The sequence below is a fragment of the Peromyscus eremicus genome, chromosome 5 (genome assembly GCF_949786415.1).
Source record: "Peromyscus eremicus chromosome 5, PerEre_H2_v1, whole genome shotgun sequence".
NCBI classification, from domain to species: domain Eukaryota; kingdom Metazoa; phylum Chordata; class Mammalia; order Rodentia; family Cricetidae; genus Peromyscus; species Peromyscus eremicus.
This window is the reverse complement of record NC_081420.1, coordinates 129,848,403-129,902,819: the sequence shown is the minus strand read 5'-3', so window position 1 is coordinate 129,902,819 and position 54,417 is coordinate 129,848,403. Positions and strand designations below refer to the sequence as shown.

The following is a 54,417-nucleotide window of genomic DNA, read 5'->3' as shown; positions in this document are numbered from 1 at the left end:
GAAAACACTTTTAGGTGACAAAGGATCCCATCATAGTAACATTTTCACAAGTCTGTCCCTCTGCAAGCCCAAATGAGAGACACAGGTCACCCAAGACAGGCTAAGGTCAGCACTCCTCCAAATCACCATCACTTAAAGCATCTGTGCAACATTTGGTGAGGACGGAGGCAAGGGCAGCATGAGCGGCTCCTCTTTCTGCATTCTTTTGTAATGTGTTTTTAATTCCACTTGAGGGCACTGTCTACTTCAACAGAAATGGAGTAATTTCTATCTGCCACTTACATAACACACCTGTGGACACCTCAATCTTAGCCCCACATAAACAAAATCCCTCAAAAGGGCATGCAAGAAACTACACAACCCCTTAATGTGGCTCTGTGCCTCTGAGGCACCAAGATAAAGTGTTTGGTTTTTTATTTTACTAAAATGCTATTAGTATGTCAGCATTTTTCAAGAAAGGAAATCACTTTTTCTCAATGACTAAGTTATCATTAGAAATATAAATTATTATTAGTGAGCCTCAATATATAAGGCTATTTATTACTTCATTAGAAAGCTTTCCATCCTGTCCTCTGGCTCTCTTTCCTGTTTTTTATAAATCAATCTTGCAATCAGCCATTTTCTGTGATTTCCTGCAGTCTGTCTTTGACTCTTTTTGCAGCCTCCTGCTTTCCACTTGACTGTTTCTAATCAGTTCTAAGAAGTGAGGTGATTAGCCGGGCAGTGGTGGTGCACGCCTTTAATCCCAGCACTCAGGAGGCAAAGGCAGGCAGATTTCGAGACCAGCCTGGTCTACAGAGTGAGTTCCAGGACAGCCAGGGCTGTTACACAGAGAAGCCCTGTCTCGAGGAAAAAAAAAAAAAGAAGAAGAAGACGACGACGACGACGACAAAGTGAGGTGATAAGGTATGTTTCTGTATCTGAAAGAAGCAAAAAACAAAGAGGAACAGACAAAATCTAGAAGTCTGAAGAGTAAGGTGCATAAAGCCTTATTACAAAGATATTCTTGAGACTGTTCCCAGAGGTTGAGGCAGTCAAAAAGTAGTGAGTTATTGCTTGGGGGGGAGGGGGTTCTCTTTAAAATGCACAATTTTGGCCAAAAACATTTCATAGCTATTTTATTTTTAAAATAAATTCTTTTTATTTCTAAAATTTTCTAAAACCAGGTGTCTTTAAGTAGTAAACTAGAAACTGCCTATTCTATTGGTTCTCTAACTAATGCCACAATTTGAAATAAAAAACATTAGTGTTGATGAAATATTATCAAAGCAAAACAAATCACTGCATGTCTGCATGTGTTTTAGGACATTATCTTATAAATGAATTTGATTACAAAATTGCCTTTTGCAGCTCATTAAAGGAAGCAGTCCACAGTTAAAAAAAATATATAGCTCCTTGGTTTGTAAAAAGCTTCATGGAAATAAACAGAAGTTTTAAAGCACCATTTTTAAAGTGAACCCGACAAAGAGTGATGAATGTCTGCCAACTTGTTGCACAAGTGAACCTGAGTTTATACTCAGTAATAAGACAGGTCACAACAGACAACTAGAATAGTCAAAACGAACATTACAAAATACTTTTTTAAGGTATTATCCAAATATAAGAAACATGTGTGACCTTCCCTCTTTTAGAAGGGATATATTAAGAATACTTTTGAGGGAGCAGGAGGAGGGATGAGAGAGGGATCTGTGGTTGGTATGTAAAATGAATAAAAAAAATTTTTTAATGTAAAAAAAGAATATGTTTGAAACACATTACAATTAATTTCCTTTATTACAAATAATAAAAGTTGAAAGAAGAACTTATGGCTCTTTCTACATATATACTCGATGATAAACCAAATAATCATTTATCATCTCAAGATATCAGCATTACAAAAGAAATACACTAACATATCTTTTTTCCTCCCACTGTAGTGATGGATGTAATGCCAACATTCTCATTCCACTGGGATCCTCACAGTAGTTAAATAAAGTCTTAGAACTCCAAGCAATAAAAATAGCCTCAAGACTCTACAAAGAGGAACATCAAAATCCCATTGTGAGTTCTTTCCAGATCAGGGTTTAGTATTCTGATACAGTCAGGGTTAGATGCTAAAATCTACAGACTTTAAGTAAGGTGTGATGACTGCTTCCCACCTACTCAGCTTCTGCTTTAAATACAGGTCATGACTACTGTAATACAGCACAAGGAAAAGAAGTCCCACCAAGTTCACAGTGAAGAGGATGGGGTTAGAGAGAGGGAGAATTTTTCAATTGTACTCTCTTGTTACTCGGCAAATGGAATCACTGTGAAAGTGAGTATATCACGAACAATTCATCTAAACACTGTCTCAGGTCAGACTGGGTAACAGCGATCGTGTGTATTTTGAAAATTAATGAAGTACTGAAAGAAGAGTATCAAAGAGCTAGGACACAGCAGTGTGTTCAGCCTCAAACAAGGATAAACAGAGGCTTTTTCTTTCTTTTTTGAGGGCACTGGAGACAAGGGAACAGGAAAGAATCACAGAGCTTTGAAATCATATCTGTTTATATGAGCTTGTTGATGACCTGAATGCTGAGTAAAGGAGCGTTTCGTTATATTAAGATAAAAATCATTAAACTAAATGAGGGTTGAAAAATATAAATGTTGACCAATTTCCAATAAATGAAATGAAAAGATGATCCAGATATAAGTCCTACAACAAATATTAACAATCAGAATTACCAAGTTCTAAAAAACCCAGTACAAATGGTCATTAGGTACACAAAAATGCTAACTGTTAACTTTTCTAGACTATAAGACATCTTGATATCAGCTCAAGTGATCAGGTTGTACCATCCCTAATAAACTCACAAAAACAGATGCGATTCAAGAACTTCTGGCATTTTCTGAGGTAGCCTTATTTTTCTAAAACACCACAAGAAGCTTTCTAAATCAGCATAGAAATTGCATTACTAAATCCTGCCCAAATCATAAATGGTAAAGAGGTAGGCAGGCTGGCATGGATACTCAAGAGACACATCTTTTTCCAAATGCTTCAAGACAGCTAGAATGACTATTATTTTAAGAAAAAACAACTCTCACTAAAAGAACAAGTTGTTAAATGCCTCAACAGTAAACAGAAATACAGAGATTTCAAGTCCAGAATAAACGTGTGACACAAGGAGACAGTCCCTACAACAAGTGGGTCTTACAAGGTCTAACAAAGAAAAAGTCTGTTTCTTGCATCTACAGTCCTATCAGGAGGACAGGAACAATACTGTTCCCTGAGTTAAACCTAGCCATTGTGCTCTAAAACCATGACCTCCCCCCGACCCCTCCACCCCCCCCACCCCACCCCCCACTCAGGGCCTAGGCTGAAAAACTTGATTAGCTTAGGTGGGAACAGTGAAAGCCAAAATGCTATTTCCGTATCCTTTTTAAGTGACTAAAAGTTTCTACCATGTTAAAAGTATGATCAAGAAACAGGAAACATGACTTTGGCCTAAGACATCATTAATTCTCTGGATAAATGAAATCACAATCAGTTTTAGACTATGCTGTTACACATGTAAGTAGAAACAAGGAAAAATGTCACAATTATGAAACCAAGTTGCTTTCAGCTTCATTTGAAACCGGCTTCCTAGCCTCCTACCACCTATGACGTGTTTAAAAAGAAATAACAAAGAAATTTAAGATCATAGTATACAACCAGGAACAAAATACTAGTATAGTGTGATGAGCAGGATAATTACTGTCCTATTTAAAGACTTCCTTAAATCACTTAACCACAGTTTAGGTTATCTGCTGTCCGATGTTATTTTATATAACAAGTTCCTGGCCTTGTCAGCTCATCTCAAAAGTTACCACTCCAAACAAGGATTTCTTTGAAAGAATATCTTAAAATTTTGCAGCAGAACATTAGAGAATGTTCCGGGTATTGTCAACATTCAAATGACATGAACTTCACTAGGAATTTCCAGCAAGTCATTTTCTCTTAATACTGTTCAAGTGCAAATCCACCCACTACCCAGCGCGGAGCAGCAGGCTAAATTCTTGGGGCCACTCAACCTACTTGCGGGATGAGGGGGTGTGCAGGAGACTGACACTTGAATGCACGCCCTCTTGAGGCCTGCATTCTTCTCTAGAGCCAATGATTACAAAAATGAACAATCTTATTAAGATTCCCTAATTAGCCCCAACTTACAAAAAAAAAAAAAGAGGGGAGGGGTATGAATGAATGCTCCTCTAAGGAGACAACTCTCCAGGGAAAATCAGAGAGAGAACAGTGGGGGTTGGGAGATTGCAAGGCTTGATGGCTAGAAGATGACAAACTCTTAAAACATGCAAATGCCAAGGGGTGGAATGGAAAAGGATGCCAAGGACATGAATAACCTGGCAGCTGACCCAGCCGAACTCAGCTCGAGACCGTGATCTTCATTCACGACTTGGCGATTCTCCTCCACCGCCGACCATGAACAATAAAAGGAAGGAGAGGTAGGTACCTGTCTCAACAGGGCACACCTTCCAACTACATCTACACAACAGTGCAAACCCATCCTCCCCGCTACACCAGGGAAACTGAAAGAGAAAAGCAGAACACGCCATCAGCGAGGCCAGACTGCTCTTCCGGGAGAGGAGCCACCAGGAGCCCCGCAAACAACACAGCCATAGAGTACCATAACCCGGGGCTCTCCGTGCCTCCCGCAAGCCGTTGCGAGCTAGCTAGAGTCCCGGCCTCAGTTTCCCCGTCTGTCAACGACGGCGGGCCAAAGAGGGAGACTGAGTCCTGCGCTGCTCCCACCCAAGCCCTCCGGTCCGGGAGTCCCGCGACTCGGGAGCCCTCCCGGAGGCTAGAGGTGGGCAGCCGCGGCGGACGTCAGAGGCTCGGCGGCCCGGGGCAGCTAACGGGCGGGCGCTGAGGCCCGACGGTCGCCTCAGCGGCTCAGGGAGCCCGAGGCAGAGCAGGGACGCCGGGAACCTGGCCTCAGCCGCTCGGCCGCGCTCACTCACCCTCCTCGGCCGCCGCTCAACGACCCGGCCCCGGCTTCAGAGCCGGCGTCCCGGGCCGGCCCGGCGCCCCACACCCACCACCCTAGTATTTACCTCAGGCTCGCGGGCCCCCGCGCAGCCGAACCTGCTACCTGGGCCCGCCCCCACCTGCCCCGCCTCCGAACCGCCCGCGGGGAGGGAGGAGCGGGGGCGGAGAGGGCAGACGCCGCGCCAGCCAATCGTATCCAGAGATGCGTCCCTGCGCGCGCTCTGATTGGGTCTTCCTGCAGCAGCCCTCCCTCCAATGGCTGCGGGCGTGGCGTCGGCTGAAGGGACTTTCCGCTCGGTCAAGCTCGGTGGAGCCAAAGGGAAAGCGAAGGGGCGGGGCACAAGGGGCAGAAGAGAAAGGATGGGGGCGAGGAGCGATGGCTGATTGGACAAAAGGCTGAGGATGCCACGTCCCCATTGGCTGAAACCAGACCTGGGCGGGGCGCTGTGCTCCCAGCTCCACCTCCGTTGCGCGGGTCTTGGCTCTTGGCTTAGCTGTCAAAACTGGGGTGGGAAGAGATCCAGAGGAGAGCTGAGAATTGTTTTTCAGAATTCCATGAAAGATCAAAGCTTAGACTCACACCTAACAGTCAACGTTTTCTTTCTCAATTATTCTCCTTGTGACATGGGGAACTCCCAACCATGCTGAGCCTCAATGTCCTCATCTGTAGAATGGAGGTGTTAGTACACCTGTCTTACCGGATTCTTGTGAAATGTTACACAGTATCTCCTAGCAGTAGCCGCGCAGTAAAAGTTGAAGCTCTTCCTGCCTTCAGATGGGGTCTGGAACACCTGCTGGTTTTGAACCTCTGTGGCCACCTATCCCAGGTTGGAGAGAGTCTCCTAAGGATAGAGAAAGGATTTCCACACACACACACACCTTACCCAAGCTTGCACCTCTGGCCACCAGCCAGATTTGGGGTATAGTTAAGGATCTTTCAATTAGAAGGGAGGCTTCTGACTCCCAAAAGTGTTCAAAATATTTAAGGAAACTCTTTTTATAATCAGCCCAGAGCCTGGCAGTGCATGCCTTGCTTCAGTGGATAGTTCTCTTAATTAATTCCTTCTCCTTTGACATTTTAACTACTAATTATGGGAGAAGGTGATTAATACTGAGAAAGAAGGAGGTGTGTGTGTGTGTGTGTGTGTGTGTGTGTGTATGTTTAATCGTGACACAAATTCCCCCAGTGGAAAGTGGCATGTTTCTGAAAATCCAAAGAACTGAAACCAATGAGAACCTAAAAGCGGGCAGACACATGGGTGATTACTAACAGTATAAACTCACCACAACTCTCCCTGCCGAGATCACCCATGATGAAATGGACATCTTTTGTAAGCCTAAGCCTCAGTCCTCTCCTGTCTTTCATTGGTACACATACATCCTGTTCCCAGCTTCCTGAGCTCCAGCGAGAAGCAGCATGAAACGAATCAACAGTGACGTGCAGTGGCCTTGGGCAACAACATTCCCCTGTAGATCTGGATTCCCCTGTGACCCTGGCAGGACTCAGAGATCCAATCTGGCTGTGTGGGAGAAGGTTTCAGCCTGAAAACTGGTTTTGCTTGACTCCATCCAACAAGGAAGAGAAAGGAGTTGAGGAAGTGGACTCTGGGAATCTTTCAACCGTGCAAGCACTCTTATTCCCCAGCTTGCCAGGGTCCTCCCCATTCTGTTTTCTCTCCTCAGATCCTTTCTCTTGTGCGCATTGTCCATCGACTGGCCACTCCTGGCCACAGCAGCCACACATCCCACTTAGCCCTCCTCTTGTCACGTGCTCACAGAATCGGGGTCTGACTTCCTCCGAGACCATCAGCTAAGCCAAGCCTTCCACCCAGGCTCTTCCTAGTCACCGTCCCCCGCCAGTTGGTACTGGCTGCCTAGACTTGAGCCGACACGATGCCGAAGCTGTATGTTCAGGCTCAGGAGATACCTGCCATGATCTGAAAAGGAGAAGAGTGTCATCGCACTACGTGTTTGCAATTCTTCGTCTTCCCGCCTCTCATTTCACAGCAGGAAGAGTAAGGTCCAGAGAGGGAAAACAGATTCTCTCAGTCACACAGCCGCTGTTCCCCACTGCCCGTGTTTAAATGGTTTCTCTGACTGAGTGCTTACCTCCCTAAGCTTCCCTTCTTGTAGGCCCCAGCCTAAGTCCCAACTCTCCCAGCAGTCTTTTTCCGATGACTCCAGACCCCTCTGATATTGTTTCTCCACCCTCAGCCTGTCCCACCCAACCTGGCCTTGGCTCCATGCAGATTCGGTTGAGTTGCTGAGGAGCTACCAGGAGACTCATGAGCGGACAAGAGGAATGCCTCCATCGGGGAGCACCGAGTAGCCCCCTACTGTCACCGTTGACAGCTCAGTCACAGTTAGGTTAAGAACAGTCTAAGAGGTAGTCTGAGAAGGGAGGGGCGCACTCGGAGGCAGCCTGAAAAGGCTCCTGCAAAATAAGAGAGCAATGACGAATGTCAGCAAGAGAGCTGAGGGAACAATCCAAAAGGAACAGAAAGTGCTTGACATATTGAAGGAACTAAGAAGGGCAAAGCTCTGACAGCATGGCACACTTCATCAGAGCCAGTGGGGCCTCGTTCCTAGAGCGATGGGGCTTCCTGAAGGGTCTTTAGCCTGGTAGTGAATGTGACTCTAAGCTGTCTTACCCAGTTCTCATACTGCATGTGCAAGACCCCCAAACACATGGCCAGTGAATTGGATGCAGCCCCCTGTAGACATTGGTGAATCCAGGTAGCTTTTTAGGAGCTGTGTCAGACACACAGTGGGGACTGAAGGAAACATTTCTTAGTAGTCATGGCTAAGTAGTGCTGGCGTGGCCATGACACAGACCCTGCTCCATGCCTCCCAGGGGTTACCCCATGCCTCGCTGAACACTCAATAAACACTCACTGTGTTTATTTCATGCTTTTCTGCTTATTCCGTATCAGCACTTAACACAACCCAAAGTAGATGTCTGGTGTCTCTGGCCCTCCCCCTCACAGTGATGGTGACTTCTAGTCATACCCCCACAGCCTCCATGGTTCTTTTTGGGTTCCCACCAATCCAGTGAACACGGCTCAGAATCAGAATGAGCTCGGAGCCAAGAAGCTTCCTAGACCAGGTATCCTTGCAGGTGAGGCTAGGGTACCACTGCTTCCTTTACAGAAGCCCAGCATGGTGTCTTGACCAGAGATGGGGAGCTGAGACTCCTCCATCACAGATGTATTTATCTCTGTGGAGGGGCCTCGCAGCACACCTGAGCACTCCATCTGGAAGCTTTTCCACTGGCCACCTAAAAGCTCTTTTCAATGAGATAAAAAGGATTACATTAAACATCTTTAAACTAATCCAGCTGAGCCCCTGCTCCCCTCTTTGAGCTGTTATCAGCACTTATCAGCGATGAGTGATTTCTGGGGGCGATTCTACAGCACACAGAGGAAAAGGCTTAGTGCTCTTCTCTGACACATTTGCACCACATCTGCAACCCGTTTGGGGGCAGTGCACGCACTGAGCATGGTCTCATGTCCAGTATAGCCAACCTTCCTTGGGAAGGAAGCTCTGACGGTGCCATGAAAAAGAGATCCATTCTTCTCATCCGTGCCAGCGCTGGTTTCTGGTCCCATTAAAACCAGCTCATTAAGTGAGCTAGCTCTTCACCTAGCTAAAAAAATATATACTGAGTGCCTAGTATGTGCTGTGTACCTCTGCAGGCTGGGGACCCTGCAGTGAGCTCCGCCTCTGCTCTCAAGTTGCTGGCATTCCAAGGAAAGTATGTCAGCCTTTGCTAAAGTCTGTGGCTGTGACGAAATACCCGCGGAAATTAACTTGGAAGGAAGAAGGGTCTCTTTTGGCTCAGGGGTTTCCTGGTTGCTTTGGCAAGTTGCTTTGAGCCTACGGTATCAAGCTATCACAGGGTGGCGATCCCTTACCTTGTGGTACGTAGTCAAGAAGCAAAAGCGACATGGCGGAGAGCCAGCGTCCCAATATCTCCCTCAGTGGCACAGTCCCAAATGACAGAACAGCTCCTAATAGGCTCCAACTCTTAAAGGTTCCACCGCCTCCCCAGAGTGGCACGGATTGGCAATTAGGTCTTCAAAACATGGGACTTTAAGGGATAGTCAAGATCCAAACTTTATCAAGATGGAGGAGGCGAATGCACACAAGGAGTCCACACTGAGAAGACCCGGAGGCAGGAAGAAGAAAGAGTGGAGATGGGCAGGCTGTTTAGGGAAGAACTCCCTCGAGGAGGCGATGTGTGGCAAAATCCTAAGGAAATAGGCACAAACATGGCACAGGAAACAGGGGCACCACAAGAATGACAGGCAGGTGTGAGGGTCTGGAAGCAGAAAAGCCCTCAGCAAAGCAATACTGTGGAGAACGTGGTGTCAGAGACAAAGGGAACTCCAGAACAGACACAGAATGGTCAACTCTGACCTTCCTCTGCACTGGACGGGAAGTCAAAGAGGGCTTAGAGAATAGCAGCAGCTGATCTGACTCAATCTGCAGGCCAGGGGCAGAAGCAAGGAGCCCAGCCAAAGGACCGCCACAGTCAAGGGACCCCTTGTTTCCTGGGACGGAAGCACTGAGCAGGAAGTGGTGGATGTGAGGGAATGTGGAACAAAAGAGGCCAAGAAAGACAAGAGCTAGACATGGTAGGACACATGTGTCACCCCAGCAGTAGGAAGGCTGAGGTAGGAAGATCTCAAGTTCAAAGCCAGCCTGGGCATCATAACAAAATGTCAAAAAAATTTAAGGGAGAGAGAAGTTCAGAAAGAGAAAAATAAAGGAAGGTAGTTATTCTGATTTTTGGAACGAATGCTGTGTTCCTTAGAACAAAAGTTGCCAGGATGAGTGACAGAGGAGAGCTATGCTTAGATGGTTGGATGGTGGCTTGTTGGGGAAAATAATTATAGGTTATGATGGGATTTAGAGTTAAAACAACAGGCACCTCGGGGGAGCACAGCTAAAGAGCTTGGGTTTCCGGTCTACACAGCTGTCGTCTGGATGTAACTCTCCAACAGGAAATTGCTCAGCTCAGTCCCCATGTCCTGGATGGCCTGTAGTCATGATCCCAGGCCTGAGGCGGAGCATGCACACTGCTGGAACTTCACCCACCACACTGGACCCACTGAGTGGGAGGAGACACCTTGATGACACACTGTTGAAGCAGAGCATCCAGTCTCTGGCCTAGACTCCGCCCACTTCGGACACAGTTCCACTGTTCACGGTTCCTCTTTTTCGATGTTGAAGACTCAACCCTGGACTGCGCAAAGCAAGTGCTTTCCCGCTGAGCTACACCCCCAGCCTTTTGACCACATTTTACTGCCACGTATTCATTTCAGTATCTTGTTTCCTGATTGTGGAGGAGGCTGAGGTAGGGGTGAGGGAAATACTCCATGACCACTTTCTCCCAGGATCATGGTAAATATAGCTAAAATCTGAAAAGTTTCCTAAACTAAAATCTAGAAAAGTCTCCCACTCTGGTACGTTTTCTTCCACACCAAGAATTAGGTACTTTTGGCCACGTGGGGAAATCTGCAAGGGCCGGGCTAAGCCAAGGGCTATGAGCACATGCCCTTCTCCAGTAACTTTTCAGTCAAAGAAATTTAAGACTGAGAGCCTGAGTTCACGGGATACCTGCTGAGGCCAGAGTCCTTTCAGTGTTGTCTGCTGGCCTTTTCAAAGTCTGGAAAGTTCTTCAACTCTGAACTCTGTCAGTAAGGTCCTACCAAGTTGTGGGTGTTGTCTTTGTCCGGGTCTTTGTAATACCTTATTCTTTTTTGTTTTGTTGTTGTTTTCCTTTTTTTAAATGTTGATTGATTGATTGGTGCTGTTTGAGATGGAGTCTCATGTAGTCCAGGTCGACCTCAACTCAGTACGGAGCCAAAGATGACCCTAACTGTTCTGCTTCTCCCTGCCAAATGCTGGGGTTACCAATGTGCACCACCACACTTGGCTCCCACCCCTGATTTCCTCCCAGTCTCTCCCTGGAGTCTGCCACCCAGTTCTGAAGACTCCTCACTTCGATGCCAAGGACACCTACCCCACTCTCTCCAGCAGTGCCCTCTCTGGGCTCCAGACTGATACAGTACAACTCGACTTCTCTCGGGCATGGCAAACTTGACCATCTGAAGCAGAAGTTTTTCCTTTCTCAGCTTATTTCCTACCTGCTGTCCCCAGCCCCATGCTCAGAACTAAATCTGTCATTCTAGATTCTTCCCTTTCTACCTTTTCTAGATTCTCTCCTATCCACCTGTAAGCCCCTGGCATCCACCTCCACAAGGTCTCTGGGGTCCATCCTCTTAGGGCCACCTCCCCCACCAATACCCAGCATGCACTAGTTCCTCAGCCTCCTTTCCACTTCCTCCTCTCTCATCCCCACCCCTAGGAATTTGGGTCACATCTCCCCCCAGGAGCAAAAGCCTTTATTAAAGAAAAACAGGATCATATCTCCCCTGCTTAGAACATTCCAATGGCTTGAACTTCTTTTTCTTATTTATGATTTTTTATATAGATTCTTACTACATAGCCCAGGCTGGCCTCAAATGCTAAATCCTCCCATTGAACCTCGTGAGTGCTGGGATTGCAGGCATGTGCCACAATATTTGCCTTTATTCCAAGGTCAAGACCAGATTCTTGATCATGACCATCAAGAACTGCCCCTACCGACCCATCAAGTGACACCCTCTCCTTGGCTCACAGAAAGCAGAATGTGTTCATTTCCTACAGCTGTAGCAAACCATCACTAACAGAGGGTCTGAAAGTGACATACATGACTCCATCACCTGTAAGTTCAAAGTAGACTGGGCTCCCTCCAAGGCTCTGGGGGGCAGGGGAGGGGAGGCTGCTTCCCTGTCATTCCCAGCTTCCAGACCTGCAGCCATCAGTTCTTAACCCCCCTGTCTGCCTTCAAGGCCAGCAGCATGGCATCTGCTTTAGCTGTCATGGTTCCTTCTCCTGTGTCATGCTGCCACTACCACCATCACCACCATCACCACCACCACCCTACCACCACCCTACCACCATCACTACACCATCACCATCACCACCACCACCACCACACCACCACCACCTCCACCACCACCACCACCCCACCACCACCTCCTCCTCCTCCTCCTCCTCCTCCTCCTCCTCCTCCTCCTCCTCCTCCTCCACCACCACCACCACCACCACCCTGCTTCTCATAAAGACACACACAAGTGACCTGATGTCTTTGGGGACTATTACTCAGCTTGCTGCACATCAAGGATCTTGTCTGAACAGTCTTTGTGCCGTTGGCTCCATGGCGTTGAAAGCCCCACTGCTCACTCACTGGTGGCCTGGTCAGCTCCTTTCCATGAGGACAGAGCTTTCCTAGCTCATCAGAAGAAAGCTCCCTGGCCTGCTGTCTCTGTTTATTTCTCAGTAACTCAGCTTTCCTTTGAGGCAGACATGGACACCCGAGACAGCAGCACAGGAGGAGGAAAGGCTTATGTGGGCTCACTAGTCTCTCGGCCTTGTTGCTGTGGACCTATGACAGTACAGTGAGACACAGCAGAAACATGGTCATAGAATCTGTTTGCCTCATGGTAGACAAGAAGCAAGAGAGATCAGAAAGGGTCAGAGGTCCTGATATCCCAGTGACCGAGCATGACCCCCAATGACCTTACTTCTCTCCATGAGGCCCCACTTCCTCCAGTTTTACCTCCAACAGCATCAGAAGCCAGGCACCAAGGCATCAGTGTCCGGGCCTCTGAGGAACACTGAAATCCTAGCTATAGCAGTTTCCTTCCAGTACTTTAATAAAAAAGTATTATTTTATACACGCACTTTTAACGGACTTGCTTTCTGCCTACCTTTCCCTCTGTCCTCACCCTGGTGCTTTGAGGACAAGGACAATGGCCAATTGTTCTGATAGAACTAGTTAATAAGTTATTACTGAAGATGAGCTTACCATCCAACATGGTGCTGTGCAAATGGCCACTATATTTCCTCCGTAGAGAAGGTGGTCCCATCCCTGCTTCCCCCGATCATCTGTACCACCAACACAGGCAGGGCAGAGCCCCAGGAACAAAGAGAGCCCACGGATACACACACACACACACACACACACACACACACACACACACACACACAGAGGAATAGGCCCCAACATTTAGCAAACCAGACACACAGAAGACCTCTAAGGACGCAGGCCTCCCCCACAGCCAGCAGCCACCAGTGTGCCTGCTCCTGGTGAACGGCTAAGTCTCATGTCAGGGAGGCCAGTGCAGAAGGCTGCTGGCAGAGGACAGCCATACACCTGCCATCGTCACCTTCCTCCTGCTAAAAGGCTCCTACTCCCACAGCCACTTGGAAAGAACTAAAGAAGGCCCAGGGGGCTGTCCCCATGGGCCCTATGGGGCTCCGGAACAGCTTCACATTTCATGCTGGGTTAGACTCTGCTAACTTGAAACCAAATGTGTTTTGACTGCCAGCAATTTCTAAGAATTGCCTTTGCATCAAGCAATAAATTACCCGATAGAAAACAGCATTGTCCCCTCATTGTAGAACATGGAACTTTAAAAATTTGACAGGTTTGAGGAATATTTTTAAATGTTTCATCACAATGAACACAGCTTTGGTAACTCAATAGGTTTCACCTCTGTGGTTATTTATAACAGAAAGTTCATGACCACATTTTCTATAAAAGTGCCAACTTAAAATAAAACAATGCAGTTTATAAATATTAACCTGTTTTCACACATAATGACATGGAAGGCAGTAAAATCTGTGTAATTTACAAATTACAAAGGTGGCATTTTGAAAAACACAAAAAGACCTTGCTTAGAAAAAAAAAAAAGGCCCAGTTTTGTCCCCTGCAAACCTCCAACCCCTGACTCTATATCCTAAAGCATTCTGTCACAGATAAAATAGAGCTGTCTTTTATGAATATGCTTCAGAAGCCCGTTGTCAGAGTTTGGTTCACAGGCACCAACTCAAGGCCTGGTGGGGTTGTTTGAAATTCTGGCCCAGATTAATTCTAAAAAGCTTCAGCTGGGGGAGGGACGGATTCCAAAGGCTCAGATACAGAGTAATGGATGTTACTGGAAACCCAAGTCCACGTGTGTCCCAGCTGGAGCGTGCTCATGTTTTGCTTGTAAATCTAGAACATCCCAGAGGCAAATGGCTGTTATTTGTGTTGAGAAAGGAGAGCAGGATAGGTATTATGTTGGCTGTCTGGGTTGAGGTCCTGTTGGGCTGCATGTAGAGTGAGTTGGGGAGACCAGAGTGGGATGCCCTTAAAGGGTGAGCTGAGTCCAGATGTAACTAAGAGCTGTTTCCTGAATATTCCTCTCCAAGAGAGAGGAGGGGGGTGTCTTGCATGTGGGTCTAGGTCTCCACACCAACAGGCCCTGAGTTGCCATCCATGGATCTGACTGACCCCCATCAGAACCCTGGTCATTCAGCTGGAGGCCAGCCACATACTGACAGAGGGGGCCTCCTGTGTTCATCACATGCTTAGAGCCTAGAAAAGAAAAAAGAGCAAAAGCAGGTGCATTAGCCAGAGTTCTTCTGAGGAACAGAACCAACAGGGTGGGTGGGAGGAGGGAGAGAAAAAGAGAAGGGGGAGGGGAGGAGGGAGGAGAAGGAAAGGGAATTTCTCAGATCCACTTACACCATCAGGACTGGGTAGTCCAACAATGGCCATCTGGAGAGGCAGAGAATCTGGTAGCTGCCCAGACCAAGAAGCAGAACACCTCAGCAGTTCCATCAGCTCGAGGCCTGGAAGCTCCCTAAAATGTCGCTGGTGATGGGTCCATGTTGAAAGACCGAAGAAGCTGAAGTCTGCTGTCCTATGGTGATGGCAGCCGGTCACAGAAGTCCTCACTCAGGAAGGGGAGGGGCTCGTGCATGTAATATGCTGTCTTCCTCCTCCTCAACTTCGTCCCATGGGGCACCCAGTGGATTGTGCTACCCACATTCAGTCAGGTCCTTTCCCCTCTCAGTTACTGTCCTATATGATGGCCCTCTCTAGACACCCACAGAAATGCGGTCCTCTAGTCCCACGTGTCTCTTAAACCAGTTCAGTTAACCAAGACCACCCATCATGCATCCTTGGGAAAAGTCAATTCTGGAGGGCACTGGAGCACCTTTTTCTGCTCTCACAAGGTGACTATAGTGCTCCCAGGGAAAATGTCCAGCCCTGAGTAGCACATGGATACTGCCTGAAGCTATTCAGTCTCCAGAGTCCAAGCTTCCAAGGCTGTGACGTCACAGCAGGAGTCTGCTGTCACTGGAGCTAAGTGTTTCCATTTCTTCCAGGGAGAAGGTGTTTCCTCGTAGCCTGCAGGGATGAAAGGCAGTGAGAGCTGAGTGAAGACAAGCCTGAGTGAAGGCTTGCATGGAGAGTGGCCACCCTTAAACCCATGCTGGGAGGGGCTGATGCTCAGTCCCAGCCAGGCTCACTAGATGGAAGGGGTTCTCTTTTTACCATCTGCCATCCAGGACTGTCTGGACCACCCCACAGGATCAGCAACACTGGGCCATGCCAGCTACAGACTCCCGGGGCCAGCTGTTCTTTTTCAGGCACTAATCACATCTGTTAAGAAGGAAGTGAGCAAAGTCCATGCCCACACAGCTTCATCCATCAGCAGCAAGGGGTATTGGAACCCTTAAGTAGCAGCCTGAGACTGGTCTACTGGACAACAGAATGTGACGTTCCTTAGGCAAACAAACGTGCTGTCTCAAATGCTAGATTACTTGACCTCCCCAACAACGAGACTTCAAAATCACACAGGAAGCAAAGTGTCCCAGCCCAGGGGATTTCAGCTTTGGTTTCAATTTTAGTATTTGAGATCTGTTTGCTATTGTACAAAACACAAGTGCTGATGGGAACTGTCTAGGTAATAGGCCTTGTGGGTCTGCAGCCAGATCTAAGAGTCTGCCCACCTAAGAAGTTTTCCTCCACCCTGGTTAAATGTCTGGCATTGAGCATGGTCAGGCCAGGCACAGTGATGCACACCTGTAATCCCAGGCCTTCGAAGGGAGGCAAAAGAATTGGGAGTTTATCCTTGGCCTACACAGTGAGTCTGAAGCCAGCCTGGGCTACATGAGGTTCTGTCTGAAATGGGGGGTAGGGATGGGTGAGCAGGAGGATAGAGAAAATAGGGCCCCGGAGTAGACAGCAATTTTGAGAAAATACTGTAAAGTGTGCTTGTTTTATTTGGAGCTAGGCTCTTGCCCAGACTTGCTGGAACTTACAATCCTGCCTCAGTTTCCTAAGTATTAGCATTATAGGCATATACCACTATATATGCCTGATCTGAAATACAGACTCATAGGGTCTCTCTTAGTTTTAAAATATTGATACCTAGGTCAATGCCAGAAACACACAAATAGTAATTTTCTCTCATTATATGTCAAGCCAGAGCATTCTTTTCTGCTTTTTACATGAGACATAGGAGCCTAAATCAAGTGGTATCTGGATGCCTTTTCCAAACACATGAAGAACTGTGGCTTTTCATGATACAGATGTAGCCGTGCCATACTGCAGTCCCCACCCTGTGTAATCTCCAGAATTCAAAGGTGCGGAGGGTCTCACATAGCATCCTCAATCTGTAAGAGCAGATGTCATGGCCAAAAGGGAGTAACAGGGCTCTTGTTTTCATTATCTACCCACGCCCCATTCCTACTTTGCAGCTTAGAACACCAGTTTCAGAATAAATACTCCTGATTTGACACTTCCATTTATTGTCTTCCTTCTTTCCTTTCTTACTTTCTTCCTCCCTCCCTCCCTTCCTCTCTCTCTCTCTCTCTCTTTCTTTCTTTCTTTCTTTCTTTCTTTCTTTCTTTCTTTCTATTTTTGTTCGTTCATTCTGTCTGTCAGTCTATCTGCCTGCTAGGCTGACTTAAAATTCAAAATCCTCCTGTCTCACCAGGTTGTGGTGGTGCACGCCTTGAGCACACAGGGGACAGAGGCAGGTGGATCTCTCTGAGTCTGAGGCCAGCCCGGTCTCAGAATGAGTTCTAGGACAGCCAAGGCTACACAGAGAAACCCTGTGTACAAAAACAAAACAAAACAAATTCCTCCTGTCCCGGCCTCTTGAGCACTGGGATTACAGTTACACACCATCACACCCAGTACTACTTCTGATTTTGAGCAAAACTGGCCCCTCCTTAAGAGAGACAGACGTCCTTTATAGCCAGAGGTCTAAATCTATTGTGTGCAGAGCAATATCTAATGTGGGTCAAACTCATCTTCAAAATCCCACCGTTTTTCTCTCTCTCTCATCCCATCTACAGGTAGGAAAAACAAAGCTTGGGAAGGCAAAAAAGTTTCCCCAACTGCCTTACCAAACTTCCAGAATGGTACTGTTCCTGCCGAGGGCCTGAAGGAGGGCTTCTGCGCCCCGGTAGGTAATGCCGTTGTTGGACAGCCTGGAAGAGAGGTAGACAAGACGTGCTACTATAACACTTGGTCTTCCGCCGAGCCTGTCTGGTTTCAGGAAACCTGCCACACAAGTCCAGTGAGATCATCCACAAGGGCCAATGTTCCTGTGAAGAGAGCCCCTCTTCCACTCACCAAACTAGCCACACATGAAGGACATAAGGGATGAGCCCCACAGTTCAGTGCCAGGCTTCCAAGGGTTCAGATCCAACCTCTACCATTTTCCATTCAGTCTTCAGCAAGTCTGTCTGAATAAGGAAGTGCCTGCCTCACAGAGAATAAGAACTCAACAGAAAGTGGCATAGCAAGACCTCTTGGCCCAGCGCCTCATGGACAGTGAGTACCTCACAAACAGAGATGCACGAGGACATAGGTTAGAGACAGAGCCTGGGACAGGACCAGATCCACACTGGAAACTTCTGCTCCCAGCCTTGCCTTCTAGGAACTTCTGCCCCATCTGCCTTCCTCCCTAGCACTGGCCTGCTGCACATCTGTCATCAAAGCGATGCTAAGAACAATGCCAGCATGTGCTAAGCTTTTCCTGTGTGCCAGCTCTCTGCCCGTTACGTCAGTGCATGCTCAGAACCCATGAGGAGGCCAATTACTATCCCTTTACACTTGAGGCAACTCAGGCATCTGTCCAAGGAGAGAGACTGTCTGCCTGTGAAGCCTGGACTCCAACCAACACTTGGCAGAGAAGACCGTGGAAAAGAAAGAGGTGGGAGCTCTCTCTCTCTCTCTCTCTCTCTCTCTCTCTCTCTCTCTCTCTCTCCATCCCATTTCTCTTTCTTTGTCTCCTCACATATATATAGATATAGATATGAGGACTACTTGGGATGCTGAATAATCAGGTAACACAGGACAACCCCCACTTCCGCCATCGCCTGGCCTCCTTAAGGTCAAGTGAGGCAAAGTGTAGCAATGAGGAAGGACAAACCTGCCACATCCACACCCGATCCAGGATGTACCAAGTGTCGCCATGTGCCCCAACAGCACGCGCTGTTCCGTGCACCTGATGTGCCTCCCGGGCCTCAGTGTGACGGGGGCCTTTCTAGTTTGAATTCAAATCCCACCTTCTTGAAGGCCTTTGGCGTCCAGCTGGCAGCAACCACACTTCCCTCCCAGCCAGAAATGAGCCTTTTGTTTGCCTCTGTCTCCACCATCAGAATCTGAGAAGCGGGAGAATGAGAGCCTGCTCCGTCTGTCCCTTCCACCTGGCACAGAGTTGGGGCAGGACCACTTCCTATACAAACGCATAGATGAGTGTGCAAACCCTGTCCAACCCATGGATGAACGCACACGTGAGCAAACACCAGCACTCAAAGCACATGTCACACCAGGAGACACCACTGGAGATGACCACCCAAATAGCCCTTCTGTCTGAGCAGCTATGGCCCCCGGAGGAAGGAGGAAACCTACGGTCACGCAGCAGGTACAGTCAGCCTGCCCACCCACGCTCCCTCAACTTACATTTCTAATTCCGAGCGTCGCTTGCTGAGATCTGCCACTCTCTAGAGCAGTGTTTCTCAACCTTCCCAAGGCTTCGACCTTTTAACACAGTTCCCCATGTTGTGGTGACCCCCCCCAACCATAAAATTATTTTCCTTGCTACTTCGCAACTGAAATTTTGCCAGTGTTATGATCTGTAATGTAAATGTTTGGGCTTTCTGATGATCTTAGGAGACTCTGTGAAAGGGTCACTCAACCCCCAGGTTGAGAACCAGTGCTCTAGACTCTTGGGGCAAGCTCAGCCACGTAGGAGTAAGCTGGAAGTTCGGGACAACAGACAGCCCCATAGACACACCTCTTGCAAAAGGGCATGCATTGGAGAATAAACATCCTGCCGCTCCACTCTTGCATTGGGTAGGTGTCAGGCATGCTCTGCCAACTCCTGGAGGCCCCGGCAGCACGAGTTCTAATCTCCTCAGTGATAACCAACCCCAGGTCCACCCTCTGTGGTCACCATCCCTTCCTGCCACACTAAACCTCTCCTCCTGCAGTGTTTCCCAGGACCACCCAGATGCCAGGTAAGCACTGAGCACCGGCATCCTTATCTGCCCAGACCAAGGCAAGCTTTCCCCACCAGACTCCTCGGTGAGGTTCCAGAGCTGGCCAGAGCCAGATCTTGGACCCTAAAACCCCTCCTCAGGCTAGGCATTATTGTACCATCCTGCGGTACTTACTTCAAGATTTTCAAACTTGAGTTTCTTTTTAGTCCTTCTGCGAGAAAACACACCCCTTCGTCACGGACATGGTTTTCCTCCAGGCTGCCAAAAACAAAAAGGAGGTCAAGTTGTCCTGGTGACACTGACTGTGGAGGAAGAGTTAACCTATACCCCCACCCCATTTAGAGACTCCCAATACTCAGCAAGAATAAGAAAGACAAGAGGGGTGAGGAGTGTCAATTCCAGGGACAGCTTTGCAAGGGAACTCACTCCACAGTGCCACAATATAAAAATCCCCATCATGCAAAGCTATGAATACTTTTGTTGCTTTCTTTCCTAGATTAACAAGAAACTTTATTTTGGTGTGAGAAGCTATGTTCTTCAAGAAGAAAATGCATCCCCTGCTTTCCACTGCAACCAGAATTGGCCAAGCGACACACACAGAGCCGTGGATACCCAGGGAAAGTTGACAGATGGGAGCTTCCAGGAATGCTCCTGAAAGGGAGGTGCTCTGCCTGCCTTTTGCCCTTGTGCGATACAGAGACTGAATCCTGGAAGACAAAAAGTAGTTGCTGCCGAGAGAGCAGTTATCTTGATCACGAGATGAAGACATAGAGACAGTTGAGGCCCTGGCTAGCCTGCTATAGACACCACTATAGCTCTAAACCGCCTACCTCCAGACTTCCAAGACACAAGAAAATAAACCTTTGCCAGCTTGAGCCTCACAGATGGGGGCTTTCTACCGTGTGGTAGAATTAACTTACACTAAATTTGGCCTGAGTTTGCCTCCATACTTTTGAGTCCCTTGCAGCAAACTGCAACTTAATTTAGTATGCAAACAAAGTGCAACCTAACAAGAACATATTCTTGCAGCAAATAGCTTGGTTTCAGACAATCATGACGGCCACACTTCAGCAGGTCGCAGGCTGGCAACCTGTCACACCACATCCAAATGTTGCCAACAAGTTGTTTCTGTATATGACTTCCTTTTCCTGTCTGTAAACAGTGCTGCCCTTGGTGCTGGGTGGAGCTTTCTGAACCCCTCCTAATTCTAAGTGCCAATCTGTTCATTAATCGGTCTTTGCTCATATAAACTCTGCTAAATCTACTTATCTAAAGTTCCTTTATGCCTCTATCTAATACCCATGTTCCTTTCTTTCTTATATTAATAATAAACTTCATTTTGCTGTGGGAAGCTATGTGCTCAAAACAAACAAATATACAGCATTTTCTACTCTCTGCTATAGCCAGGGTTAGGCAAGCAATCATTCATAATCACAAGCAATACCAGCCGGGTGGTGGTGGCGCACACCTTTAATCCTAGCACTCTGGAGGCAGAGCCAGGCAGATCTCTATGAATTTGAGGCCAGCTTGGTGTAGAGTGAGATCCAGGACAAGCTTGTGTTGAAAAAAAAAATCATAAGCAATACCTCATACAATGAGGTGCTTCTCTACCAAGAAGTAATGAGGGTAATTCCCAATCAGCATATAATCAACGCTGCATCCTCAGATCCCAGGCTGCTCCTGCTGTGCAACAGTTTCCTCTCAGATTGAAACATACCATCCTACAGAGAAGCTCCTTAAGCAGGAAGGTAAATAACTCAAAGTAGCTTCAGGAAGTCCCTGAAACTGACAGGATTCACTAGGCTCCTCCCTGCCAGAGTAAACAATAAAAGCTGAGATTCCCACTCAAAGGAGCAAAGCCCAGCTGCAAAGAAGACTCTCGGGCAAGTCAATCTACAAAGAAGACTGAGACCAGACAAGTTGCCTGGAAGAAGTAGAAACCAGCTGAGCTGCCTAAAAGAGTTTTAGACCAACTGAGTCACTCTCATTCTTCAACCTGTTGAGCTGCCTGCAGGCTGTGCAGTGTGTTCTAGGTTTCCAGATTTATGAGCTGTCACCCATGCTGGGGTGGGCTTTGGTGATGCAGCTGTCATGGAGTTATTTTACATTTATATTACATCTGCTCCTGTAAGTAGCCCCTTATCTATATTTCTACAAGTAACCCCAGTAAAACTCATGGTTCACCAAGTTGGACCTTGGTGGTATCCATACTTTGGTCTGTCATGGGCTCCTTTTCTGGGCTAAGGAGTAGGTGTGTGTGTTGTGTCTCTCCAGGAAAAGTTTTGTCACATAACATAATTGGCACCTGGCTAGAACCAAAGATAGTTGGGAAGGAGTGAGCGCAGATTCCTAGCTATGCATAGCAAGACATGCAACGGAGGCTGTTGCTAAGCAGCCTGAGGTGGGGAGCATCCACAAAGGAAATTCCTATAGTTGTCCCTTCCTGTATGGTGTGTGTTAGTGTGTCTTTGTCCTAGGACAGTGGTTGCATGGTTTATGCTATGGGTAGTGAGACATGCAACTAAGGCTGAGCCATCAGGGTTAGCAGTGTCTGTGGGAGGAATCCCAGGGTGGCAGTTGTCTGTGTGGTGTGGGTTGGCATGCCTGCTTGATGAGTGGGGTCCCCCAAGTGAATATGGAGATGCCCTGAAAACAGTTGAAGGTTTAGAGGAAATCTTGCAGTCTTTGAGATTCGCACACACAAGGATCAAGCAAGCAAGGTTGCCTGGCCTCCATTGTGTGTGGTTAGAAATACATCTGAGGCCAAGATGGCGGCCAAGCGGAAACTTGCTAATGTAAAGGAACAATTGCAACCAGAAAGGGAGATGAGACTAGCATCCTCCCAGTTAGCCTCTGACTTGGTAGGTATATTAGATAAAGGAGAGGTTGAGAAAGGGTAAAAGTGATTAAGATACCCCTCAAGCCAAAACTTTAGTTAAAAAAAAAATTTGAAAAAAAAAATGTAATCCAACCTACAGATGGGGGTGGGCATTAACAGTGGTTCAGTGCAAAAACTAGTTGCACTGAACAGAAAATACTCAACACTTAAACTGCTTCATGGGGAAACTTTGAAACAAACAATGAAAGAGCCTGTCTCAGCCTGGCTTGTGAGGCCGTGGGACATGGGAGTGGCTGGGATCAGTCTGAGTGCTGTGGAGGCAGAAACACTGAGTAATGTGACTTCCCATCCCTCCTTAAGGCAAAGGCTGAATAACCTGCGACTGTCTGAAGGAAATCAGTCCCTGATGGATTGGCTTATTAAAGCCCTAAGAACAATTGCTTATCATCATCTGAAGTGCCCATAATATCAGGAACTGGGGGACCACAGAGGAGGGGCAAATATTACTGGGGGAACTAGGAATAAGAGAAGCTGTGTTGGAACCCCAGTTCACTGGGTCAGCCAGACCTGTGTTCACAGAGGAGTTAAGGAAAAGATTGCTCCAGTATGGACCTCGGGGCTGGTCTGGAGCCGTAGTGGCTTTGCTGAGCCCTTTGGTGAGGCAAGATCTTTATGAAGTAGAGAAAAGGCTTTAGCGGATCTCAGTGACTTAGACCAGCATCTGAAGAGAGTCTGTGAGAGAATGAAGTAAAGGAGAATAAATTTAAAAAATAGATAAATGAATGAATGAAAGAAGGAGGGAAAGTCTGTCTGGGTTACTCAAAAACTAATGTGACAAGATTTGTGTCAAGCTGGGGTTTCTAAGGAAAAAATTAATAAGACGCCACACTGTGAGCTAAGGAGATGCTGGGAGGCTTTGGAACCCAAGGAGCAGTTCACAGAAGACATTGGTGAGAAAACAACACAGGTGAAGATGAGCAAGGCTGCCCCAGGGTGGGTAATTATCCTCCCAGAGTAAGGCGAGCACATTCCCCTCCAGCCAAAGGTTATGCGAGGGTGGAGGAGATGGTTTGCCCAGCCAGGCTGCAATGAATGGATAGGCAACAGCTGCTGCTGCGTCCACAGTGCCGACCCAGGGCCACTCTGACCCAGGGATCCAGCAGGTGCAGCAGAGGAGAGCAGGGCTACTCTCACCTTTGACCCTACGCAGATCTGAACAGATTAAGTCAGGCCCGCTGAGTTCATCCAGTGCAGAGAGACATGGGAAGGCTCTGTGAAAGAGCTTCAGGGTGTGAAAACATAATGGCTCACAGAGAATGACTGAGGGTCCAGGGAGCTAATTAGGTTAGTGCCTCCTATCCATGCTGTGCACCCTACCTTGATCTGTGGAGGAAGCAATCGATAGAAGTGGATGGAACCTTTCCATGCGATATTAACCTTGGCTTACGTTCAACTTTAGTAGCTTGTTAGTTGTGAACTTCTGGGGTCACCTGATGCTTACTGAGAACACGTGACAACAGGCTTTCTGAGTGCTTCGCCAAGGTATCTTTATAACCTCACTATTTGTTATGGGATGGTGGCTCAGGATGTTGCCTTGCACCACCACCACCACCACCACCACCACCACCACCCCCACGCCCACCCCCCGCTTCTGGAAAAGGTTTTGCTTTATAGATGACATAATGCTAATCCCTGAGTGTTTTACAGATTTGAAAAGCCATTAGAGAGACATAGAGGTAGAATCTAAAGGAACAAGGACGGGAGCTCAGTCTGCACCAGGTACAAGGGTCCAACACAGCTATAAAATTCTTGTGTAATTACGGTCTGGTAAGATGTATCTATACCTGGCAATGTTATTGCAAAATCCTGCAACAGCCAGTGCCTGTACATGTGAAGAAGCTACAGGCATCCTGGGGACTCTTGGGACATTGGCAGATTTTCTTTTCTTTTTCTTTCTTTCTTTCTTTCTTTCTTTCTTTCTTTCTTTCTTTCTTTCTTTTTTTGTTTTGTTTTTTGAGACGAGGTTTCTCTGCGTAACACTGGCTGCCCTGGAACTTGTTCTGTAGACCAGTCTGGCCTCCAACTCAGAGATCCACCTGCCTCTGCCTCCCGGGTGCTGAGATTTAAGACATGTGCCACCACACCCAGCGATTTTGGCAGACTTTCATACCCCATCTTGCCTAAGCTGTCTGTCTTCTGTATAACTTGATAAAGAGTGTTATACAGGCTTGGGACAGAGAGGCTCAAGGGGCTTTTGAGCAGGCTAAGACCCTTGTAGAATAGGCTAAACAGTAGTGTGTCCCCTACCCCAGTGTCCCTTTCTAGTGGAAATCACCAAGAGTTCAACAGGCTATAGCTGGCGGCTTTGGCAAAAACACCCTGAACAAATGGTTCCATAGAGTTGTGGTGTCGGTCACAAAAAGAAACAAAAGCTGAGTAGACATCACTTGACCAGCAACTGTAAGAGGTATATAAAACATCCCAGCGGGTCAAGTCCATAACTGGTTCCACCCCAGTGACTGTAAAATCAGCTTACCCAACCAAGGGCTGGACTGAAGGCCTCCTGACCAAACTGCTTTCTGGTGTGGCACAAGATCAAACTCAACAAAGATGACATCCATACTTCAAACAGTGAAAGGCGGTGTCTACAAGCTCTAGTACTAATGTCCTACAGGCTGTCCTGGGACCAGTGTCCTTTAAAGCCACTGAGCATCACCCAGTAATTGAACCAACAGCTAAAGCATTTAAATCCAAAAGACCTTACATGAGGAAAGAAAGAGAGAGGGACAGGGCAGGGAGGGCAGGCAGGCTTCCAGAGGCTGTAATGGCATTGAATACAAACCCCAGTACCAGAGGTGGGCTACATCCCTGTGAGTTGTTGGCCAGGAAAGCCCCTGAGGACCCTCAAATAAAAACATTGCTACTGCTGTTGTTGCATGCCAGAACTAGACAGGAAGACCCTGCTGCTAGAAACGCTGCATGCGCATGCTTTCAGGACCACTCCACAAGAGGGAGTTCACATCTGGTGTTGTAATCCAGTATGGCTGAGGAGGTCTTGGGTCCCAGTGGGAAAACAACTTCAATGGTTTTTCTAGATGGATATAGTGTGCCTGTCCAGCTGTCTTCTAAACGCGTGTTTATACCCATAGATCACTGTTGTTGGCAGCCTCAACTCATAACCACCAGTGAAGCTCTGAAGAACAAGTGACTGTTACTGTGGCATGGTGGCCTGTTTCTTAGCCATAGGTGGACATCTATCATCATCTCCTCGAAGGCTCAAAGGCATTACAAAAGGGACAAAAAGAACGTAAGAGCCAAAAAAGAAGTGGAGTGTTGTGCAACAGTGTCTTCTGTGGGAGCCAACAAGGGATTCCTAGTGAGATCTGAGCTTGCTTTACACAGCAGGGCTGCGTTAGGGGATGGCTTGACCACGTGCATGGTCACCAGGTGCCTGGGATGGTCTGTACTTGGCCGTGCTAGAGGGAGATCTTTTGCTTCACCCCTTGGCATTCCTTTAAAAGCCCATTAGTAGAGACAGAAGGGGCTAGTGGGTTTTGACCCAGGCCCTCCTGAAGCTATCCTGTGTTTCTATCTGCCTCTTTCCTCTATAGTTCTATCTACATATTCCTCATTTCTCCTTGCTCAAGAGTACCTGGGGGAAAATGTGAGGGCAGGCCTCCCATATTCTTCCAAGATTAAAACATTCCATCCTACAGGAAAGCTCCTTAAGCAGAAAGGTAAACAACTCCAAATAGCTTCAGGAAGTCCCTGAAACTGATCAGATTCACTAGACACACACACACACACACACACACACACACACACACACACACACACACACTCCAGTGTAAACAACAAAAGCTCAAAGTCCCTCTCAGAGCAAAGCTGAGCTACAAAAGAAAACTCTTGAGACCAGACCAACTGCCTGGAAGAAACAGAAACCAGCCGAGCTGCCTGGAAGAGGTTTAGACCAACTGAGGCACCTGAAAAGGATACTGTCCACCCCATTGAGCTGCCTGCAGGCTGGGCAGTGTGCTCCAGATTCCCAGCTTTGTGAGCTGTCACCCATGCTGAGGTGGGCTTTGGTGAGGCGGCTGTCTTTGAGTCTTTTCTACTCCTTAAGTGACCCCTCATCCATATTCCTGTAAGTCACCCCAATAATACTCATGGTCCACCAAGTTGGTCTTCGGTGGTATGCATACTTTGGTATGTCATGGGCTCCCTATGACCCCTGGGGTGAGTAGACGTGTGTGTTACATCTCCCCAGAAAGAGTTTCGTCACACAACACCTCCACACTGTGTTTGTGGCGACCCTTTGAGTGTCCATGCTTTGCTGTTTCCTGGAGAAGTCACTCAGTATTTCCTCTTACTTACTGGCACTGCAGAGACTCCCCTGGAGTTGCAGACTCTGGCAGCGTCTACAGGACACATAACTGAGGTCTGTCCATGTCAGAAGCACACTTGGGGGCTCTCCTTTCCATGTTCCCAAACCCCACTCACCTGCTAATAGCCAGTGTTCCGAAGAACTCAAACTCACGTTGAAATACTAAGCTTCCCAGGCACTAGTACTCGTGGTACTTACTACCTGTTGCAGTTGTTGACAGCTGCAACAGTAACAGCAACCTCACCGCCACAGCGTAGCGTTTATGAAACACATACATATGGCGGCGACTATATTAAGCATGTACATATGGCAGGCATATATTAAGCTCTCTACCAGAACTACCTTCCTTAATTCTTTTTTTTTTTTTTTTTAAGACAGGGTTTCCCTGTGTAGCTTTGGAGCCTGTCCTGGATCTCACTCTGTAGACCAGGCTGGCCTTGAACTCACAGAGATCCTCTGCCTCCCGAGGGCTGGGATTAAAGGCGTGTGGTGCCACCACAACCCAGCCCCTTCCTTAATTCTTAAAGCGCCTTTCTCGATCTGGAAGCATTCTTGCTTTCGGTTCACAGGTAGAAACCTGTCATCTGGGGATTACTTTAATTTACCCACTTGATTCCAGAGTCTGGGGTCTTCACCACTGTGGCATGTGCAGGCAATAAATGAAGCAGCAAGCCAACATATCCATGTCGATAAAAAGAACTAGCAGTGGGCCGGGCGGTGGTGGCGCACGCCTTTAATCCCAGCACTCGGGAGGCAGAGCCAGGAGGATCTCTGTGAGTTCGAGGCCAGCCTGGGCTACCAAGTAAGTTCCAGGAAAGGCGCAAAGCTACACAGAGAAACCCTGTCTCGAAAAAACCAAAAAAAAAAAAAAAAAAAAAGAACTAGCAGTGAAGCCAGGCTCTGCCAGCTTCACACAATTCAAAGCCAAAATCAATTGATCAGTCATCCAGGCTTAGCTTACCCATGCAGCCTCCCATGAATGAGGCTACGCAATCAATAAAGACCAGTCCCCGCCTCGCCTCCTAGGAGCAGGGGAGTCCTCCCAGCTCACCAGAGTTCCTCCAGGGACCTGTTCTTCTCCAGCATCCGCGCTAAGGCTTGGGCACCCTCGATGCCAATGTTGTTCCCCACCAGGCTGGACATAACCATGGAATAAACGTGAGTCAGTACAGAGAGGGACCTCAGACACAAGCTGACCTATGAAGGGCAAATGACACACTCTAATAGTGTCCCCCATCTTAGACATACCAATTGATTACAGTGCCCCTTAAGGCCAGGAGCAGCCTCCAAACCCTCCCCAACTGGGCAGCCGTTTTCAGTAGACTAGAACAGGTCCTTAAAATAAAATATGATTTCTGAGGTGTGAATGGGGGGGGGGGCGGTAGAAAGGAGATGGGGGAGGGAGCGGGATGAGGGGAAGGAGGGGAAATTGTGGTTGGTATGTAAAATAAATTTTAAAAATCTACTAAAAGAGAAAAAATAAAAAGATAAAATGTGAAGGTTTCAACTCACAGCCTTCAATTTGCTGACAGGGAATCATGGCCCTAAAAGGAGGGGATTCACCTCCAAATTCACCCCCAGATCCTCAAGTTTCCTGGTCCCAAACCCAACGGTCTTTCTTCCTTACTCCACTTCCTAATTCAAGGGAGTGCATACAAAGTTCAGTGACCTTCAAAACCATCCCAAGGACCTAGTTCCCCCTATGACAAAGACAAGACACACCTTACAGCTTACCTGAGCCACAACATGCTCTGGTGACCAGCCACAGCATCAGCCAGGGCTTGGGTACCTTTGTCACCCACACTGTTGCCCCAAAACCTGAGAAGTCAATAGGGTATACTTCAGACATGTGCTGATGTGCTTGTGTGGGGCCACTCTACCCCAGGGAGTTCTCAGTGGTCCCAGCAAAGTGGACCTACCACCGCCTTCTTAGTAAAATGATGAAACTCCACTTAGACTCTTTAGTGACATTACAGACTTAATAAAGGCTTACGGACCCACCCTCAGTGATGAGGAACTCACCCTCAGTACTGAAGGTTGGTAGACCCACTCTTTGGTGATGGAGAACTCACTCTCAGCTCTTGGACCCACCCCTCGGTGATGGGGAACTCACCCTCAGTACTGAAGGCTCATGGACCCACCCCTCGGTGATGGGGAACTCACCCTCAGTACTGAAGGCTCATGGACCCACCCCTCGGTGATGGGGAACTCACCCTCAGTACTGAAGGCTCATGGACCCACCCCTCGGTGATGGGGAACTCACCCTCAGTACTGAAGGCTCATGGACCCACCCCTCGGTGATGGGGAACTCACCCTCAGTACTGAAGGCTCATGGACCCACCCCTCGGTGATGGGGAACTCACCCTCAGTACTGAAGGCTCATGGACCCACCCCTCGGTGATGGGGAACTCACCCTCAGTACTGAAGGCTCATGGACCCACCCCTCGGTGATGGGGAACTCACCCTCAGTACTGAAGGCTCATGGACCCACCCCTCGGTGATGGGGAACTCACCCTCAGTAGTAGTTCACATGGTTGAGAATTTTTCCTTCCTGATAGCTTTCACCAGATTTAGTTTTAGTTCAGATTTGCTTCCTGGTAGCTTTCACCCAGAAGTCTCTAACTGTTCTCAGAACAACAGTATAACTACCCAGAACAATGCTAACTCCTCCTGGACAAGCCAGCTTTTCATCTCTTGCTCCTTCTTAATCCCCCTGTTTCTATGCTGTTCAGCTCCTTCAGCTTCTCAGCCATTCTCCTCTGACCTGCTGTGGCTTGGACACAGTTCCCACATTCTGACCCAGTGTCACACATTGAGGGACTTGCCCTGGAGTGCGTATATGTACAGATGAACAAAGACTTCTGCCCTTGTTCACTACGTGAAATAGTTCATTTTGATTGCCAGCTTCACTGGGCTGAGAAATATTTAAGAGATAAAGCCCACCTCTGCGGGTGTCAGGGAGAGTGCTTCCGGCAACAATCTGATGGTGTGAGGGGTATGACCTTGCCAATAAATAAATCCCTTGATGGATTCATACTGTGACATTGATGGGAGGTGGTGAACTAGGATTATGGCCCACGGAAGAAGAAGATCAGCTGGGGTATGTCCTTGGGGCCGTGTATGGCCCTGGTCTCTTCCTACATCCTGCTTCCACTTGCTGATCAGCCACGAAGTGAACAGCTCTTCCCTCCCACAGTTCCTGCCACCACGGTGTGCTGCTCAAGCTTAAGGGGCTAAACCCTGAGACCATGAGTCAAAAATAAACGTATCTTCCCTAAAGTTGTCTCTATCAGACAGGTTAGTACTGGCAACAAAATTAACCCATACATTAGATTAAGTGTGGACTGAGGTGTGGCTGTGTGAGAACACTGCCCTGGGCACAGGGCACTGTGATAGGGAAACAAACAAACCTAGGAACATCCCAAGTGCACATCAAATAGATGAAGTAGAACCAGCCAACCAGCGGGATGCTCTGCAACTCTTCCTAAAGTGAGGTCATACTGTCTGAAAGATGCCCAGACTATGTTGTGAAGCAAGAGGAGGGGCCAGGCTTACAGAACAGTCTGCATCCTATGCGAGTGTTGGAGTTCCTGGTGCAATCCCTGGCCCAGACAGGTGTCTTTTAAAAACTGTTAAACGGGACATAAATGTCCAGATGTGGCTGGTGAGACCTCAGGCAGAAGGGAGCTCCATGGGGCTAAGACCTCATTCTGTGTGTACTCTGTTGCTGCTAACACTGCTAGAAAGGATGTTGACTTCAGATGGGCGGTCTCCTTCCTGCCTCACACTGGGCAACTAGCCTGCCAGAGCAATGAGTCAAAACATCCGGGCCCTATAGCTACTCTCTCTTCCTACATCTTGGATTCCTCAATCCCCATTTCTTGACAACAACTGACCTGTCCCTTGGTCATTTTGTCCCTGGTGTCCTTGAGAAGCACAGAGTACTTCTGAGGGCAGCCCAGTCCCGAGCACCCCTGAGGACTAGGAGGCTCAGATCCTCAGTTCAAGGCACAGCCCTCTCCTACCTCCGTACCATGAATTTCCTCCTTACCAGGTGAGGAGGTGAGCAGGGAGGCAGCTCAGAACCAGCTTAGCACCACCCACGCTCACCCCAGCCCACCCTTCCATCTGGAGCCAAGGCTGCCTGTGGGCTCTTCAGGTGAAGCGCTCGCCTGCCCTGAAGTCTTTGAAAGCCACGCATTTCTTCAAGTGGACCCTCCATCGTTGAACCCAACCTACCCCAGGAACTTCAGGGAGGTGTTGCTCTTGAGCCCCTGGGCCAGCACCTGAGCTCCAGCAGCCGTAATGTGATTGTTCCCCAGCCTGAAAGGAAGACACACAAGTTCAAAGAAAGTGCAGCCCGCTGGTCCCTGGCCTCTCCTGGGGGGTGGCAGTGACATGCTGTTCTGCAGAGCTTGCTGGCATCTTGACTCCCACCGTGGTTCCTGCCCACTTGGTTTTTCCAAACAGACCTGGGCAGGGGTCACAGCAGAAAACTGTCCTGGGAGCTGGTTTCCCTGGGAAACTGCCACACCTTTGCTTCTTGGTTTCAGTCATCCTCAGTCTACACCCCGTACGCCCCTCCCCCATGACATCGAACCCACTGTCATCATGGAGTGGTACTGGCCTAAAGGGGCTGGGAAGGGGAGGCATCGGAGGGTTCCCTGACCACACTGAGCATGCTGCAGGAGGGAGGAAGGTGGGGACCAACGGGCTGCAGCAATCAGCAAGGACAAGATCACAGGCTCTAACATCGCTGAATCTAGTCCCCCCACCCCACCCCACCCGCAATAGTTCAGAGCTGTCACCCAAGACAAGCCTTCTGGAATAAATACAATACAATTTCATCTTTTCAAGGCACTTTAAGCCACTCTAGCTCACATCCATGTTAGAGTAGGTATGACCATCTCATTCCAGAAAGCATGTGGTACCAAGAAAATACCCCCAAGACCTCTGCTGGGCAAATCAGGTTTGAGAGCACCCCAGTGGTTTCATGAGCTCTCTTGGAGCCAAAATATTTCCTCCCATCCATCTTCTTCAAGCAGGGTCAGTCCCCAGCCTCCACATCTCCCTCCCCATTTTCCCACTCGTGGGCATTTTCTGCTCATATAATCCCTTCTTTGAGGACTGAACTAACATAAGGATGCGCAAGCTGGAAGCTTACATAATTTACCCACGATCCTTCAGTCTCTGAGCTTACTATATAAAGCATGTACTGTACCAGCTCTATGTGTGTTAACTCCATCGTGACAGCCTTTCAGATGGCTGTGACTCTGATCCCCATTTTAAGAAAAGAGATGGGGACAAAAACATCTGACCCAAGGTCATGCAGCTAATAAGGATTCAAATCTCTGGGTTTCTAGAGTTGAACCAGAAGTCAGCCTAGCTCCAGGGCCCCTGTTTTCAGCCACAATGAAAGCACCATGTGCTGGTCACAAACCTAGGCCTCTGGTTCTGGATCCCACAGCCCATGCTACCCACAGACTTCCCTGGATTGCTGGACCAGGTGAGTCTTGGGGAGCAGGGGACAGTGGTAGAACAGAGCTTTCTATGCAAAGTAGTACCTGTGGCCTTGGCCTTTGTAGCCCTGTCTAAGATGAGCTAACTGACCAAATTTTAAAGTGGCATCCCTCATCTCCAAAGGCAGCCAGCAAATCATAATCATAACCATAATCATAAAAGTGATTCTTCACTGTCTTTGCTATTGCCTCACAAATCTTAAGAGGCTTGACTATCTGAGAGAGAGAGACTTGAGAGAGATGGAGAGAGAGGCACTAGGGACTTGGGGTGTATCTGTTGATCTCTGGGTGGAATTTCAAACCTTGCCTGATGAGAGCTGAGGAAGCTTTGGGGACAATCCAGCAACTGGGTGCCACAGCTGTGACAGCAAGCATAGGTTCGGTGTGCATCAGAAAGAATGTGCAATCTTCATTGACACTGAGTGGGGAGAAAGACCCAGAAACTCCCCACCCCAGGGACCAAACGTCCAAGAGACAGGAGCTCCTCAGCCTCAGTAGTGCAGAGCACGCCATGGCATCTGAGAAACAAGCTCAAAGCGAGACCCTTTCCTGGACGCAGTCAAGGGTCCCCAGCCACTGTGGGTCACCCCACGGTCCAGACCAGATCACCTATGGGGAACTCAGCTATGGGGAACATCAGACCCAGATAATAAGGGAAGTCAGCGCTCACCTCAGTGACAAGAAGTTCTGCTTGTGTGCAAGGAGCTTGGCCATGGAGGAGGTGCAGCCATCCGTGAGTTTGTTGTTGAAGAGCCTGCTGGGTTCCAGGGAAGATGGAAACAAAGCACATGACCAGCAAGCCAACCAGGGTGTATCTTCCTCTCTTCCTAGGAACCACCTTGCATCCTCCAGCCAGGTCACACCTGGTCCACCCCATCACCCGCTCATAGCTGCCTCAGTGGCCATGCCCAGTCCAACTCACGCTAGTTTCTGCAGCTGCTCACAGCGAAGAGCATACTCAATGAGTGTGCAGATACCTCGATCTGAGATATTGTTATCTCGCAAACTGAAAAAGACATGGATTCGGTTAAAAGTAGAGCTGGTAAGAGAAACCCCCAAAGAGACTCTCACCTCCAAAACGACAACCTCACTGTGCTTCTGGGAACCAGGACAAGGCACCCTGTACCCCTCCCCCCAACCCCTGCCAGGGGAGCTAATGGTAGGGGACAGTCCAAGGAGTGGGGGGACCTTGAGCCCTCTCTTTGAGAGGCCATGGAGTTAATTCCAAGCCCAGTTTCCATCTCTGCAGAAGGGTAGTGACCATGACAATCATCCCACGTAAGGCTGTGAGGAGGAAAGGAGCCGACCCACGGGAGAAGCAGCCAGAACAGGGCAGAACCACCTAGCAAGCAGATGGCAGACCAGCTAGATAAACACAGTGGCTCAAATCTTGGAAACATTCCTGGGTGCATGAGCACTGCTCACCTCCCCTTTGCCCATCAAAGGCCTGCATGTGATCAAGCCCCTCCAGCTCCTCCAGGGACCCTGGATCACAAGGTCATCTGAAAGCTTTCCTAAAGCACAGCTTCTCAGGCCCCTGCATGGAGCTGGCAGGCCAGGAACCTGTACTCAATGAAATCAGAAACCTGTGTACTTTAACCACCATGCCCACCATTCTTTACCATCAGGCAAACTTGAGTAGTCCTGGCTAGACGGTTACCAGCTCAGGTGGTAGTCCCCCTCCTCTGGATGTCCTGACCTGGATCAGCTATTCACTAACTGTCCAAGTTCAATTTCTATTTCTGGGATAAAACACCATGAACCAAAAACAACTTAATGGAAGCAAGAATTTATTTTGGCTTATGGTTCTAGAAGGATAGGCGTCTATCATGGCAGAGAGGCATGGCATCATGTAGGCACGGTGGCCAGAGCATGAGAGTGTCCATCTTCAGTGGTAAGCACAAAAAGAGAATGAACTCCAAGTGGCAAGAGTCTTTAAACTCTCAAAGCCCACCCTCAGTGATATACTCCTGCCAGCAAGGCTGTGCCTCCTAAACCTCCCCAAACATCACTGCTAACTGGGGACCAAGTGTTCAAACACCTGCCCCTATGGGGGCATTCTCATTCAAACAATGAGAATTGCTAGCTGCAGCTCCCTTCATCTGCAAGAAAGAAATGACTACCCTCAGTTAACTGTGCCCGTACAGCCCCCGAGTACCGTACATGGAAGAGCCCCCTGAAATCACAAGTACATCCCATGTACCAGGCATTGCTCTACGGACTTCCCATCAGTAACATCAGTACTCTCACAAGCCCACGCAGTAGATCCTACATTATGTCCTCAAGAGAGAGAAGATGAAGCACCAATAAGTGACCTGATTTGGCTGAGGGTGCACCGTGCTGAAAGGGGTGAGCCTAAACAGTCCGACTGCCAGCCTGCCCCAAGCACAGCACCGTGCAGCCTCCCCAAGGCTTTTCTCGGGCTCTCAGAGAAGTGCCTTTCAAGCTGCAGGTTGTATGACCTATTAGTGAGTCCCACAGACGATTCTGAAGGTCCTGAGCAGAATTTGAAAGCTGACATAGAACAGATAAAAGAAAGCCGAGTGAGCCGGAGCTAATAAGGGAGGTCATTTCACAGAGCTCTTGTTTTAATTCCACGGGCCTGAGCCTGTGCACTCTCTCTCTCTCTGAGTGGAACAGGAAACTGAAACCATCACCCTAGAGGCAGAGAGAGCAGAGTCTAAAGAAACCTGCATAGGAGCACTTTGCAAGTAGGGTTTCTTAGAGACGAGGGTTTCAGTTGGCATGGAAACCCTTCCAGCGGAGAGGATGCAGACTCACACCGTGGGAGCGAAGCCTGCCCCTCCTTCCCTTCCACTTTCGTTCCTCCCGCTTTGTGGCTGTGCTATGTACACACACACACACACACACACACACACACACACACACACACGAAATGCCAACCATTTCTTGGTTGTACATAGGTTAAGAACAGTAGGGCTTAGTCGAGGGCTTTAATTGCTGCGTTCAAATCCGCTTTCTCTTCCTAACATAGATCCCCGAAGTGATTAACTTGTAAAGTGAAAAGGTTCACTTTGACACACATTTTTGGAGATGTTAGTCCATTAGTTGGCCTTATCGCTTTGGGGCCCGTGTTGAGGCATCACTTCATGTCCGGAAGGTGATGGAGGAAAAGAGTGTATATCTCCAGCCAGGGAATAAAACATAAAGGAATGAGGGGGCCTCCTATAACCCTTTACAAGGACACACCTCCAATAATCTACAGACTTCCCACAATGCCCCACTTCCTAAAGACGACACCTCCCAACACATGGATCCCCAAGGGACATCGATCCATCCACAGCAACCACTCAAGGTACAAGAAGCTGACTCTTACATATTCTCACAGGGTAAGACTTCTAGTGTTGGAGTCAGCAGCTACACAGCTACATGATTTCCCAGGCCCAAAGCCTGAGCCTACGGACAGGAATTACTGCAGCCCAGGAATCTCCTATACAGCAAGCATCTTTTCGTGATACTGTCTGACCACCAGGAACTCAAACCAGGCCAGCTTCCCTTTCTCTGAAACAGATAGACCCACAGACCCCTGGGCCCATCAGCATGCCACAAGATCATAGGAGCATTCTTAACCACAGAGAGAGGATCATTTAAACATTCCAGAGATGGGTGCTGAGCCTGGTGGACTGTATCTGTAACTCCAGTACTGAGGAGTTGGGGGCAGAAAGATCACAGGTTTGAGATCAGCCTGCACTGGCTGAGGGCTCATTTAAAAAAAAAAAAAAAAATTCAGAGATGACTTGCTGAGGGTCATCCAGGCCAGTATATCTGATCTTCTGAAGTTCATGGTTTGAAAGTATGGATCCACTATCAAGGAAGGTGCACACTCATATTTCCACCAGAGCGGCTTCCACACCCAGGTGTGCAAATTCTCAGCCGAGGTATCTTGTTGCTCCCTTCCTGGGGAAATGGAACACTGTACAGACCATGTCCACTCATTTCCCTAGTCAGATCCATGTTCTCTTAGTTCTTGATGCTGGGAGGCAGATACCCTAAGATGACATCAGGCGGGCTCAGCCTCCCTGCTGGGTTCAGTCAGCAGAAGCACAATACTGGAAGGGCAAAGGGGCAGAGAGAAAGGGCCAGGCTTTTTAACCTCAGATGCAACCCTTCCTAAAGACTCTCTCCAGGTCTTCTCTCAGCCAGGAAATCCTCCTTGCCTCAGGCCTTTCCCTGGAGCTCTTCCTAATTCCCATCCACAAGTCTGCAGTCGCTTCCATAGACTTCCTTCCTATTTCCCAACTTAAGGGCAACATCTGTTTCCTCAAGACCCAGATGGAACTATTCATATTTCTAGTATATAGTTACTGTATACAATAGAGATCTATATTAACTTCATATACTGTACAGTATATTGTGTTATAAACTGGTAACCATGGTCCCTGTGTAAGGGTAGTCAGGTTACCACACACTTTCATGCAGGTGTCTGTGTGTTGTGGCTTTGTCTCAGAGCAGATAAGCTATCCTAACACCCACAGGAATCTTGCCTTTTGCAAGTTCAACTGAGGTTATCTGCAAGGAGCGCCAAAGCCTCAGGAGGCTGTTTCTAGATCTTAACTGTAATGTACAACTTCCTTTTTCTGATAGGCTCTAAAAAATAGCAGGGTGTCCCTTCTCAAGGCAAACAAGAAGGGTAGTTGGGAGCTGCAATCATGCTGGTCGCCAGGCCTGGGCACACCCTCTGCCTGTGTCTGACTCCAGACATGGAAACAGGTCCACACGTTCAAGAGCACAGACGTTCCAAAGAGCAGAGTTGGGAGCTGCGATCCTGCTGGTCGCCAGGCCTGGGCACACCCTCTGCCTGTGTCTGACTCCAGACATGGAAACAGGTCCACACGTTCAAGAGCACAGACGTTCCAAAGAGCAGGGCCTCACGTTTCAGCCAAGGAGCAGAAAGCAATATGGGGCATGGAAAATTCTCCAACAGCTCTCTCTCAAGACCCCAAATTCCCATCTTAGTGAGATATTAAAGACTCTGATGGGGTTCAAATCACTTCTGATTTGAAGCGGTCCCCAATACAGACACAAAACTTTGCATGGGACCTCAAGCCTTTCCCAGAGCATTAGCAGTGCACCCACAGACCAGGAGACTCGGAACCAGAAAGGCATGCTTTGTGAAAGCCATTCTTGTTTCCTGTACGATTCTGGACAAGTTACTTGACTTCTGTGAGCCTCAAGTAAAGGATCATGGGGGTGCTTAGCCCAGCATGGTTGTGGGGATAAATGAGGTCATTCTGGAAAGTGTAGCACAAAACTTCAAGTATGCGATGGCCAATCTCGATTGTCAACTTGACACACCTGGGGAGAGGGAACCTCAACTGAGGAATTGCCTCCATCAGCTTGGCTGGAGGGCATGTCTATGGGGCATTTTCTTGATTGCTAAATGATGTAGGAGAGCCCAGCCCACTGAGGGTGATACCATCCCAAGGCAGGTAGGACCTGGGATGTATAAAGCAGCTAGCTGAGCAAGCCAGAAGAAGCAAGCCAATAAGCTGCATGCCCCCATAGTTTCTTCTTCACGCGCCTGCCCTGGCTCCATAGATGATGGATGGGAACCTGCAAGGTGAAATAAACCCTTTCCTCCTTAAGTTGATTTTGGTCAGTATTGTATCACAGCCACAGCAAACAAGCTGGGCCAACGGCTATCGTTATCTGTATTGGAACTGAGCTCCAGAAGAGAAAAGGGTCTCGCTGGTGTACGAAGGATGGCAGACCTGGGATTGGGCCCCGACTTCTGCATCCCAACTCTGTGCTAGGCTTCTACATCTAAACTTGACAGTAGCATTTGCCCACAGGCCCAACCAGCAAGAGCTCGTCACACTCACTACAGAGCTGTGCAGACACCAAGGCAGGGCAACAGCTGTTCCACTCCAACATCTCCAACAGAGTTGTGGTCTAGCTGCAGGGACACAGGCCGCTGGAGATGCCGCAGCACAAAGGCCAGGGCAGCGCACTCCGCAGGGCCCACTCTGCAAAAGGTCAACTTCAGGTGCCCAATGTCCAAGCGACGCACGGCCTCCTGCGCCAACTGCTCCTCCTGCATCTCGTACAAGCTGCGGATGAGCCAAATGAAGCCAGGCATGGCATGCATGCTCTTGGCCTCGCCAGGCACGGCAGGTGGGATGTTGTGGAAGTGTTCACGAAGGCTCTGAGCCAGAGAAGAGCGGACACACGCCTGGCGCTGGAGTAGCACCCTCTTAGAGATCTGGCATGCCGCCAACAGGTCCCGATGTTCCTTGGACAACAGACCCGCTAGGAAGGCTGCTGTGATCTGCAGGTTGTGTGGCTCAGCCTTCTGTAGTAAAGCCACTTCACTGCCCTTCTTGACTCTGGAGCCCTGGATACACAGACTGGGCAGCAGCCTACCCAGCAGTGAGCTGCCCAGCCGGCCACAGCTGAAGAGGTGCCTGAGTGAGGCTGCCGATGTGTCCACACTGACTGCCAAGTAGAATGCGGCAAAAAAGCACTGGAAGGTGATGTGCAGGAATTCCAGGGGTGCCTTGCTCCCAGGCACCACACTTTGGGCCCGTACCAGGAAACCAAGAGAAATATCATCAGAGTCAACCTGTGCTGCCTGGAGCTGCTGAACTGAGAACACGTAGCAGCTCAGGGCCAGGCCCCGGAGAGCCAGGTGGCCAAGGTGCAGGAGGGTAGGGAGCCGACTTTGAAGGAGCTCAGGTCCCGGGCCGAAGGGGTAGGAATCTGGAGGGGAGGCATGGAGCAGGAAATGCTGTAGGATCAGGAGGTACATGTCTGTGCTGGTTGTTGGGAACCCCCCATTCTGCAGCAACAGTTCCTGGTGGCATCTGGACACCATCCAGGAGAAGACAGGGAGGTGGCACAAACCATGCAGGGCGGATGTGGCTTGGAGCAGGTGGATGAGGCGGTCTGCCACTCCAGGTTCCCGGTGGTGCTTTCTCAGGTACAGTTCGATGCCCTCTTCCGAGAAGCCCTTCAGGTGGCATTCTGTACGGACAAACTTCCTGAGGAGCACTGACACAGCATCTGGGCGACTGGTCAGCACCTTGCAGGCATTCTTCAACAGGTTCCCCTGAAGAAGATTGAAAAGCAGCGTCTGGACTGACGTGGGGTCAGTCGGAGAGCAGTGACGCTCCCGGTCTGTGAACCGGAACTTGAACTCATCCAAGCCGTCGAAGGTTAACAGGACGCGGTCAGGATGGTCAAGGAGGAATTGGAAGACGTCGTGCTGACCAACGTCGGGCCAACAGCAATGCTCAAAAAGCAGTGTCCTTAGAGACAGTGGTCTGGCCATGCACTGCAGCTGCCGGCAGCTGAACGGGAAGACGAAGAGAAACTCCTGGAAGTTCTGCCCGGTCGCCCACAGCAAGTGCAACCGCTGCAGGAGAGTACTCTTGCCGCTGCCTGCCTCCCCCACCACCAGGACAGTGTCTGCATCCTTGTTCAGGTGGCCATGGGTACCAAAGAGTTCCTCCAGGCCCAGGATGGCAGGGCTCTTCTGCAGGGCCCCAGCCGGGCCCACCTCTGTCCGCAGCTCCAAGGTGTTCTCTGTGTATATATCCTCCAGGCAAAGATTCTCTGACCCATCGTAAGTGCTGAGGAAGCGAGACTGAGCTGCCACCATGGTCCTCAGCTTCGATACGAACCTTTCACACTCCGCAGCTGGGATATAGAAGAGGCAAATGAGGGTGGGATCGTGGTCATGATGGGACCTATGCAGAGAACAGCCTACATGAGGGATGTGATTCGTGGCTCAGAAGAGCTGGTGGGCATCTATCCTGTCTTGTCCACTTATAAACTGTGGGCTTTGGGGACAGCCACGGAAGCTTCCTAAACCTGGTTCTTCCCCTGCAAAGCAGGAAAGTGTCAGAGAACTTTGACATGGGCAAACAGGGATGATGCACGGCACCTGGTAAGTATAGCAGCCAACACAGAGACATGGGCCACTGTCATACTTAACATGCACACCTGAAAGTACCAGGGAGGGCGTGACTCACAGGATGTGTAGCCTGATTCTATATTCCTGTTGGGTGGCCTGAGAGACCATTCAGACTCCACTGCTAGTCTCTGAAGGAAATTAGGTGACAGGGCTTAGGTGTCCAAGCTCTGAAGTCTGACGCCTGGGCCCACCACCTGCTTGGCAAGCTACTTGGCCTTGCTAGGACCCCGTTTTCTTATCTATAGAAATGAGGGACTGTTAAAGCCCTAATTTGAAATGGCCCCACAGGCTTAGGTGTCTGAATGTTTGGTCCCCAGCTGATAGGACCGTTTTGGTAGATGTGGAACATTTAAGATACAGGGCTAGCTGGCTGACAGGGTCCACTGGGGGTAGGCCTCAAAGGTTATGGCCTGGCCTACTTCCACCAGAGCTCTCCGCTTCCCGTCTGTGGCTGTAATAAAATCAGCCTCTCATGTTACTATTCCTTGAGTCAAACTGCACCAGCCACCAATCCTCCTGGCCACGACAGACCGTCCTCAACTGGGAGCAAAACAAGCCTTCCTCTCTCAAGTTAATTCTGTCAGGTACTCCACACCACAAGAAAAGTGGCCATGGATGGTGTCCAGATCTGATTCCTAGAACCCATGGCTGTGTTACCTTATATGGCTAAATGGACTGGCCTGAATCAGAGGCTGACTCTAGGAACTCAGGGTCACCCGGCGCCTGCGCCGAGTCCTCAACAAGATCTTCTGATACTTCCTGCTTCTTTCTTCTCCTGCCCCTCTGCACCCAGGGCCCTACTGCCAATGCAAAGCACTTCCTCCTGAGGGCTTAGTTCCCCTTTCAGGAAATAGGGAAGGGTCTGTCAGAGGCTCAGGCTGTCAGGACGTCACATCACGGGATGTCAGCATCATCACCCCACCATGACCCCACCATGGCCAGTAAAGCCAGCCCATTTGTTCTCAACTCAGAGGCAAGCAAGTTCTTATCAGAGAAATCTTAGCCCACCGAAGTACCTGCAGAGCCAAGCCAAGCAGGTGCCCTATGCTGGCGTCTCTTCTTTTTATTGTCTTTTTTGATACGGGGGCCTCACTAGGGAGCCCAGACTAGCATCAAACTAGCATCAAACTGCCTGAGCCTCCCTAGGAGCTGGGATTAGAGGCTGTGCCACCACACCCAGTATTCAATGCCTCTTGTTCCCAAAGGTGAGGATCCTTGTGGCTCTTTCTACTCTTTGGCTGTATCAGGAGCACTGATCAAACACCGAAATATACACAGCCTCCTTTCTGATTCCCTGGCTTACAATGCCAGTCTCTAGCCATCACCAATATTACTAAAAACTTCAAACAAACCAACCAACCCAGGCCTTGGCAAGATGGCCCAATGGGTAAAAGCACTTGTCACCAAGCCTGATAACCTGAGTTCGATCCCCAAGATCCATCCGGTGGAGGGAGACAGCCAACCACTACAGGTTGTCGTCTGACCTCCACATGCATGCCATGGTGCATTCACATGCATGTGCGCTCCACATGCATGCCATGGTGCATTCACATGCATGTGCGCTCCACATGCATGCCATGGTGCATTCACATGCATGTGTGCGCGCACACACACACACACACACACACACACACACGGATAAACAAATAAAAATAAGTAGATAAGTAAATAAATGTAAAATGAAAATAGAGTAAATTAAAGAATGTCTCATTTTTATTTTAAAGAAAATAAACACAATTTTTACTTTTTTTCCCCCTTGAGACAGAGTCTCATGGCTTCTAACTTGTTGTAATGGAAGTTGACCTTGAACTCCTGATCCTTCTGCCTCTACCCACAGGTGTCTGCGACCATGTCCATCTGCTCAATTGTCATCTTTAGAAGCATCTCGCATCAGGGAACTGTATAATGCCTATATGGCCAGCTGTACTTGATAACATTGTTAGCAAATGCTCACCAAGGACCATACTGGCTACCATACAGTGATGTCCATCTCCTGCTCTTGCATGAAATAGTTTATACCTGAGTACCAAGCACGGGCCTCCAGTCATCCTGCCCACAGGCTTTCTTCCACATAGAGGGCAGGACCAGAATGATAAGCCCATCTGTTAGCTCTGGGCACATAGTTCATGGACCTTCAGTCCACATTAACTTCCTCCTCAGTTGTGTGGGAACAAGATGACTGGGAAAGTACCACGCTTGTATCCTCTCTGCAACTGATGAGTTCTTCTCCCAAGTAGGGAAGGTGGGGGCACTACAGTCAGACCCACTCCCTGTTCCTTTGTGGTGATATCTTATTTGTGCTAAAATGTGGTGATATTTTATTTGTATATTAATAAATAAAGTTTGCCTGGAGATCAGAGGTAATAGCAAGCCATTAACACAAAAGTCAGGCAGTGGTAGCACACTCCCTTAATCTGATCACTTGGCAGGCAGGGTCTCTGAGTGTTCAAGGACACACTAGGGAACAGCCAAGTGTGGTGACACATGCCTTTAATCCCAGTACCAACCATAGAGACCTGGAGGTCTGTACAGACAAGCAGCGACAAGGAAGTGAGGTAGCTGGGCTAAGAGCCAATGAGAAGACAGAATAGCAAGGCAATAAAAGCCTGGGTAGACAGGAAATAGCTCTTTTGGGAAGCTACAGTGGCATGGTGAGTTAAGGCTAGCTGGTGGCTCTCAATATTTCCCTGATCTCTAAGGCTTTCACCCCTATATTTGGCTCTGTGTCTCTTATTTAATAAGACCATTTAGAAATTTGTCTACATTCCTTGCCACTCAAGTCTCAGTTTACTTATCTGTAAAATGGAACATAGCAATATCCACCTCTCAGGACTGTTGGTAAAGGGTAGAGAATGCCCATAAAGTCCATGGCAGGCTCCCTGGCATGTCTCAGCCCTGCCACCCAGGCCTCTTGAATTACTCAGCTGGTGAGTGTAAACATAGATGAGACTACATTCTCTAAATTTGCCTGGTTATGAATTCCAGGTCATGAGAAACTAGGTTTTATAGATCAAGAGATCCTAGCCCTGTCTGTACCTGGTGTGGAATGCAAGTTGGACAGCAAGGTAATACCCGTAGCCGCCTCTCCACATACCACAGCTCCAGTGAACGCCATGTAGTTTAGGAAGCAGTGAAAGGGGGAGCCACTGTGTGGTCCTCCTTTGAACCTTCGCTGCTGCCCAATGAGTCAGGTAGCTGCTAGGCTTCAAAGGGAGAAGCTGAGTCTGGGGGAAGTTGCGCACTAATACGTGGACGTTAACTGACGTGCGCTTTGCTCTTTAACCAGGAATCTAAGTGGACTTCCTTTTCTTTTCTAGTTAACCAAAAGGGACAAATACATACCCTCACGATGCAGGGGCAGTGAAGGTAATTCCTTGATGTACTGTAGAAGGAAATCAGCCAGTCCATTTGCCTTCACTGTGGCGAGATCAAGCAGCCTTCTTGCCTACAGATGAAGAAAGGGCCATTACTCTTTTCAAGAAGACTGACGGAGGAGTCGTGTAGGGAGGTTTCTGTTAAAAGTTAGACACCCCGAATCTGAAGACCCCCCAATCCAAATGCTCTTAAATCCAAATCCTTTTGAGTGCTGACATGATGTCACAAATGGAACACTGAAACACTTTGTAAAATTGCCATGTGTATGTGAAATACAAATGACTTCTGTAGTTAGACATGGGTCAAGCTGCTAAGATACTCATTGTTTATGGAAATATTCTAAAACCCCCAAAATATCTGAAACACTTCTGGTGCCAAGCACTTAAGATGGAAGAAAGTTCTCCAGTAATACAATTGTATACACAGTCCTCTTCTGTCATGAGAGCCCAGGAAAAGAACTCCGACACAGGCTGCACTTAGCAAACAGTGACACGTAGTCAGGGTTGGCGAAACAAACGCACAGCCATCTTGGCTCCTTCTCAAAACCCACTGAAAGTTGGAATAGCTAAAAACGAATTAAAACGAGACAAAGTAAATAAATACATACACCTACCAACCTACAAAAGCAGAAAAAGGTGCTGGAAGCTGTAGACCACTTGGAAAGGCATGGGGCCTCACCAAGTCCTGTGGCCTGAATGTTTGAACTCACTCTCTGCACAGAACCCACTTTTTCCAGCCTCTACTGTCCCCCCTGAATCTGGGACCTGCACACCCAACTGCCCATCTCTTCCTCCATTTAAATGTGTCCTAAGCACACACGCATGCTGGGCACATATGTCCGGCCCACAGCCTTCCTCATCCCTGCTCAAGTCCCCTCCATCCTTCTAGCTTTTCAGCCCAACATCTGAAGTCACCTTGCAGTCCCTTCTCTGCACTTCATCAGCACATCCTGTGGCCTCCACCTTCAAAGGACCAGAATCAGGTTGTCCAACAGAAACAGAGCCCAAGGCATACAAGCAAGTTACATGTGCACGGAAGCCTTCTAACAGCCACATTCTTTGGTGACAAGTAATAGGTGCACTTAAGCTTAGTCACAGAGCACACTTAACCACAACATCCAAAATATTGCCATTTCAACACATAAAAAATAGTGAAATGCGTTGCTTTTTTCCCTTTTCTGTTAAGTCTTCCATAGCTGCTACATTAGACTCCTGGTGTGGCCCAGCTGTGTGGCAGTGTGCAGCAGCCACTCAGAAGCTGATGTCTACAAGCTACGGAGCCCTGCACACGTGAACCCTACTGCTGTCCTGCTCCAAGGCATGCTGTGGCTCACCTGGAAATGCCATAACAGCCTATCTCTACACTGCCTCTGCCTGCAGCCTATCCCAGCACCACAGGCAGAGGAGAGTGCTTCATAGTCAGAGGTGAATACTTCATAGGTTAGTCAAACCTCACAGCCCTAGCATAAACACCCCAGCTATGGCCCTAGACTAGTAGAGGCCCAAGTCCAGTAGTAAGCCCTCAAGATCCAAAGTAGACCAGCATCCTTGCCTGTGACCCTGAGGACCCAGACTGAATCACTTCCTGACTGCCTCCTCTTCTTCCCCTTGAATGCTCTTCCTATCACTGGCCTCCCTCCAATTTAATGAACATGCCCAGTATGTTCCTACTTCAGGACTCTTGCTGACTGCATCTCTGTCTAGAGTGATGACCAGTGTCTGCCTAACTCCCTCGCCCACTTTAAGTCTTCCCTCAGATTCTACCTTCTCAATGAGAACTCTCTAAAAACCCTATGGGAAAATGAAATCACTACTTCCCACCCTGGGAACTCTCGACAGGGTCCACTCCTTTACTAACTGCATGTGGCACCTTCCAAACTCTGCAACTTGCTTGCTCCCTTCAGCTATGGTCTATCCCCAGCTGAAGTGTGAACATCTCCAAAACAGGTTTTCTATTTTGATCACTGAGGTAGTCCCATGACAGAGACAGTATGAAAGGACTCATTGGATGGATGGATGGATGGATGGATAGATGGATGGGTAGGTGGATGGATGTGGATGGATGGATGGATAGATTGATGGATACATGGGTGGATGGTAGAAGACTCCTGAAGGCTAAGTCCTAAACCAAGAATGTTGCTGCTGAAAAGCACATCATATGCACCCTACAGTCTACCAAGAGCTTGGCCATGGCAGCATCAAGTATATCTGTAACACAAGGAGACAGTGAAGACAAGGAACAAGTCAAAGACTTTATGGCATGTATCACCAGGCTTTCTTCCCCACTCCAAACGACTAGGTGCTGTCCCTGCCTGCCATGGCAGTCTGGAGATCTGTATTCTGAAAGGATGAAAGAGGATCCCAGGACTTGGAAAACCCAGGCACAACTAAAGAGTGGCCACCACACCCCAAAGCCAGGGTTTAAATGACCACCTGCAAAATAAGTGCCAAGGCTACCTTGCCACTACCCAAGCCTCCAGGTTTTCTTTACAATCAGACCTTTACCCCAGGCAAGAGGTTTTCTATTTGAGGAACTTGGTAAAGCCAGGAGGAAAGGTCTGTGGATAGAAGCACTGCCATTTCCTGACCGTCTATTGTAAAAGTCTCAGTAGAGAGGTTTCACCTGCTAGCTCATTGAGTTTCACAATCTGTCATTTTAATACTAAGACAGACCAGCAAAGCTTACCCATGCCCAAAGAAAACATCAAATATGGGAGATCAGAGCCAAATTAGTGGGGAAGGGAAAGCAACTTGAAGGGTTCAAACATTTATGCAGGGAGCAAGTGATGTCACACAGCGATAGAGCAACTGCTTAGCATGTGCAAAGCTCTGGGTTCCATCCCTAACACAAAAACATATGTAGTGTGAATAAAGCAATCCCACCAATCATACAAACAAAAAAAAACCCAACTATTAATATCATTCTGTCTACACAAAAAATTTCATCCCTAAAATAAGAGCAAGACACTGTAATAAAGGAGCAGAAAAAAAGAGCTTTACACACTGCAAATGCAAAGATGGAAACGTCAAGAGTTCAGTGCTGAAAAAACAGCACAAAGTTGTCTGTGGTGGCTCCTGCCTGCAATCCTAGTACTTGGAATGTCAAAGAACAAGGATTGCCCCAAATCTGAGGCCATCCTGTGCTATATAAGAGTTCCAGGCCAGCCTGGGCTACAGTGTAAGATCCTGTCTCAAAAACAACAGCAACAAAAAGACACAGCAATGGAAAAGGGAAGAAAACTGGAGGATTCATCTAGACATTCCAGTGTTCAAGCAGCTGCAGTTCCATAAAGAGAAAAGCAAGGGAGGCCTGGTGGTGGTGGCACATGCTTTTAATCCCTGCACTCAGGAGGCAGAGGCAGGCAGCTCTTAGTGACTTCCAGGCCAGCCTGGTCTACAAATCGAGTTCCAGGACAGCCAGGACTGTTACACAGAGAAACTCTGTCTTGAAAAATCAGAGAGAGAGAGAGAGAGAGAGAGAGAGAGAGAGAGAGAGAGAGAGAGAGAGAGAAAGGAGAAGCAAGAAGGAGGAGGAGGAAGGAGGAGGAGGAACAGGAACAATATGTTATAATCACCAGTAGACTCATTAGATGAACTTCTCAAACACGAAGATATGAGTTTCTGAATTCAAGCAGCCTCCTGAATGCCCAACACTCAAGATAGATGATTACAAAATTTCAGCATATGGACTAAAAGAAACTTTGACTAGTTTCAGAAAGAGATAGAAAACAGTCTTTGAGGGCTTCATGGTAGCACTAAACGGGGAAGATAACAGGGTAATGGCATCAAAATTCCGAAGGAAAGATTACCAGAATGTTTTTGTTTGTTTGTTTACAGTGCTGGGGATAAAACCTGGTGTACCATACTTTAGCTCTGTACTACTCAGGTATAGCTCCAGAGCTCTTTTTACTTTGAGACGGGGTCTCACCAAATTGACCAGATCATCCTTAAGCCCACTCTGCAGCACACACAGTCCTTCCATTTGCTCTCCCCCTGCCCAGCCTCCCAAGTAGCTGGGATTACAGATGTGCCACTAGGACTTTATCCTAGTCAAACTGTCAATCACCTATGTGGGAAACATTAGACACTCAGAAAATTCAATTCCTAAACCGTCTGTCAAAACAAACAAACAAAAACAATAGACTAGGGGTCATACAGTCTACCAAAATGGAGTAAACTCATCCAGTCAACTGAAAACAATGGTGTCATCCACAGAAGCGCCGACCTGTTCCTGGGCGTCAGAATCGGCTTTAATGTGCTCAGAGCAGTCTGGGCAGCACAGCCCACTTCCTCAGACCACATTCCCAGTGATCCTTCCCACATGCCTCACATATATTCTACCTGATGCTCCAGCCTGAACAAGCAGGATTTCCCCAGACTCACCAATGACTTTGTCACTGACCTACTAGAGGGTCCTTGATAGACTCCCAAGGAAGGAGAAGGCAGATCATATCACAAGAGCCTGGTAAGTTACTTTGACCTGGGAGCCTCCATCTAACAGAAAAGGCAGTGTTGCTACTCCCTGGCATAATTATGTTTAGCTTGATACTTCATTTTTTAAAACAAAATATACTGTTTGGAAATTTCCAGCAAAAAGACACAGAAACCATAAAGAAGAGCGAAGGAATGATTAACAGACAAGTCAGATCATTGGTTGCCTCTACCGGTTGCACATGAAGGACAGGGCACCAATAACATGCAGTTTCTTAATCTGGATGTGGGCATATGAAATGTAGACATATGAAAGGTATACACTATTTTGTAGGCATGGTACGTTTCCCAATTTGAAACTGTTTAAGTTGATACTATGACAGGAGCAAGTAAGTTAGAGCTCAGTCTGTCACCTCAGGCCCGCTGGCTTTAGCATCTGCATGAGTCACACGGACAGCTGGTATCACAGTTGGCGTTGCCAGCCTGAGGTTTCCCAACAACTGTTATCCCCAGCTGAGCAAAACCACACGACGCTTTCGCATCTTCTGACACAAAGGGAAGCGTACTCTCCCTGGAAAGACACAGACCTAGATTCAGTTTCTAGCTAGCCCTGCCCAAGCGGGCAATTTGTTCTTCATTCTCAACAGACACAGCCTTCGTCACTGGAAGGATGGAGCAGGGCTTAACTGGGCTCCTAGAGAGAAGGCTGGTCCAGCGCCCGGTGCACACCCGCCCTGTGTACACCTTCCCTGCACCTGCTCAGGAAACAGGGACCAAGGGGGCTCTTTAACTTGCATTCTGCTTTATTCCACAACGTGTTTTCAGTCCCCAACCTTCAACCAATGCTAGCCACCTCTAGAAAGAAATTAAGAGGTTAATGTTGAGACATGTTAGCTGGAAATACTGTAAGTGCCACCTACACTGAGTCAGATTGAGCCACTGAGGGAAAGAAATCCAGAGATCCCGGAATGCCAGAGCTGAAGGGAACTAAGAAAAAGTAGATTCTAGTCATTTAACTTCAGGCTGTGGGACCCCTTTGTCACCACCAGATCCTCAGACCTGCTATTCACTGTCCCATCCCTCAGCTCACTCCCTCATCATCAGTGTTGGCTTCTGCTGTCCACCGAGTCCCTCCTTCCTTTCTTCCTTTGGACACAGGATCTCACCATATAGCCATAGCCGGCCTGAAACTCACTGAGGGCTGGGATTAAAGGTGTCCAGTCCCACTTCTTTCTTGGGATGGGATCTTTGCTCACTGAAATCCAGCCTTTCTCCTTTCCAGCAGAGTAAAGGGCCCTCTGTCCTGCTGCATCCCGGAGATTTGGGTAAGATCATGCTCTCCTTTCTGTTTCTTTCTGGGTATCTACAGGCATCCATCAATTGCTTCTTTGGCCTGTGAGTCATCCCATTTTTCTTTTCTTAGACAATCTCGATACTTTTGTTATTCATGCTCCCATCTCCTACAGGACCTAAGCATCTGGTGGCATTCTTCAAACCCTTCAGAGAATCTCTCCCTGGATACATCGCTGAAGACTAGGTCAAAGGTGACGAGCTCCAATCTGGTAACTTCTGCGTGAGCTGATTCTGACCTCACAAACGGTCACGGGAGGCACACTGGGGCATACCTTCAGGCCCCATGCGCAGTAGTGAGAAGGCCCAGGTCATGCGTGTTCTGTAAAGATTCAGCCACCTTGAGCAGCTTGAAAGCAACACTGCAAATCAAGATGCTCCCTTCATCAGCCTCAGCCTTTGCTCATCCAAACACACCCGAAGTCCAACTCGCCCGTCCTTGCACTGAAATGTAGTTCTAATAACTTATTTACTTCATCAACAAGTATTGACCAAACACCTATCGCATGCAAAGCTCTCAACACAGCCAACTTTAACACAGAAAGCCTGGCATATGGTAAGCCTCATAGATTCCGGCTGAATGAACGAGTCAAGGCCAAAGTACATCACTGACCTCCCCTTTACTACTGCAGATTTCCCGAAACTGTAAAGTAGAATATTACGATTTTCCATCCGTTCACAAGAAAATAGAAGTTTCCAGAAAACTCAGTGATATTTTTCTGCCCCTGTACTTCCTGTTGAATCCTTGCATTTCAGGGGCAGTTACTTGCCAATCCTAATGCAATTTCATTTCTGAAATCCTAGGCGGGCATTTAAACCATATTAGCACACAGTGGGTGATACTATTAAATTCAGATTTAATATAATGCAGACTTATTCTCCATTGAGCTGTTGATTTGAAGCAGGCAGCAATAAAAGGTCTACGAGTACAGAGAGCCACTCAGCAGAAATGACAGCAGTCAGGGACAATGTTAATAGGCTTCCCAGACATGTCTCTAATTGAGTGAGCTCTCCCCAAAACCTTGAGCATTAACAGTGTCGTGCGGATGAGGAGACTAAGGTGGAAAAAACCAAGGGTGGATGCTAAGGCTGAGGGAGAGCAAAAGGCCCCAGCACTGCACACAAGGAAAAGAAGAGAAACGAGTGGGATGAACAGCTGGAGAGCTTCTACACAGAAACATCCGGTCACACAGAGCTGGCCTTGAACCCGCATCATTCTGGCTGCTGAGTCCAAGCCCTGCATGGCCACACCACAGCCGCCTCCACCAAAAGGGATTTGCCAGCACAACCAAGAGCAACTTTGACCTGCCTGGCCAACTTTGTATGGAAATCCCACCAGTCCTGCTACTCCGTGGGGCTGACTCCACCAGAGCAACAGTCTCTGTGACGAAGCAGCCTGCTCCTGTGAACTGGGCTGGCACAGGCCACAGCTTACCCTCTGGGACGACGTGAAGATTGGCAGCCTGATCTCATCACATTCGTACTGGCTCAGGAATCCCCCCTCCCTCGCCTGCTCCAGCACGGCTTCCACGTGGTTGTAGAGTCCCCTGACAATGGCTGGCCGGTGACTCTGCAGGTCTCTGGTTGGATGAAGGGAGTGAGTGTCCCAGCAGCCATGCAGTTCAAGGGTGTGACTGTTGGCCTGGGCCTCCTGGACAGCTTCGAGGAGCTTCTGACAGCCCCAATCACCCTTGTTCCAGACTGTGTCCAGCAGGCGCCTGGCAGAATGGGAGAGAGGTTGGCCGGGGAGGCTGAGGCCTTCATAGTCCTCCCAGGACAGCACCTCCCAGGACAGGAGCCAGTCCAAGATGCTCTCAAAGCCCTCCAAGGACTCTGAGACCAACCGTGCCACCAGCTGGCTCCTCTGTGCCTGGAAGCCTTCCTGTGAGCACATGTCACAACCTGTAAGAGGGCAGAGGAGGTCAGAGGTCAGGAAAGGATTTCTCTAGAAGCCAGGCTACGTAGAGAGCAACCTACCCCAAGTCCAAGTGGGCCACAGTTGTGCTCAGGCATTCTCCAGTCTAGGTTTCCCCCAGAGTGAGGCCCCAGGATATCAGGAAACTAGCTGAAGTTCCCAAGAGTTTAAAGCAGCCAGACATTTCAATCCCCAAGGCCCTGGGCTCCCACACCCATGCTTGCTCTCCGCCTTAGGAAGTTTCCCAGGCAGAGCTGACAGGAGAAGTAGTCCTATGCAGGCCACACTCACAGCCATACAGCTTTGGAACCACTGGATCCATTAAGTGCATCCTAAGTGCCTTCCTGAAACGTTCCATTTCCCACTCTCATCTTCTAGAAAGCAGGTGCTGCGGCCAGTCCCATCTACAGAGAGGGAAACTGAGGCACATGGCTAGGGATCTTGTAGTAGTTGTCATAGCTGAGCAAGACGGGGCTGGGAGAGGAACCCAAGCAGTAGGACTCCTTGCCTGATGCAAACCTTTGTCCCTTATCTTTGGTGTCCCCACAGACCCCCCAGCCCTGCCCTCTGCCCATAACCCATTACTGCTCCATGAGTAGAGCTGGGGCTTGCCGCCAAGATGCCAATCAAGGTGAAATGAAATGCGATGCCAGGGTGCACTTAAAGTTGGCTTGAAGCCTACTGGTACACTACCCCTATAGCCACACCACACATACACACACACACACACACACACACACACACACACACACACACACCCCAAGGCCCTTGTTCCTTCCTATGCATTTAGCAGCACACACTGCTTGCTGCCCTGCTCTCACTGTCCTCAGGAGCTAGAACTGGGGCTTTGAAAGGAAGGGACCATCAGAGGCTTCAGGCATGGAGATCCCAGAGCAGCAGAGAAAAATCAGAAAATTTCAGTGGGCCAGTATCATCACCACGTCCAAGACAAGAGCTGGGGCCGTGCCCAGAAAAAATGAAAGTGAAAGGGTACGGGCTTGGAGGAAGAGGAACAATGGCTTCCTTTCGAAATCCGGGACATTCTAAGATGCCCCAGGAGTGGGGACAGCTGGAAATGGCCTGGGGAGTCTAGATCTTTCCTGCTAGATTAGAGATTTATCTTCCCTCTATGGCAGGCTCCCACTGCAGGCTAGATCTCCTTCATTCTGACACCCCTAAGCTTTGCCCAGCACGAGGCTCAGCAGAAGCCCTGGGGATGCTGACAGGGCCTGGGATGCTCTGGGGGCTATCTTCAATCTCTAACTCAGCACCACGTTACTAACATGCAGGCCAGCAGCCTGGGGCTGGCCAGATGGGGAAAGTGAGGCAGTGGAGCTACCTGAGCATCTGGCAGCTTAGGAGAGAGGGTATCCCTACGATGGAGGCTACTGTAAGCCGGAAGCCAAGAGTTCCCACTGGCCAAGCAGGTCACTGTGCCCTGAGATCAGTCCAAGGAGAGGAGCTAAGAATAGGGGAGGGGGGCATCAGCAAGGAGCAGGCAGCATGAGCGAGGGCCGAGACACGGAGTACTTCTCAACTGTGCAAACAAACCAAGCAAAGTTGGGGCACCAGCTACCCCACCACCCCTGCCCAGGTTGGGAGAAAAGTAACCACTGGCCCTTCCTACTCAGAGAACAGCATGGAGGCCAGGGCAGCACTCTGGCCTGAGGCCTGAGGTGCAGCCAGGAAGAACGGAGGGTGGACAGTGCTAAGATAGACGCTTACTGCTTCCTTCTTCTGCAAAGCGTATGAGCCAAAAAAGCCCAGAGACATGGCAGAGGCAGTCTCTGATCCAGCTGACCCACCCTAGGGGAAATCCCAAAAGCTGAGCAGGAAGCCTGAGCTGGCAGGCCAGCACCCAGAACTTGCTAGTTCTTGGCAGTCCTGGCCCGAAGCCTAGAACAGCTACACTGGCTTTCACTCCAAGCCTCTGGGGATGTGGGATGTCTCCAATAAATGTGCTTGCCCACAGAGAAACAACTGGGAGAGAGCAGAAGCCCTGTCCAGATATGCCAAGAGCCGGCTGGATACCCAAACCATACACACCCAGACAATGACATCAGCCATGTGGACACAGGCAGGGTGAGGCAGGAAAGCCATGTGGCTTGGGGCTCTGCCTCCCACTCGCAGCTGGAAAGTCCCATCTTGCCAGTCTCCTGCAGACCACAAAGCAAGGCATAGCCCCAAAGACCAATTCTGCCAGTCCCCTGCCTCTGAGTGGGCCATCTTCCTATCTCATCTTAAGCAGTTGGAAAAGAAGACCTAGGTTTGATACTGCCCTCCTGGCCAGCAGAGGAAGTCCTTCATCACTCTATCTTGTTCAGCTAAAATTGGAAGAGAAAAACAAAAGGGTAGATGCTCTTGTCCCCTAATTCATAAAAGCTGGTCCTGGAATCCTGTTCTTGCACCTTCCTGCCCGGTCAGTCTCGCCCTCTCCAGGTTAGACACACTGCTCTGTCTTCCTGTCTTTTCTTCTCTATCTAGCCAGAGGTGCCTTGCAGTCACTCTTAGCTCTGAAAGATATAACCAAAACAAAGGGGGTACCTTTGCAGCAGAGGATCAATGGTATCTACAAAGGCCCCTCGCCTCCCCAAGTCCCTCCTCCACACGCCTGTCCCCTAGCAACTCCTCCCTTCCCAGGATCAGGCTAGCCTGGTTTTCCTCAAGTTCCCAGCTGAGGACTTTGTTTAGGGGCTGAGATCTCCTTGCAGTGCCCCAGGCCTACTGCAGATATGAAAGGATGGGAGGTACCCAGAGGAGAACAGAATATGGCTTCTGAGCTGTCCTGGCTGGCCAAGCTTCCCCTGGGGCACTAACCCCATTCTCCCTCACCCTCTCTGAGTTGCTCCCCAGGAGACCAGTTCCCATCAGGAACAGACAGACTAATTCATCCTTCATTTCTGCCCTCCCTTGTCTGGGCCTGAACGGCCATCCCCAAGTCCTCCCTTTTTCCTTCTCCCCCTCCCACACCCATTACCAGTGAGAATGCACGCCATGACTTCCAGTTCTTGGCCTTCCTTTCTGTCAAGGGCATTTGTTCTACCTGCTCACCCTCCTCCCTGGAGCACTTCTCTCGAGGCCATGAAGGATTTCTCTGATCTTCCTTTCCGGGTACTAGCTTCTCTTTCTACCCATTCTACCTCCAAGGCTGGTACCCCCCGCCCCAGAACTGAATCACTGCCACTTCTCTGGGTCCCTCTTTCTCAACACAAGGCCACCTGCCCACAGGCTTAATTCCTAACTGTGTGGTAGTGACGCCTGAAA

At 48.8% G+C, this 54,417-nt stretch overlaps 2 protein-coding genes across 5 annotated transcripts in view; both read right to left on the bottom strand.

Moving 5' to 3' along the window:
* Cyld (CYLD lysine 63 deubiquitinase) overlaps positions 1-5,545 on the bottom strand; it is a 47,857-nt gene extending 42,312 nt beyond the window's left edge. For 2 of the 4 annotated variants that reach the window (XM_059264526.1, XM_059264529.1), the window contains exon 1: positions 4,975-5,082. The gene's annotated coding sequence lies outside the window, so the exon portion shown is untranslated. Of the gene's footprint in view, positions 1-4,974; positions 5,175-5,434 lie in introns of those variants that run through there. The other 2 variants (XM_059264528.1, XM_059264527.1) reach the window with 2 other exon arrangements.
* Positions 5,546-13,551: 8,006 nt separating this feature from the next.
* On the bottom strand, positions 13,552-51,134 carry Nod2 (nucleotide binding oligomerization domain containing 2). The gene is made up of 12 exons (XM_059262671.1): positions 50,674-51,134; positions 43,426-43,528; positions 37,991-39,806; positions 33,070-33,153; positions 32,818-32,901; positions 30,868-30,951; positions 28,363-28,446; positions 27,680-27,763; positions 19,580-19,663; positions 17,303-17,386; positions 14,625-15,293; positions 13,552-14,474 (listed from the first exon to the last, which is right to left on the bottom strand). The coding sequence occupies exons 1-11, from the start codon at positions 51,130-51,132 to the stop codon at positions 15,221-15,223; spliced, it is 3,039 nt and encodes a 1,012-aa protein (XP_059118654.1). The 5' UTR covers positions 51,133-51,134; the 3' UTR covers positions 13,552-14,474; positions 14,625-15,220.
* Between the last annotated feature and the right edge of the window lie 3,283 nt (positions 51,135-54,417).

Excerpts from the sequence above, each read along its gene's own strand:
- Nod2 (XM_059262671.1), bottom strand. The coding sequence starts at position 51,132 with ATGTGCTCACAGGAAGGCTTCCAGGCACAGAGGAGCCAGCTGGTGGCA. Across the intron at positions 43,529-50,673 it reads TCTTCACGTCGTCCCAGAGG|GCAAGAAGGCTGCTTGATCT; the intron begins GTAAGCTGTGGC and ends CTTCATCTGTAG. Across the intron at positions 39,807-43,425 it reads ACTGCCCCTGCATCGTGAGG|CTGCGGAGTGTGAAAGGTTC; the intron begins GTATGTATTTGT and ends TCTATATCCCAG.